Raw genomic sequence first — 60,948 nt, forward strand, 5'->3', positions numbered from 1 at the left:
GTTCCTAGGGCCCAGGTGGGTTGATAAGACAGGGAGGATAGAAGGAACGAGACAGGATCTGGTCATCAGAACTGGGACCCAGTGTTGGACCAAGTGGTTCCTGCTGCCCAGCTAACCTCATCCCCCAGCTCTTCTCCTTTCCTCTCTGCTCATTGTTCCCACTCAAGCTGTTTCATCCCTCCCCTCTGTGCCCATAGCCTTGCTGGCCCTTCTGCCCACTCCATTCTCCTGGCTACTGCTTCCCATCATTTAACACTCAACAAGAGCAGTGCTTCTTCCAGGCAGCCCTCCACCCCAACCCTCCCAGGTTGTGTTAGGTGCCTTTCCAGTGTGTTTGCCCAGCAGTCTCTGCCTAGCTCCAACATTGCAGGAATCACAACATATAATATTTGTCTGTTTTGGTCTCAGGCTCCTCTACAGTATCTGAACACCTTGAGGCCAGGGACCATGTCTTGTTCAACTCTGTACACCGGAGCATAGCACAGTGTCTGGTCTGCATGAGGCAGGTGTGTGTTCAGTGTACAGCTGGATGGGAAATAACTTTGATAGACTTGATAATGAACTCTAACGTGGTGGCTGGAGAGCTGCATATCACTCATGTCCACCGGGAGCCTCTGAGGATAGTAACGAGGGCCCATGTGCTATTTCCAAGATTTCTAAATTCCCCTTAAATATCACACATTTATCCAGGGTAAGAAAACTCCCTGATGAAAATGTCCATTTGCATTGTTTCTGGCTGAAATTCTGTAAGCCCTCTCAGATTACCCCAGTTTTTTCATGAGGAACAAAGAATGTAATCAGCTGTTAATATATGTATATCCTTTTAAAGAAGTGTACAAATTATTGCATAAGTGCAGTTTTTGGAGACAGAAAGGTACGTAAAATCACCAGTAAACTGTACACGATAAAAAATAAAATGTTTTCCTTAGTAGTGAAAAGGTTGAGAGCCAAATTTATGTCATCATTTATTCAAATACTTATTGATTGAGCACCACTTACATGCCGGGCACTGTTTTAGGAGCTTGAGATACAGTAGTGAACACGACAGACAAGATCCTCTCCTCCCGGAGACAAGATCCTCTCCTCCCGGAGTTTACCTTCTATGGGGAGAAAGACATCGTAAACAAGTAAACCAATAAACATATAAGGAACTGTCTGATAATAGGAAATGCTACCCATAGAATGGAGTCTCTGGGTGGTGCAAATGGTTAAGGTGCTTAGCTCCTAACTGAAAGGTTGATGGTTTGAGTTCAAGGCCTGGTGATCCACTTCCAAAACATCAGCCACTGAAAACCCCGTGGAGCACAGTTCTACTCTGACAGACACGGGGTTGCTGTGAATCGGCATTGACTCAATGGCAACTGGTTGTACTCAGAGAATGAAAATTGAGGGATGTTCTAAAGGGTGACTGGGTGGCAGGAAAGACCTCTATGAGAAAGTGACATTTAAGCTGGGTCATAAGTGACAAAAACTATTAGAAGAAAGAGCACTTGAAGAAGAGGGAATCATGCAAAGTGCCCCCGGGGCAGAACCAAATGAGGCATTTTCATTGCGTGTTTATTGACTTGTGACAGTCTGCACCACACACTTGATGACCTAAAATCAGATTCTACTCAAGAATAGTGAATGGACTCTTAGGCTTATATATCTGGTAACAGCCTAAACCAGCTGGTAATAGGACATAAGTGATTCAAAGTCTACAGCAATCAAGACAGTGCAATCTAGTAGCCCATCTACGTATATTGAAAGAAAACAAAACACAATAAGACTCGGTGAGCAAATATAAAATAAATCACTACAATATCTTAGAGATGGCTCGGAGACAGCATTCGATATCAAATCACATAAAGCAGCAGACCATGATTGCTTCTAAAACTCCCCAAACTAAAGAATCAAAATCTTCCCCAAATGAAGATACAATACTGGAATTGCCAGATGCAGAATATAAAAAAAAACTAATTTGCAGAATGCTTCAAGATATCAGGGATGATGTCAGAAATGAAATAAGGCAATCTACAGAAAAAGCCAAGAAACACACTGATAAAGCTGTTGAAGAAATCAAAAAGATTATTCAAGAGCATAGTGGAAAAATTAATAAGCTTCAAGAATCGATAGAGAGGCAGCATTCAGAAATCCAAAAGATTAGCAGTAAAATTATAGAATTAGACAACTCAATAGGAAGTCAGAGGAGAAGACTCAAGCAATTGGAATGCAGAGTGGGGGTTCTGGAGGACAAGGGAATTGACACCAATATAGCTGAAAAAAAATTCAATAAAAGAATTAAAAAAAAATGAAGAAACCCTAAGAATCATGTGGTACTCTATCAAGAAGAATAACTTGCATATGATTGGAGTTCCAGAACAGGGAGGGATAACAGAATATACAGAGAGAATAGTTGAAGATCTGTTCGTGGAAAAATTCCCTGACATCATGAAAGATGAAAGGATATCTATCCAAGATGCTCATCGAACCCCATATAAGATTGATCCGAAAAGAAAATCACCAAGACATATTATCATGAAACTTGCAAAAACCAAAGATAAAGAGAAAATTTTAAAAGCAGCCAGGGAGAAAAGAAAGGTCTCCTACAAAGGAGAATCAATAAGAATAAGTTCAGACTACTCAGCAGAAACCATGCAGTCAAGAAGGCAATGGGATGACATATATAGAGCACTGAAGGAGAAAAACTGCCAGCCAAGGATCCTTTATCCAGGAAAACTCTCTCTCTAATATGAAGGCAAAATTAAAACATTCACAGATAAACACAAGCTTAGAGAATTTGCAAAAACCAAACCAAAGCTCCAAGAAACACTAAAGGAAATTGTTTGGTCAGAAAATCAATAACGTCAGATAACAACACAACACAAGGTCAAAGAACAGAACATCTGGATATCAACACAAATAGGGAAATCACAAAACAAATTAAGATTAATTTTAAAAACAAAAAAACGCTCAAAACAGGGAATCATTGAAGTCATTATGTAAAAGATCACAATAGTCAAAAAGAGGGACTAAATACAGGTGGCATAGAACTGCCATATGGAGAGGGATACAAGGCGATATAGGACAATACAAGTTAGGTTTTTACTTAGAAAAAAAGGGGTAAATATTAAGGTAACCACAAAGAGGTCTAACAACTCCATAACTCAAAATAAAAACCAAGAAAAACATAACAACTCAGCAAACATAAAGTCAACTACTATGAAAATGAGGAACACACAATTTACAAAGAAAAACGTCTCAGCACAAAAAAGTAAGTGGAAAAATGAAATTGTCAACAACACACACAAAAAGGCATCAAAATGACAGCACTAAACACATACTTATCTATAATTACGCTGCATGTAAACGGACTAAATGCACTAACAAAGAGACAGAGAGTCTCAGACTGGATAAAGAAACACGATCCGTCTATATGCTGCCTACAAGAGACACACCTTAGACTCAGAGACACAAACTAAACCTCATAGAATGGAAAAAAAATATATCAAGCAAAAAAGAGCAGGAGTAGCAATATTAATTTCTGACAAAATAGACTTTAAAGTTAAATCCACAACGAAGGATAAAGAGGGACACTACATAATGATAAAAGGGACAATAGACCAGGAAGATATAACCATATTAAATCTTTATGCACCCAATGACAGAGCTGCAAGATACATAAAACAAACTTTAACAGAACTGAAAAGTGAGATAGGCACCTCCACAATTATAATAGGAGACTTCAACACACCATTTTCGGAGGACAGGACTTCCAGTAAGAAGCTCAATAGAGACACGAAAGACCTAGTTGCTACAATCAACCAACTTGACCTCATAGACTTACACAGAACACTCCACCCAATAGCTGCAAAGTATCCTTTTTTTTGTAGTGCACATGGAACATTCTCTAGAATAGACCACATATTAGGTCATAAAACAAACCTTTGCAAAATCCAAAACATCGAGATATTACAAAGCATCTTCTCAGACCACAAGGCCATAAAAGTGGAAATCAATAACAGAAAAATCAGGGAAAAGAAATCAAATACTTCGAAACTGAACAATACCCTGCTGAAAAAAGACTGGCTTATAGAAGACATTAAGGACGGAATAGAGAAATTCATAGAATGCAACGAGAATGAAAACACTTCCTATCAAAACCTCTGGGACACAGCAAAAGCTGTGCTCAGAGGTGAATTTATATCGATAAATGCACACATACATAAAGAATAAAGAGCCAAAATCAGAGAACTGTCCCTACAACTTGAACAAATAAAAAGTGAGCAACAAAAGAATCCATCAGGCACCAGAAGAAAACAAATAATAAAAATTAGAGCTGAACTAAATGAATTAAAAAAAAGAAAAACAACTGAGAGAATTAACAAAGCCAAAAGCTGGTTGTTTGAGAAAAATAACAAAACTGATAAACCATTGGCCAGACTGAGTAAAGAAATACAGGAAAGGAAACAAATAACCCGAATAAGAAACAAGATGGGCCACATCACAACAGACCCAAATGAAATTAAACGAATCATATCAGATTATTATGAAAAATTGTACTCTAACAAATTTGCAAACCTAGAAGAAATGAATGACTTTCTAGAAACACACTACGTACCTAAACTAACACAATCAGAAGTAGAACAACTAAATAGACCCATAACAAAAAGAGATTGAAACGGTAGTCCAAAAACTCCCCAACAAAAAAAAAGCCCTGCCCCGGACGGCTTCACTGCAGAGTTCTACCACATTTTCAGAGAAGAGTTAACACCACTACTGCTAAAGGTATTTCAAAGCATAGAAAATGATGGAATACTACCTAACTCATTCTATGAAGCCACCATATCCCTGATACCAAAACCAGGTAAAGACATCACAAAAAAAGAAAATTACAGAACTCTCTCTCTCATGAGCATAGATGCAAAAATCTTCAACAAAATTCTAGCCAATACAATTCAACAACATATCAAAAAAATAATCCACCACGACCGAGTGGGATGTATACCAGGTATGCAAGGCTGGTTTAATATTAGAAAAACCATTAATGTAATCTACCATATAAATAAAAGAAAAGACAAAAACCACATGGTCTTACCAATTTATGCAGAAAAGGCATTTGACAAAGTCCAACACCCACTTATGATAAAAACTCTTAGCAAAATAGGAATAGAAGGAAAATTCCTCAACATAATAAAGGGCATCTATACAAAGCCAACAGCCAACATCACCCTAAATAGAGAGAGCCTGAAAGCATTTCCCTTGAGAACAGGAACCAGACAAGGATGCCCTTTATCACCGCTCTTATTCAACATTGTGCTAGAGGTCCTAGCCAGAACAATTAGGCTAGACAACGAAATAAAGGGCATCCGGATTGGCAAGGAGGAAGTCAAATTATCTCTATCTGCAGATGACATGATCTTATACACAGAAAACCCTAAGGAATCCTCCAGAAAACTACTGAAACTAATAGAAGAGTTTGGCAGAGTCTCAGGTTATAAGATAAACATACAAAAATCACTTGGATTCCTCTACATCAACAAAAAGTACATCGAACAGGAAATCACGAAATCAGTACCATTCACAGTAGCCCCCAAGAAGATAAAATACTTAGGAATAAATCTTACCAAAGATGTAAAAGACTTATACAAACAAAACTACAAAGTACTACAGCAAGAAACTAAAAAGGACCTACATAAGTGGAAAAACATACCTTGCTCATGGGTAGGAAGACTTAACATAGTAAAAATGTCTATTCTACCAAAAGCCATCTATACATACAATGCACTTCCAATCCAAATTCCAATGACATTTCTTAATGTGATGTAGAAACAAATCACCAACTTCATATGGAAGGGAAAGAAGCCCCGGATAAGTAAAGCATTACTGAAAAAGAAGAAGAAAGTGGGAGGCCTCACTCTACCTAATTTTAGAATGTTTTTTTTTTTTTTTATTATACAGCCACAGTAGTCAAAACAGCCTGGTACTGGTACAAGAACAGGCACATAGACCAATGGGACAGAATTGAGAACCCAGATATAAATCCATCTACATATGAGCAGCTGATATTTGACAAAGGCCCAGTGTCAGTTAATTGGGGAAAAGATAGTCTTTTTAACAAATGGTGCTGGCATAACTGGATGTCCATTGGCAAAAAAATGAAACAGGACCCATACCTCATGCCATGCACAAAAACTAACTCCAAGTGGATCAAAGACTTAAACATAAAGACTAAAATGATAAAGATCATGGAAGAAAAAATAGGGATAACGTTAGGAGCCCTAATACAAGGCATAAACAGAATACAAAACATTACCAAAAATGACGAAGAGAAACCAGATAACTGGGAGCTCCTAAAAATCAAACACCTATGCTCATCTAAAGACTTCACCAAAAGAGTAAAAAGACCACCTACAGACTGGGAAAGAATTTTCAGCTATGACATCTCTGACCAGCGCCTGATCTCTGAAATCTATATGATTCTGTCAAAACTCAACCACAAAAAGACAAACAAGCCAATCAAGAAGTGGGCAAAGGATATGAACACACACTTCACTAAAGAAGATATTCAGGCAGCTAACAGATACATGAGAAAATGCTCTCGATCATTATCCATTAGAAAAATGCAAATTAAAACTACGATGAGATTCCATCTCACTCTAACAAGGCTGGCATTAATCCAAAAAACACAAAATAATAAATGTTGGAGAGGCTGCGCAGAGATTGGAACTCTTATACACTGCTGGTGGGAATGTAAAATGGTACAACCACTTTAGAAATCTATCTGGTGTTATCTTAAAAAGTTAGAAATAGAACTACCATAGAATCCAGAAATCCCACTCCTCGGAATATACCCTAGAGAAATAAGAGCCTTTACACGAACAGATATATGCATACCCCTGTTTATTGCAGCTCTGTTTACAACAGCAAAAAGCTGGAAGCAACCAAGGTGTCCATCGATGGATGAATGGATAAATAAATTATGCTATATTCACACAATGGAATACTACGTATCAATAAAGAACAGTGATGAATCTGTTAAACTTTTCATAACATTGAGGAACCCGGAAGGCATTATGCTGAGCGAAATTAGTCAGAGGCAAAAGGACAGATATTGTATAAGACCACTATTATAAGATCTTGAGAAATAATATAAACTGAGGACACATACTTTTGTGGTTATGGCGGGGGAGGGAGGGAGGATGGGAGAGGGTTATTTACTGATTAGTTAGTAGTTAAGAACTACTTTAAGTGAAGGGAAGGACCATACTCAATACAGAGAAGGTCAGCTCAACTGGACTGGACCAAAAGCAAAGACGTGTCCAGGATAAACTGAATGCTTCGAAGGTCAGCAGAGCAAGGGCGGGGGTTTGGGGACTATGGCTTAAGGGGAGTTCTAAGTCAATTGGCAAAACAATTCTATTATGAAAACATTCTGCATCCCACTTTGAAATGTGGCGTCTGGGGTCTTAAATGCTAACAAGCGGCCATCTAACCAAAAAAAAAATCAATTCTTCTCAACCCACCTGGATCAAAAGAGAATGAAGAACCCCAAGGTCACAGGATAACTATGAGCCCAAGAGACTGAAAGGGCCACATGAACCAGAGACTTATATCATCCTGAGACCAGAAGAACTAGATGGTGCCAGGCCACAACCATTGACTGCCCTGACAGGGAGCACAACAGAGAACCCCTGAGGGAGCAGGAGAACAGTGGGATGCAGACCCCAAATTCTCATAAAAAGACCATACTTAATGGTCTGACTGAGACTAGAGGAATCCCAGCGGTCATGGTCGCGAAACCTTCTGTTGGACCAGGATAGGAACCATTCCCGAAGACAACTCATCAGACATGGAAGGGACTGGACAATGGGTTGGAGAGAGATGCTGACGAAGAGTGAGCTACTTGTATCAGGTGAACACTTGAGACTGTGTTGGCATCTGTCTGGAGGGGAGACAGGAGGGTAGGGAGGGTTAGAAACTGGCAAAATCGTCACGAAAGGAGAGACTGGAAGGAGGGAGTGGGCTGACTCATTAGGGGGAGAGTAAGTGGGAGCATGGAGTAAGGTGTATATAAGCTTATATGTGACAGACTGACTTGATTTGTAAACTTTCACTTAAAGCACAATAAAAATTATTAAAAAAAATAGAATGATCTCACATATTCTCTTTTATGTGTAGCCTCTTTCGCTCAACTTTACATGTATGAGATTCACCCACATTGTTGCATGTAATTGTGGTTTGTATTGTCATTGCTGTATAGTGTTCCATTTTCTGAATTCACCAAACTTTTTTATTCATTGTATTGTTGGTGGACATTCAGGCTGTTTCTAGTTTGGAGTTATTATAAGCAATGCAGCTGGAAACATCTCTGTACATTTTGGGGGGATGCAGTTCACATGTCTGTGGGAATAATGTAGGCATGGAATTGCTGGGTCACATAGTGTGTGTCTGGGAGCCCTGGTGGCACAATGGTTAAGAGCTTGGCTGCTAGCCAAAGGGTCAGCAGTTTGAATCCACCAGCTGCTCCTTGGAAACCCTATGGGGCAGTTGTACTCTGTCCTGTAGGATCACTATGAGTTGGAATTGACTCCATGGCAATGGGTTTGGTTAGTTTAGTGTGTGTCTTTGTTTAGCTGTAGTAGATATTGACAAACAATTTTCCAAAACAGAAGGCCCATTCTTAACCTAACAGTAAACGTCCCTACTCCCATTCTGGAGTCCTGGTGGCATAGTGGTAAAGAACACAGGCTGCTAACCAAAACGGCGGCGGTTCAAATCTGCCAGCTGCTCCTTGGAAACCCTACGGGGCAGTTCTACTCTGTCACATAGATTCACTATGAGTTGGAGTTGACTCGATGACACACAAGAGCAACAAAACTCCATCGTATCCTTTCTTTGAGTTGTGAGGAATCTCAAACATGACATTATTTCTCACGTGCAAGATTTACAAATCTCTACCAAAATATCAGTGATAAGATTTCAAAATAAATAAATGTTTCTAGGAAATCCTCAGGAGTGGCTGACTGAAAAGCAAAGAATCTGAATGGCAGCTAGAAAGCCAAGATGCTAAGACATTTTTCTTTGTGGCAGAGAGGGCTGGGGGTGTTTTGCAAACACCCCTGCCAACGAGGCTTGGTGATCATCGCAGGGCTAATTAAAAACCCTTGGGCAACCAAGGGGGGCGGGCCCTGCACCGTGATTCGAATTGGGCCATCCCAGGGCTTTTGACTAATTATAAACACAAAGAGCATTTAAAGGCTATGATTTAAAAAAAAAAAAAAGAAAAACACTTCAGGGTGCTTGTGAGTGCCCAGCTGGGAGGCAGGGGTACCAGCGAAAATCTCCTGCCACTGACTAAATCACATGGAGCCCCCCTTCATGTACCCATCCTCCCCTGCATGCACTGAGGAAGGGCTTCGTCTGTGTCCTGCAGAAGTTGCGGGGGACGGGGTCAGTCATTTCCATTGTGGGGGCCCTCGTGTGATAAACCTCCTATTCTCCTGCTCTCACAAAGCATGGATGCGCAGACTGGGGTGATCCAGGCTTCTGGAGGGAGGCTGTTGTATGTTCAAGCTTTGATCCCCATTAGCTACAAACTGCAAATAATCCATAAGGTCTGCAAATGAGGCTCTAATTAATAGCACTTATATATATATATTTTTTATTAACATGTCTTGTCCTGGAACCTGCCAGGAGGAGCTGCGAATGTTTGCCAGGGAGGAAAGGCACACTTGTGCACCTCACTGCAAAAGCTTGTCTGCTCAGGTGAAAAATCCTGGGCTCACTGATAGGTAAGAAAGAAGCTGAAACTGAAAGGCTGCTTTGGTGCCCCCAGGTCATCTGGAAAAGTGTCCACACAGTTCAGGTTTGAGGGATGATTTGCTGTGAGGTGGAGAAATGGGACAGGAATGCATTTCCCTGCCTCCCCTGCCTTGGGGCCCTGCCTGGCCTGGGCCCTAATGAGTTCTCAGTGCACAGCCTCTGAGAAGAGACAGGCAACCTAAGGCCGGAAAAAACTGGCAGAGGCTGGGCTCTGAGGGGAGGACTGATGGTGAAAAGTTGATTGCATTAATAGCCTTGCTTACTCCCTAGAGCTATAACCCAACCTAAGCTGTAATCCCACCCATTGCTGTTGAGTCAATTCCAACTGATAGCGACCCTGTAGCACAGAGTAGAGCTGCCTCATAGTGTTTCCAAGGAGTGACTGGTGCATTTGAACTGCAGAACTTTTAATTAGCAGCTGATCTGTTAACTGCTTTGCCACCAAGGCTCCACTCCCTAGAGCTGGGGCAGGGGGAGGGCAGTTAATTTTACTTGATTCACGGACCCCTCTGGCATTCTAGTGGAGCCCGTGGACCCCTTTTCAAATTAAAATTTTTAAGTACATAAAACATAATGTATAATATTATATTAAAATACAGCTTTCAAAATATTTAAAGTATTACAATATGGTAGTAAATGTGGTTGCAATATGAAGATCTAGTAACAGATTGATGACTGCAATAATTTTGAAATAATGATGATCATAAGCAGTACTTCCAGATATCTGCAATAACTGTAACCTTGTATGAGAATATCTGTGATTTCAGTGGGTGACAGTTACAATTCCTGCTAACACTCCTGTGATGTGTTACCTACATTCATTACGGAAGGTAATACAAAATTTCAGTTAGAGGTTAGTGCGAATACAATTTTTGTCTTCCAAGTTTATAAACCTTGGAAACCCTATGGGGCAGTTCTACTCTGTCCTATACGGCTGTTACGAGTCATAATCAACTCGACTGCATACAACAACAAGAAGCCCTTGTTTAGTGTCATTTACCAATGGCATAAACTGGATTTAAAAATATACGTCCAAGGTTATTAATAAACATTTCCCTAGCTTCAAAAGACTTATACAACGACTAAAAATGATTCTTATGAAAAATTATTCTTAAGGGCATTGACATAAAAATATTTTAATGGCTCTTTACAATAGTTGAGTTGAGATATGAAGAGATATTCATCCTTCTAGTCATTCTTCTATTTATTAAGAGCGTTCTGAGTTGGAACCAGCTTGATGGCAGCGGGTTTGGTTTGTTTGTTTGTTTGTTTTAATGCAGCAATTAGGGACGAAACCTTCCACCGTAATTATAACAACTTTAGCTGGTGGCAGACAGCTAGCAGCTCCCCAAAGATTTGTTCTGTCCTTCCATAGAGTAGAGTTGTCCCTGGGAAGTTGCTGCCAAGCCAAGGACTGTATGTCCTACCCCTGCATTTAGGTGGAGGTGATAAGATGAGCTCTCAGGAGTGGCATGTGAGCATAAATGATGGATGCCTCTTTCAGGCCAAGGCTTTGAAGAAGCAGACGTGCCTTCCTCACCCTCTTTTCATCTGTCTGCCAGTTGAATATTGAAGAAGTCAGCCTGGGTGCCAGAATGACTCACGGAACAAAGTGCCCCCCAGTCCCCTTCCACAGTTTTTAAGACCCATTTTGGACACCACAGGATTGCGTGATAAACTTCTGTTGTGCTAAACTCTTGAGATTTTGGGGTTTGTCTGTTACAGCGTGTTTTTTTCCTTAACTAATACGAGAGGCATCAGTTAGGGATTTTGCATGGGGGCCCTTCTTTCCCTACCCATCATGGATGGTATGGCAGGTATTGCAAACTGACTCACTCAACTCCATTCCAACCCCTTTGTAGTGGGAAAGCTAAAGGGGAGGAAGTCAAAGATATTTCCTCATTTCCCAGACACCCATTTATAGTTCAGGCTTCACATGAGATATACATTGTTCCATGGGTGTACTTGTGTGTGATTTAGGAGGCAGAAATGAACATAATGAGGTAGAGGTCATGCTCCTACTATTTCTACTGTTTCTTCTATCAACCATGTTTGTGAGGCTACAGATATAGGAACTTATTTTTTCACCTAACAATAAGTTTGAAGGAAGTCAGATACTGGTGTTGCTTCATGAGTTCAACAGTGTCAGGGTCAGCATCTGTGCGGTTCTTTTGGATGTTCCCTCATGGTTGCAAGGCCATTGCTGCAGCTCCACCCACCACATCTGTATTTCAGGCAGGGGAAAAAAAAAAAGAAGTAGAAAAGGGGAACAGCAATGCCAACTGCTTCTTTTTATCAAAAAGGCAAAAGCTTTCCCAGAAGCCTTCACAACAACTTACCTGTAGGTCTCACTGTCCAAAACTGGGTACATTGCCACCTGAACAAAATTAGGGTTCTGTTGGCATGCAAGAGGGAAGGATACCTATAGGGTACCCTAAAACGTAGAAGTCATGGTCACTGTTCTCAAGGACCTGGTAATGGCTTTGTAGAAACAAAATATATGCATGTACATTTGAATAATAATACCAGCGTTAAGAAAAGCTATAAGACAATAACGTAAGTTACAGGGCAGACATTTTAGAGGACATGGGAATTGTAGGGGCCTTAATCTATGCCACCTCATTTTCAGGAGGGCTGGTGTGAAGAACCATGCATCTCAGCTGAACTCTGTGGGTAGCCTCTTGCTTGCCCATGGTGCCATGCTAGCATCACCTGCCAGAGAAAACCAGTGTTCTGAGCGAGCGTCCAAATGAAGTGCCCTTGGCAGGATTGATGAGCAGGAAGTGGTGACCTTTACCTGGCCCTGGGAGGATGAGAAGATACTACAGGGACCGAGGAAAGGGTCCTGAACACAACTCCAGAAGTTTTGTGAGTAGAGCGTTTCCCTGGATGCCAGAAACACTAAGGCTGGCCACCTGCCTGTAATTAACCCAAATCTCCTTAGTCACCCAGAGAGTAAGGGGCTTTCACCCTGGAATTACTGGCAATTGCTTTTTTTTTTTTTTAAATAATTTCTATTGTGCTTTAAGTGAAAGTTTAAAAATCAAGTCACTCTCTCACACAAAAACCCATATACACCTTGCTACACACTCCCAATTACTCTCCCCCTAATGAGAGAGCCTGCTCTCTCCCTCCACTCCTTCTTTTCGTGTCTTTTTCGCCAGCTTCTAACCCCCTCCACCCTCTTATCTCCCCTCCAGGCAAGAGGTGCCAACAGTCTCAAGTGTCCACCTGATCCAAGAAGCTCACTCCTCACCAGCATCCCTCTCCAAACCATTGTCCAGTCCAATCCATGTCTGACAAGTTGGCTTCGGGAATGGTTCCTGTCATGGGCCAACTGAAGATCTGGGGGCCATAACCACCGGGATCCTTCCAGTCTCAGTCAGACCATTAAGTCTGGTCTTATGAGAATTTGGGGTCTGCATCCCACTGCTCTCCTGCTCCCTCAGGGGTTCTTTGTTGTGTTCCCTGTTAGGGCAGTCATCGGTTGTAGCCGGGTACCATCTAGTTCTTCTCATCTTAGTATGATGTAGTCGCTGGTTCATGTAGCCCTTTTTATCTTTTGGGCTCGTAATCACCTTGTGTCCTTGGTATTCTTCGTTCTCCTTTGATCCAGGTGGGTTGAGACCAATGGATGCATCTTAGATAGCTGCTTGCTGGTGTTTAAGACCCCAGACGCCACTCTTCAAATTGGGATGCAGAATGTTTTCTTAATAGATTTTATTATGCCAGTTGACTTAGATGTCCCCTGAAGCCATGGTCCCCAGACACCTGCTCCTGTTACGCTGGCCTTCAAAGCATTCAGTTTATTCAGGAAACTTCTTTCCTTTTGGTTTAGTCCAATTGTGCTGACCTCCCCTGTATTGTGTGCTGTCTTTCCCTTCACCTAAAGTAGTTCTTATCTACTATTTTTTTTTTTAATTAGTGAATACCCCTCACCTACCCTTCCTTCCTCCTCCCTCTCATAACCACAAAAGAATGTTCTCTTCTCAGTTTAGACTATTTCTCAAGTTCTTTTAATAGTGGTCTTATACAATATTTGTCCTTTTGCAACTGACTACTTTCACTCAGCATAATGCCTTCCGGGGTTACTCGGGTGGGAATGCTTTCCAGCTTCCTCCACATTATGAAATGTTTCACAGATTCTTCACTGTTCTTTATCGATGCGTAGTATTCCGTTGTGTGAATATACCATAATTTATTTATCCATTCATCTGTTGATGGGCACCTTGGTTGCTTCCATGTTTTTGCTATTGTAAACAGTGCTGCAATAAACGTGGATGTCCGTATATCTGTTTGTGTAAAGGCTCTTATTTCTCTAGGATATATTCTGAGGAGTGGGATTTCCAGGTTGTATGGTAGTTCTATTTCTAACTTTTTAAGGAAACGCCAGATAGATTTCCAAAGTGGTTGTACCATTTTACATTCCCACCATCAGTGTATAGGTGTTCGGATCTCTCCACAACCACTCCAACATTTATTATTTTGTGTTTTTTGGATTAATGCCAGCCTTGTTGGAGTGAGATGGAATCTCATCGTAGTTTTAATTTGCATTTCTCTAATGGATAATGATCAGAGCATTTTCTCATGTATCTGTTAGCTGCCTGAATATCTTCTTTAGTGAAGTGTGTGCTCATACCCTTTTCCAAATTTTTAATTGGGTTGCCTTTTTGTGGTTGAGTTTTAGCAGAATTGTATAGATTTTAGAGATCAGGCGCTGGTCGGATATGTCATAGCTGAAAATTTTTCCCAATCTGTCAGTGGTCTTTTTACTCTTTTGGTGAAGTCTTTAGATGAGCATAGGTGTTTGATTTTTAGGAGCTCCCAGTTATCTGGTTTCTCTTCGTCATTTTTGGTAATGTTTTGTATTCTGTTGATGCCTTGTATTAGGGCTCCTAAGGTTGTCCCTATTTTTTCTTCCATGATCTTTATCGTTTTAGTCTTTATGTTTAGGTCTTTGATCCACTTGGAGTTAGTTTTTGTGCATGGCATGAGGTATGGGTCCTGTTTCATTTTTTTGCAAATGGATATCCAGTTATGCCAGCACCATTTGTTAAAAAGACTATCTTTTCCCCAATTAACTGACACTGGGCCTTTGTCAAATATCAGCTGCTCATACGTAGATGGATTTATATCTGGGTTCTCAATTCTGTCCCATTGGTCTATGTGCCTGTTCTTGTACCAGTACCAGGCTGTTTCGACTACTGTAGCTGTATAATACATTCTAAAATCAGGTAGAGTGAGGCCTCCCACTTTCTTCTTCTTTTTCAGTATGCTTTACTTATCCGGGGCTTCTTTCCCTTCCATATGAAGTTGGTGTTTTGTTTCTCCATCACATTAAGAAATGTCATTGGAATTTGGATCAGAAGTGCATTGTATTTATAGAACACTTTTGGTAGAAGAGACATTTTTACTATGTTGAATCTTCCTATCCATGAACAAGGTATGTTTTTCCACTTATGTAGGTCCCTTTTAGTTTCTTGCACTAGTACTTTCTAGTTTTCCTTGTATAGGTCTCTTACATCTTTGGTAAGATTTATTCCTAAGTATTTTATCTTCTTGGTGGCTAGTGTGAATGGTACTGATTTGGTGATTTCCTCTTTGATGTTCTTTTTGTTGATGTAGAAGAATCCAAGTGATTTTTGTATGCTTTTTTTTTTTTTATCTTGTAATTTGAAATTCTGCCGAACTCTCTATTAGTTTCAGTAGTTTTCTGGAGGATTCCTTAGGGTTTTCTCTGTATAAGATAATGTCATCTGCAAGTAGAGGTAATTTTACTTTTTCCTTGCCAATCCGGATGCCCTTTATTTCTTTGTCTAGCCTAATTGCTCTGGCTAGGACCTCCAGCACAATGTTGAATAAGAGCGGTGATAAAGGGCATCCTTGTCTGGTTCCTGTTCTCAAGGGAAATGCTTTCAGGCTCTCTCTATTTAGGATGATGTTGGCTGTTGGCTTTGTATAAATGCCCTTAATTTTATTGAGAAATTTTCCTTCAATTCTTATTTTGCTGAGATTTTTTATCATGAATGGGTGTTGGAATTTGTCAAATGCCTTCTCTGCATCAATTGATAAGATCATGTGGTTTTTGTCTTTTGTTTTATTTATATGGTGGATTACATTAATGGTTTTCCTAATATTGAACCAACCTTACATACCTGGTATAAATCGCACTGGGTCATGGTGGATTATTTTTTTGATATGTTGTTGAATTGTGTTGGCTAGAATTTTGTTGAAGATTTTTGCATCTATGTTCATGAGGGATATAGGTCTGTAATTTTCTTTTTTTGTGGTGTCTTTACCTGGTTTTGGTATCAGGGATATGGTGCCTTCATAGACTGAGTTTGGTAGTATTCCATCCTTTTCTCTGCTCTGAAATACCATTAGTAGTAGTGGTGTTAACTCTTCTCTGAAAGTTTGGTAGAACTCTGCAGTGAAGCCGTCGGGGCCAGGGATTTTTTTGTTGTTGTTGTTCGGAGTTTTTCGATTACAGTTTCAATCTCTTTTTGTTATGGGTCTATTTAGTTGTTCTACTTCTGATTGTGTTAGTTTAGGTACGTAGTGTGTTTCTAGGAAGTCATTCATTTCTTCTAGGTTTGCAAATTTGTTAGAGTACAATTTTTCTTAATAATCTGATATAATCCTTTTAATTTCAGTTGGGTCTGTTGTGATATGCCCCATCTTATTTCTTATTCAGATTATTTTTTTCCTTTCCTGTATTTCTTTATTCAGTCTGGCCAATGGTTTATCAATTTTGTTAATTTTTTCAAAGAACCAGCTTTTGGCTTTGTTAATTCTTTCAGTTGTTTTTCTGTTCTGTAATTCATTTAGTTCAGCTCTACTTTTATTATTTGTTCTCTTCTGGTGCCTGATGGGTTCTTTTGTTGCTCGCTTTTTGTTTGTTTAAGTTGTAGGGACAGTTCTCTGATTTTGGCTCTTTCTTCTTTATGTGTGCATTTATTGATATAAATTGACCTCTGAGCACTGCTTTTGCTGTGTCCCAGAGGTTTTGATAGGAAGTGTTTTCATTCTCATTGCACTCTATGAATTTCTTTATTCTCTCCTTAATGTCTTCTGCAACTCAGTCTTTTCTGAGCAGGGTATTGTTCAGTTTCCAAGTATTTGATTTCTTTTCCCTGATTTTTCTGTTGATTTCTACTTTTATGGCCTTGTGGTCTGAGAAGATGCTTTGTAATATTTCGATGTTTTGGGTTCTGCAAAGGTTTGTTTTACGACCTAATATGTGATCTATTCTAGAGAATGTTCCATGTGCACTAGAAAAAGAAGTATACTTTGCAGCTATTGGGTGGAGTGTTCTGTATAAGTCTATGAGTTCAAGTTGGTTGATTGTAGCAGTTAGATCTTCCATGTCTCTATTGAGCTTCTTACTGGAGGTCCTGTCCTTCTCTGAAAGTGCTGTGTTGAAGTCTCCTACTATAATTGTGGAGATGTCTATCTCACTTTTCAGTTCTGTTAAAGTTTGTTTTATGTATCTTGCAGCCCTGTCATTAGGTGCATACAGATTTAATATGGTTATATCTTCCTGGTCAATTGTCCCTTTTATCATTATGTAGTGTCCTTCTTTATCCATTGTGGTGGATTTAACTTTAAAGTCTATTTTGTCAGATATTTATAGTGCCATTCCTGCTCTTTTTTGCTTGTTGTTTGCTTGATATATTTTTTTCCATCGTTTGAGTTTTAGTTTGTTTGTGTCTCTAAGTCTAAGATGTGTCTCTTGTAGGCAGTATAAAGACAGATCATGTTTCTTTATCCAGTCTGAGACTCTCTGTCTCTTTATTGGGGCATTTAGTCCATTTACATTCAGTGTAATTACAGATAAGTATGAGTTTAGTGCTGTCATTTTGATGCCTTTCTGTGTATGTTTTTGCCAATTTCATTTTTCCACTTACTTTTTTGTGCTGAGACATTTTTCTTTGTAAATTTTGTGTTCTTCATTTTCAGAGTAGTTGAGTTTATGTTTGCTGAGTCGTTATGTTTTTCTTGGTTTTTATTTTGAGTTATGGAATTGTTAGACCTCTTTGTGGTTACCTTAATATTTACCCCTATTTTTCTAAGTAAAAACCTAACTTGTATCATCCTATGTCATCTTTTTTTCCTCTCCATATGGAAGGTGTATGCCTCCTGTGTTTAGTCCCTCTTTTTGGTTATTGTAATCTTTTACATAATGACTTCAGTGGTTTCTGTTTTGAGCATTTTTTTCTTTTTAAGATTAATCATTTTGTTTTTGTGATTTCCCTATTTGAGTTGATATCAGGATGTTCTGTTCTGTGACCTTGTGTCGTGTTGGTATCTGATATTATAGATTTTCTGACCAAGGAATTTCCTTTAGTAATTCTTGTAGCTTTGGTTTGGTTTTTGCAAATTCTCTAAGCTTGTGTGTATCTGTAAATGTTTTAATTTCGCCTTCATATTTGAGAGAGAGTTTTGCTGGATATATGATCCTTGGCTGGCAGTTTTTCTCCTTCAGTGCTCTATATATGTCATCCCATTGCCTTCTTGACTGCATGGTTTCTGCTGAGTAGTCTGAACTTATTCTTATTGATTCTCCTTTGTAAGTGACTTTTCTTTTATCCCTGACTACTTTTAAAATTTTCTCTTTATCTTTGGTTTTCGCAAGTTTGATGATAATATGCCCTGGTGGTTTTTTTTTTTTTTTTTTTTTGGATCTGTCTTAAATGGGGTTCTATGAGCATCTTGGATAGATACCCTTTCGTCTTTCATGATGCCATGTAAGTTTTCTGCCGACAGATCTTCAGCTATTCTCTCTGTATTTTCTGTAATCGCTCCTTGTTCTGGAACTTCAATCACATGCAAGGTATTCTTCTTGATAGAGTCCCACATGATTCTTAGGGTTTCTTCATTTTTTTTTTAATTCTTTTATCTAATTTTTCTTCAACTATATTTGTTTAAATTGCCTTATCCTCCACCTCTCCGACTCTGCATTCCAATTCCTCGATTCTGCTCCTCTTCTTATCGAGTTGTCTAATTCTGTAATTTTATTGTTAATCTTTTGGATTTCAGAAAGCTGTGTCTCTATGGATTCTTGCAGCTTGTTGATTTTTCCACTATGTTCTTGAATAATGTTTTTGATTTCTTCAACTGCTTTATCAGTGTGTTCCTTGGCTTTTTCTGTAGATTGCCTTATTTCATTTCTGAGATCATCCCTGATATCTTGAAGCATTCTGTAAATTAGTTTTTTATATTCTGCATCTGGTAATTCCAGGATTATATCTTCGTTTGGGAAAGATTTTGATTCTTTAATTTGGGGATTTGTAGAAGCATTCATGGTCTGCTTCTTTATGTGATTTGATATCGAATGCTGTCTCCGAGCCATCTGTAAGATATTGTAATGATTTATTTTATATTTGCTTACTGAGCCTTAGCTTGTTTTTCTTCATTTCAGCATACCCAGATGGGCTACTAGATTGCGCTGTCTTGATTGTTGTAGCCTTTGAATCACTTATGTCCTATTACTAGCTGGTTTGGTCTGTTACCAGATATATAAGCCTAAGACTCCATTCACTATTCTTGAATAGAATCAGCTTAGGTGTTCTGATTTTGGGTCACCAAATGTGTGGTGTAGACTGTCACCTATTAACTTAGAGGAGTAGTGGTGATAGTTCTGTGCACCAGATTCTAGTAGCGGCAGGGGGTCACGCTTCAAGGAGGACAGGATGCTGACGGCCTTCCCCCAAGTGCCAGTGAGGTAGGTGCATCTCTATTCCTAAAGCACTTTGGTGGGTGGGCTCTGGAGCTGTACCTTAGGCATCCAATGCTTGTACCTCTCAAGATTGGTAGGCGTCAGTATCCTCAGATCCCTTTGGCAGGTGGCTAGGTGGTTTGGGTGGAGCTTCAGCCCTCAGCTCCCTGCTTTGGATCAGTGTGGGCTCTGTTTGATAGGTGAGATATCAGACCTGGAAAACTTGTCTTTCCAGTGCTCTGCTAAAACAATTACAGTCAGATCTCTATAAGAATTGCCTTTGCATTATAATAGCCACCTTATTCCCTACAGGGATGAAAGCCCAAGACTGTGGATCTTATATGCTTGGCTGGAGCTGGTTCTGTATTTTCATTCCAGTATAGGGAAGTCCGGAAAGAATTTTTCCTCCCTGGATTGTTAGTATCTGCTTCTCTCAGGCCAGGAGAATGGGTTAGAGGAAAAAAAAACCTGGATGAGCAGGAGCATTTCACTCCCTGGCCCAGGAAGTTCCAATGTTAATGAAGCCACCTGGGGCAGGGAGGGGAGGGATCAGATAGATAGGAGAGTATAGCACCCAGCAATATAAAGTTACTTATCTTGCTTGGTGGTGACTGTTTTATCTGAGAGGCGTGTAGCCTGTGTGCACTGGCTGGGTCAAGATTGCCCCCGAGGGTCCGGCCTGCGTTCCATTCTGTGCTTGTGCCCCCTCAGAAGCCATGGTCAGCTCCTCTGCTCCTAGTCCAAAGCCCAGCGCCAAGGTTTCCTGGCTGGGACACTGCACTCCAGGCTCCAAAACCAGTCATTGCTTCCCAGTGATTTATCCTCCTATAAGCCACGTCATTGTGCAGCCTGCGTGCGCTGGCTGGGTTTCCCCCAAGGTTACTTCAGGGGGCTAGGGCTGCGTCCTGTGCTTGCACTGTCTCAGGAAGCTGTGCTCAGCTCCTCTGCACTTAATGCAAAGCCCGGCACCAAGGTTTTCTGACTGGGACGCTGGCTCCAGGCTCCAAAAACAGTTGCTGCTTCCCTGTGGTTGCTTGTTCTCTTTTCAGCTGTGTCAGTGTGCAGCCTGCTTGCACTGGCTGAGTCTCTACTGAGGTTACCCCAGGGGGTTAGGGATTAGGGCTGTGTCCCGTGCTTGCCCCGTCTCAGTAAGCTGCAATCAGCCCCACCACTCGGCACCAGGGATCCACAAGGGCTCGAGGCTGTGGCACGGGACGCGGGTTCCAGAAGCAGTCGCTGCTTCAGGGTGTGGGTTGTCACTCAGGTCAACTCTTTAGATCTGTGTTTGATGGTCAGGGATCCTAGATTGTCATGTATGTGATCGATTCACTTGTTTTTCCAAGTCTTTGTTGCAAGAGGGATCCGCGGTAGCTCCTACCTAGTTAGCCATGTTGGTCCTGACTCCGACCTTTCTTTTTTTTAATTTTTATTGTGCTTTAAGTGAAAGTTTACAAATCAAGTTAGTCTCTCACAGAAAAACATGTATACATCTTGCTACATACTCCCGGTTGCTCTCTGCCTAATGAGACAGCCCGCTCCCTCCCTCCAATCTCTCTTTTCGTGTTAATTTTGTCAGCTTTGAACTCCCTCTACCCTCTCATCTCCCCTCCTGGCAGGAGATGCCAATATAGTCTCAAGTGTCCACCTGATCCAAGAAGCTCACTCCTCACAAGCATCCTTCTCCAACCCATTGTCCAGTCCAATCCCTGTCTGAAGAGTTGGCTTTGGGAATAGTCCTGTCCAGGGCCAACAGAAGGTCTGGGGGCCATGACCACTGGGGTCCTTCTACTCTCAGTCAGACCATTAAGTCCGGTCTTTTTATGAGAATTTGGGGTCTGGATCCCACTGCTTTCCTACTCCCTCAGAGGTTCTTTGTTGCATTCTGTGTTTATGACCTGATTTTGAGGGTTTCATCATCCTGTTTACTCCCTCTAAATACACTCATTTTTCTCTCTCCCTCCTGAAACATAACCATGAATTGAACACTATGCTGTGCGGGGAGGGGATGAGGGGGAAGAAGAGGGCATCTAAACAACACAGACAAAACAGGACTGTCACTTTTCTCTTTCTAGACTCTACATTGCCATTCATGCAGACCAACATCAAATTTGCCTCACTGCCTAGGTTGTTTTCAACTCACACTATCTTGCTATCCATGAAAATCTTCATGTGTTTTTAAACTACTTTTTTCAAAGTGTAAGTGGAGTCTTCTAAGTGTTCATTAAGATCTATTTTCTCTTTCTTCTATAGTAGTTAGGTGCTTGGCTACTCAACTAGAGATGACATTTTTCAGCCTCCCTTGCAGGTAGATATTGTCACGGAGTATAAGAGGATAAGCAGAAACATATATCTGCTAGTGAATACTCGTTGCTGTCAAGTTGATTCCAACTCACACCGACCCTATAGGACAAAGTAGAGCTTCCTACACGGTTTCCAAGGAGGTGCTCGTGGATTCAGTCTGCCAACTTTTTGCTTACCAGCCAATTTCTTAATAACTATGGTTTAGCAGTCTCATTTTCTAGTCATCTCAGGAGTTTAGATATATTTCTGAACTCATTTTAGACTATCTAGGAAATTTTCTACAATCTCTTTACCAGTTTGGATCTTAGTCTCTCAGTATTCCCATTCCAAAGTCTTAAGAGAAAGTCCAATTGGGCCAGCTCAGCCAACAGAGTCATAGGTCAGGTGTCCACTCTGGTTCAGTCATCTGTGGTCGAGACGACAGAGTCTTGAGATAAAACTATGAGAGCCTAAATTCATGTCTTCGAGTGACGATGAGAGGCAATTTCAGATAAAAGCATGGGGCTAAGCATGAACTCCTAATCACACAGAGTTTCTGGAACTGCAAAGTCAAGGACCAGATTTTAGGTTACGCATCCATACCTAAGCACTGACAACTGAGGAGACCCAGTGTGCAAAATTGCCCTGCTCACTTGTGCTAAATTGTTATAGTGGTGGCCTCCAGTGCACAAAACCTCCTGGTGTTTGCACCCTTCTGTAGCCCCCTCCCACACTGACTCTTGATCGTGTGACTTGCTTGGCCAATGAGACATTAGCAAAATGATGCCAGCAGAGGCTTGATAAGCGCTTGCATACCGGGGCTTGTCCTTCTTGGAAGGTAATGCCATGATGTGAAGAAACGTGGGCTAGATTACCAAATGGTGAGAGGAACTAGAGGATGAGAGGCCATCTTGGATGTCCTAGTCCCAGTCAGGCTTCCAGCTAAATGTAACCCATGAGTGAACTTAGCTATACCATGTGGAACAAAACCACTCAGTTGATTCTAGTAAGTCCACAAAATCATGAAAAGTAATAAATTCCTGTCGTTTTAAGTCACAAAGCTTTGCGGTATTTTAAAAAAAAAACAACTTCTTTAGATAATTGAACTTTTCTACATAACTGAAATACCTCCCCTCTCTAAAATCTCCTTGACTATAAAACCCATCTGGAAATCCAGGTGTCTGGCCCAGGACTCTTGGAGAAAATTTTCTGACAGTGGTGGCCAAAGGACCCTCAGAATGGGATCCTGAGATGTCTTCCTTTCCTCCTGTCTTCCTGAAAATAAAAAAGAAATCCTTAAACAACGAGGCATAAGAATGTTCCATTAACTAGCCAGATAAGACCAAGTTCTCAAACAGTGCCCCATACTTCCCTGTTACATAATTTCTTTCCTCCTCAATAAATACATCAACATTAAGGAAAGGGTGTGACTCTTTCTAGTTCTCCTGAGGCACCAGGAAAGAGAACTCTCATTGAATGTCTCCTGTTCTACTGATCAGTTTCCTGTGAGGTGGCCCAATGTATGATGGGTTGTATGCCCTTAAAGACTAAAGAAAAAAAAAATTCTGGTTAATGCCAGAGAGATTACCCAGAGAGGTGAAAATCACCATCTCCTGAGGTCATTCAAAACAGTACTAGGTATGATGTCTCAAGGGCCCCTGGGTGATGCAGACGGTTAAGTGCTTGACTACTAGCCGAAAGACTGGCAGTTCTAACCCACTTAGAGATGCCTCAAATGATAGGCCTGGTGATCTGCTTCAGAAAGGTCACAGCCTTGAAAACCCTGTGGAGAACAGTTTTACTCTGCACACATTGGGTCATCATGAGTCACGGTTTCACACGACATCCCAGTTAATTGGCCTAATATGTTCAGTGCTTCTGTTCTACCTCCTGGTTCCTTGCATAGTGCCTGGGTTCTTAAAACCTTACAAGTGGCCATCCAAGGCACAACAATTGGTCTCTATGGGCCTGGAGCAACAGTGGAAGAAGAAGAGTAAGGAACAGGAGGAGAATATGGAATGTGTTTCTAATTTCCTCTATGAATAACTGGTGGGGCAGTGGTTAAGAGCTCAGCTGCTAACCAAAAAGGTTGGCAGTTGAAATCTACCAGCCACTCCTTGGAAACCGTATGAGGCAGTTCTACTCTGTCCTACAGGGTTGCTATGAGTCAGAATAGACTTGAGGGCAACAGGGTTTTTTTTTTTTTCCGTTGCCATGAGACTGTAAGAACTGGATGGTGCCCAGCTACTATGACCGAATGTTTTGAGCAAAGAGCCTAGACAATCCTGATCAAAACAGGGTAAATGCAGAAAAGAATTTAAAATTCTCATGGAATCCAGACTTTCTGGAACCATGGAGGCTGAATGAATCCCTGAAACTAATGCTCTGAAATAATCTTTAAACCTTAAACCAAAAAAAATCTCCTGAAGTCTTCCTAAGGGTAAACAATAGCCTAGCTTAACTAGTAAAAATGTCTGCTTTGAGCATTGTGCTCTTTGAAGGACTATATAGGATCAAAGTAACAACAACTCAAAAGATTAGATAGGAACTTCAGGGGGCAGTGAGTTTATGTTAATGTGGGAGGAACAACTCAGAAACAGAGAGTGAGAATAGCTACACAACTCAAAGAACGTAATCAGTGTTACTGAATTGTGGTGAATTGGTGTATGTTTTGCTGTACATATTCTCAACAACAATATAAAATTTTAAAAATGATATTGTGGTCCCAGGAAATATGGATGGAGCACACTGACCACCTCAGCTGTGGTAGATCAGCTGTTCCCTGAGTTCATGGTCCCCACAGCCCTCAGCCCAGCAATTCAGTCCCTCAGGTAGTTTGGATGTATCTATGGAGCTTCCATGACCTTGTCTTGTACAAGCTGTTCTGGCTTCCCAGTATTGTGTACTGTCTTACGCTTCACCAAAGTTACCACTTATCTGTTGTCTGTTTAGTGTTTTTCCGTTTCCACGCTTCCCCCACCCCTTGTAACCATCAAAGATTGTTTCTTTTTGTGTGCAAACCTTTTTATGAGTTTTTACAGTAGTGGTTTCATACAATATTTGTCGTTTTGTGGTTGACTTATTTCGCTCAGCATAATGCCCTCCAGATTCATCCATGTTATGAGATGCTTCACAGATACATCATTGTTCTTTATCATTATGTAATACTCCGTTGTGTTGACACACAATATTAACCATCAGAGTCCACTGCTTGTCAACTTAGCACCTGTACACATCTCCCCAAACCATACATAATCTCTAAATAAAGACAATTACAAAGTCATACTTAGTCTTAACATGATGTAACTAACACGTGATTAATTGAAAATGCACTAGCCCCATTTACATCTTATATTTTGTAAGTGAAAAAGCAAAAATATTTGATGCACACATACAAAGCAGAAATACTCATAACAATTACAGTCCTCGTTTCTGCAACTGGTCACGTGGACGTAAGTGGTATTTAGAACTACCTTCTTCCAACACCCATTCCATAGTCCCTTTGCCCTCAGCAAGCACCTCACCAGATCATGGTTTTTTGCCCGGTGGGATCACCCAAATCTTCATTCCTGAAGGTTCTGGGCCATTAGTAGCCCTGTCAGAATTGAGTTACTATAGTTTTCCATTGACTTTAATCACAGGACATGCTAGTACTAAGAGATGCCCTAAGGGATCTCCTGCGTTCCAGGCATACTCGTCTTTATCTCCATTATGTAATATCAATCTGATTTCCTCTTGGTAATCAGGATCAATCACAGCAGCCAGTATGGTAACTCCCTTCTTTGCCTGTTGATCCAGTTGCTAGGTGGCATTCTTAGCTTCCAGTTCAATGGAATCAGTGATGTGTCTCCAGGTGGGCGCATTCCTCCCTTTGGAACTAAGACCTCCAGACTGAAGAGCATAAGATCATGGGAACAGGAAGTGAAAATCTTGTGAGTGGGTCACTAGGGGTAATAGTGAGTGGTGCCACTCCCATTTCCACTTCTTGATTTTTGGACCCATGAATCCTGGCTATGGAAGAAACAGCACCATATATTGGATGCTAGTTTAAAGCATATGCAGCCTGCTGGAGAGTGTTACCCCAACTCTGCAAGGTATTGTCACCTAGCTGGTGCATAGTGGTGTCTTTAGGAGTCCATTCCATCATCCTATCAAGCCAGCTGCTTCAGGATGATGAGGAACATGGTAAGACCAGTGAATTCTATGAACATGGGCCCACTGCCATACTTTATTTGCTGTGAAATGAGTCTCTTGATCAGAGGCAATACTGTGTGGGATAACAATGATGGTGAATAAGGCATTCTGTAAGCCCACAGATGGTGGTTTTGGCAACATTGCTCAGGGAAGGCAAATCCGTATCAGAGTAAGTATCTATTCCAGTAAGAACAAATGCTGCTCTTTCCATGATGGAAGTGGTCCAATGTAGTCAACTTGCCACCAGGTTGCTTGCTAAGCACCTTGAGGTATGGTGCCATATTAAGGACCCAGTGTTGACCTCTGCTGCTGGCAGATGGGGCACTTAGCAGTGGCTGTTGCCAAGTCTGCCTTGGTGAGTGGAACTCCATGTTGCTGGACCCATGCATAACCTCCATCTCTGCCACCATGGCCACTTTGTTCATGAGCTCATTGAGCAATGATGTGACTGGCTGGGGAAAGAGAATGACTGGTTTTCACAGAATGTATCATCCTATCCACTTGATTGCTAAAATCACCCTCTGCTGAGATCATGCTTTGGTCAGCATTCACAAGGGGCACATATATATTTACTTCTTTGGCTCATTCAGAGAGGTATGTCCCCATACCTCTTCCCCATAAATCCTGGGCTGCAATTTTCCAATCATATTCCTTCCAAGAACCTGACCATCCAGCCAAACTATTGACCACAACCCTTGAATCCGTATACAATTGCACATCTGGACATTTCTCCTTCCAGACAAAGTGAACAACCAGGTGCACTGCTAGAATTTCTTCCTTTTGGGAGGATTTTCCTTCACACTGTCCTTCAGGGAGGTCCCAAAAAGGGGTGTAGTGCCGCCACTGTCCATTTTTGAGTGGTGCCTGCATATTGCACAGAGCCATCTGTAAACCAGGCACAAGTTTTCTCTTCTCTAGTCAACCGATCGTAAGGAACTCCCCATGAGGCCATAGGTGCATAGTGGGAGATGGAAGGTAGTGTGACAGGAGTGGAGGCCAAGGGCATTTGGGACATTTCCTCATGCAACTTGTGCCTTCAGGTCCTGCTCAGGCCCAATCTTGTATATACCACTTCCATTTAATGATGGAGTGCTCCTGTGCATACTCTGTGGGTCAGACAACATCCAGTTCATAATGGGCAGCTCAGGCCACATGGTGACTTGGTGGCCTGTGGTTAAGCATTCAGTCTCTACTAAGGCCCCATAACAAGCCAAAAGCTATTCTCAAAAGGAGAGTAGTTATCTGCAGAGGATAGCAAGGCTTTGCTCCAAAATCCTAAGGGTCTGTGTTGCAATTCACCAGTAGGGGTCTGCCAAGGATTCCTGACAGCATCGCTATCTGCCATTGACACTTCAAGCACCATTGAATCAGCAGAGTGGGAGAGTGGCTTCTCTTGTTCTCAGCCCCACTCAAAACTAGCAGCTTTTAGAGTCACTTGATAAATAGGCTAGAGTAGCAAACCTAAATGAAGAACATGTTGCCTCCAAAATCCAAAGAGGCCTCCTAGGTGTTGTGCCTCCTTTTTCGTTGTGGGAACAGCCAGGTGCAATAAATAACTTGTCCTTCATTTTAGATGGAATATCTCGACATGCCCCATACCACTGGACCCCTAAAAATATTACTGAGGTGGAAGGTGCCTGAATTTTTGTGGGATTAATTTCCCACTCTTTGGGAGCAGGCAAATGCTTTACCAATAAGTCCAGAGTCATTGATACTTCTTCCTTACTAGATTCAATCAGCATAATATCATCAATGTAGCGGGCCAGTGTGACATCATATAGAAGGGAAGGACGATCGAGGTCCCTGCTGACTAAATTATGACATAGGGCTGGAGAGCTCATGGAGCGCTGAGGTAGGCAAGTGGAGGTGTATTGCTGGCCTTGTCAGCTGAAGGCAGACTTCTGATGGTCCTTCCAAAGAGGTATGGAGAAAAAGGCATTAGCCAGTTCAGCAGCTGCACACGAGTTACCAGGACATGTATTAATTTGCTCAAGCAATGAAACTACATCTGGAACAGCATCTGCAATTGGAGTCACAATCTGGTTAGGTTTTTGATAATCTACTGTTCTCCAAGGTCCATCTGATTTTTTCACAGGCGAAATAGACGAGATGAATGGGGGATGTGGTGGGATGCACCACCCCTATATCCTTCAAGTCCTTGCTGGTGGCAGTAATGTCTGCAATTTCTCCAGGAATGCAGTATTGCTTTTGGTTTACTGTTTTCCTAGGTAGGGGTAGTTCTAATGGCTTCCACTTGGCTTTTCCTACCAAAATGACTCTTTCTCCATTTGTTAGGGATTCAGTGTGGGGTTTCTGCCGGTTATTGAGTATATCTATTCCAATAAAGTATTCTGGAACTGGAAAAAGTCACTATGAGGGGACTTGGGGACCCATTGGACCTACTATGAAACAAACATGAGCCAAGACTCCATTAATAACCTAACCTCTGTGTGTGTCCCACTCTGACTGGTGGGCTACAGTGCTGTTTTGGGTCTCCTGGCATTTGTGTCAGCTCAGAGCTAGGATCCAGTAACCCCCCAAAAAGTCTGATTATTTTCTCCAATGAAAAGTCACTCTCATAAAAGGTTGTAGACCCCTTTGGGGAAGGGTAGGAGAGAGATTAACTGTATAAATTTTTGGCAGTGTATTTGTGTCCTTCCTCATGAGGACTTGGCCTTCCCTTCATTCAAGGGGTTGTGGGTCTTTAAATTCACTCTAGTATGGAAGTTGACTGAGGACCATTCAAGTTAGACTGCTGCTCACCTAACCAAGAATTCTCCTATTTCTACAGATCAAGTAAATATTTAGTAGGTTTCCTATCTATTTGACTCCTAGGGACACCGTGACTAAGTAGTCATAAGTCCATATGAGTCAGACTATTCTGATTACTGCTTTGACTCTGCTGTCCATTGCTGTAACCATGCCCACCTTTTCTTTCTCGATTGAGTGCCGCCACTTGGCCCCTACTATCACAGGGTCCAATCAACCCAATTGTATTGAGGTGTCTAAATTCAGTTAGGGCAGTTCCCACTCTCAGATCTGATTTACATAAAATAGCAATCACAGCAGCCTTCAAGGATGCTGGATTTCCCTTCCCAAATTTGTTCCTCACATTTGTGGTAAAAGGTGTGTTCTTTGGGCATTCCATGTGTGGGTCTGTGGGTTTAACCTAATAAATCCACCTCAGCATGCCTTTGAATACCTTCTTCTACAGTATACCAGGGCAGGTCTAGTACTTCAACTTGGTTTAGTGTAGGCCACTGTGTAATCCGTGCTTCAGCAACCCAAACAAATGAACTATTAGATCTTTCCTTAATATCTTGAGGTGAAACATTGAATGAAGAATGTGTGCTTAGTGGACCCATATCAATAAACTCAGACTGATCCATCTTTATGTTCCTTGCAGCATTATCCTGCACCCTGAATAACCATTCCCACACCTATTCCCCAGGTTCCTGTTTGTACATATTAGAAAAGTCAAGCAGTTCTCTTGGAGTGTAGCGTACCTCCTCCTGGGTCACACTTTCTACTACATCTCTTTGGGGCTCGGTGGGACTTAATCTAGTTATAGGTCTAGAAGCCAGAATCAGTAGTCTGGAATTGTTTTGAGAACATTCAGCATTGTGTTGTAAAGCATCTGCCTGAGATGATGCCCCAGGCAATGGCTCAGGCAAGGGCTCTTTAGAGGCAGCTGGGCAAGGGCTAATTTCATTAGATGGAAGTGGAGGGGCTAATGCCTTTACTGGGCAGGGTGGTGTAGCAGACACACATGAGTAATCTCTGCAGATGGAAGTGGTTCTATTGGCAGGAGTGATTAAATGGATTTTAGGGGCTCAGTGTCTCCAGCTTTCTAACTATCTGCCCATATGTCCCCATCCTAAGTTTCAGGATCTCATTTCTTCCCAATCAATGCCCTTACTTTAACTTCAGACACCTCTCTAAGTTGGCAATTGAAGTGGAATTGTAATTCAGCCACTCTTACAATAAGACTCGGGTTTGGTTTTTGGCAATATCAGCAGTGTTGCCACAAGAAATAAGGCTTTCCTTCAAAGCACAAGTGGACACTTTGAGGTCGTTTATGCGGCACTTGAGCTTTGACACTGAAGCCCCGAGAACGTCTCTTTCTTTCACCAGTTTGTCAAGTGCAAGTAGGACCAACCATCCAGCTTGTTTATACTTCTCATTATGAGAAAATTATTGAAAGGTATCATATATGCCATCACCCAGAGCCTCGCCTTTCACCAATACCCGATCTATTGGTGGTGATAATTTGCATATTTGAATTGCCACCTCATGCCATGAATTAGCAGTGCCTTCTTTACTACTGAAAGCAGAGTCATCAACATCTTTGAGACTAACCAGACTTGAAAACTAATTTAGAAAACTCATCCTTACAATTTTGTTTCTCTAGAACCACTCTGGGTACCAAATGTCTTAGGCTGGGTTCTCTAAAAAAAAAGCAGCTATAGCACTTAATCACTACGCCACCAGGGCTCCCATTTGCCCATAAAAAAAAAAAATTGCTATAGTATTTATGCGTATGTGTAGGGGTGGAGGATGGAGAACAGGTTTTGATATCATTGATTTTATTAACCAAAATACTCTGCTTATAATTTATCTTAAAGGTTGTTCAGTGAGATCTCACATTAAAAGATATGGCGTTTGCTGTCTACCTAACCAACACATGTTCTCATTCAAAATTCTGTTATCCGTCTTCTAATATGGCAACTTTTCAGATATTGTGATCTTTAATCTCAATTTTGCAGAGAGCTATTTTATAGTCAGGGAAGCCCTTTAATCCATTTAACTTTATGTAATGAGGTAAATGTTCAGGGGAAGTGTTTTAATCCTCCATAACTGTAAACCAAAGAGAACATTTGTAGCCCATGCAAGAAGAAAATAACCAGGCATCTTAGTGTAGGTTCAAGTTCTGGTCACTTCTAACTATAGCAGCTTTGTGCCGAATTACTCAGGTCTGGCCTAGTTCGAGCTCAAGAGTCTGACCCTGGATTCTATGCAACTCAGAAACAGAAAGTCTTCTACTTCCTTTGCTGGTTTATATGGCTGAGGTTGAGAAGGTAGATGAGGGGTGTGCTAGCAGAATCCAAAACTAGAGGCATTTAGGATGGGCTCACAACATGGAGTTAACACACTACTTTCTGGTAAGCAAAGCAGGGGATGAGGGGCATTTAGCTGACTAACATAATAGTTTTCAGAAAATGTTAAACAAAAATGTTCCAGGAACAGTATGTTAGAATCATTCGTAGAAAAAAAAAAGTTTGTATAGACCATTCTCAGGAAGTATGTGGTTGATCAGATATGAAGAAAGAACTGCTTTATTTGGCTATAAAATGTGCATAAAAACCACTCTTTGCTTAGCCCCTGTGGAGCACTTTGTACTTTCACTTACTCTGGCCCAGCTTGAGCTGTACTATCCCTCAATCAAATTCTTTGCTTTTTTAATCTGTACAGAGTAAGAATTTTGGTTTGAGAACTACAACATTTCTGGTGTCAGAAGTTCTCTAGAGAAGCAAAACTAGTCAAGTTTATAAATATGTATATGGAGAGATTTACATCAAGGAAACAGCTTACGTGATTGTAGAGTTGCAAGTCGGTGGATCAGCATAGAGGCTTCTCCTGATTCATGGAGCCACAGGGGCTGGCAAACCCAAGATTAGCAGGCTGGAGAGCAGGGCTCCTGCTCACAGGCTGTGAAGGTTGATGAATCCCAAGATAGCAGGTAAGCTGCTAGCTCCAGTCCCAAGAACTGGAGGTCAGATGAACAAGAGACATGTGCAGGATCCAGAATAGGCCAAGAGCCTTGGCAAGATGAGCAGAAGGAATTAGGTGGCAGAGGGTGAAGAGATAAAGGCTGAGCGGAGAGTGAGCCACCACAGGCTCTACCTGCACTGAAACCACTCAGAAGATTCCATTATGAGGGTGATCACATACCAAATTTCAACAGGGAAGTGATCAAACATCATACAACTGGCAAAACACAGAGAATCATGGCCCAGCCACGTTGAGACATGCAATCTTAACCATCACACATGCCCTTTGATTAAAATCAGTGGAAAATGACAGCAACTGAGTTCCAACATGACTACTAATGGCCCAGACCCTTTAGGAATGATAGGTTCGGCCACCCCACCAGGCAAAGAGCCACGACCAACTGAGATGCTTGCTTAGGCCAAAGGGAATGTGGAATGGGTGGTGGAAGAAGGTAGTTCTAAATACCACTTACGCTCATGCGACCAGTTGAGGAAACGAGAACTGTAACTGTTATGAGTATTTCTGCTTTTTATGTGTGCATCAAATATTTTTGTTTTCTCAAGTTATAAAATATAAGATGTAAATAGAGCTAGTGCATTTTTAGCTGTATGTGTGTTTATTGTATCATGTTAGGCAAAAGAATGACTTTATAATTGTCTTTATTCAGAGATTATATATGGTTTAAGGAGATGTGTACCGGTACCAAGTTGACAGAGGGTGAACTGTGATAGTTAAGAGTGTGTGTTAACTTGGCTGTACCATGATTCTCAGAGTTTTGGCAGTCATGTCATGTTGTGGTCACTTGCCTGTTGAGATTTCATATGTGATTGCCCACATGGTGCCATACGATGTGAGTAGGCAATTGGTTGAAGAGGAGTTTCCTTGGGCATGTGTCCTGCATCCAATGTGCGCAGACGTTCTGGCAGGGCTCGGAGGGGTTTGCTCATTCTGGATTCTGCAGCTGGGTCCTGTTCACCTGACCTCCAGATTTTGGGACTTGAGCTAGCAGTTTACCTGTGGTCTTGTCTGCCAGTCTTGGGATTCATTGACCTTCACAGCCTGTGAGCAACAGCCCTGCTCTCCAGCCTGCCGAACTTGGGTTCACCAGCACCTGAGGCTACGTGAATCAGGAGAGGCCTCTATCCTGACCCACAGACTTGTGGTGTTATGGCCTCTAAAACCGTGTGAGCCCTTTCCTAGATATAAATCTCTCTCTATATATACATATTTATACACTTAACTGGTTTTGCTTCTTTAGAGAACGCTGCCTAAGGCAGAGCATTCACATGGGATACAAACACCTTCATTTATTTGGCCTGTTCAGAGAGGTCTGTCACATGCCGTTTCTTCATACTTCCTTGACTTCAAATTTCCAATCATGTTCCTTCCACGTCCGTGTCTATCCAGTCAAACTATCGGCCACAACCTGTGAATCCGTGCACAATTGCATATCTGGCCATTTTTCCGTCCACGTAAAGCGAATACTCATGTGCACTGATTGAAGTCCTGCCCATTGAGAGGCTATTCCCTTACCAGTGTCCTTCAGGGAGGTCCCAGAAAGGGGCTGTAGTGCTTTGCTGCCACTGTCCACATTCAGATGGTGCCTGCATATCATGCAGAGGAACACCTGTAAACCAGACACCAGCTTTCTCTTCCTCAGTCAACTGATCATGAGGCCATAGATGAAGACTAGGAAAGGGCAGGTAATGTAACAGGAGTGGAGACCATGGGCATTGGGGCCATTTCCTCATGCGACTTACTTGAGCCTTCAGATCCTGCTCAGGCCCGATATCGTAGATACGACTTACACTTACTGATGGAGTGCTGCTGAGCACATCCGATTTTATGGCTCTGTGAGTCAGACAACACCCAGTTCATGATGGGCAGCTCAGGCCGCGTGGTAACTTGGTGTCCCGTGGTTAAGTGTTCAGTCTCTACTAAGGCCCTGTAACAAGCCAAAAGCTGTTTCTCAAAAGGAGAGTAGTTAAATGCAGATGATGGCAGTGCTTTGTTCCAAAATCCTAAGGGTCTGCACTGTCATTCACCAGTAGGGGCCTGCAAAGACTCCAGACAGGACTCCAAACAGCATCTCTGTCTGCCACTGACACTTCCAGAACCATTGGATCTCCCAGATCGTATGGCCCAAGTGGGAGAGCAGCTTGGACATCAGCCTGAATCTGTTGCGGAGCTTTCTCTTCTTGTGGGCCCTAGTCAAAACTGGCAGCTTTTCAAGTCATTTGATAAATAGGCTGGAGTAGCACACCCAAATGAGGGATATGATGCCTCCAAAATCCAAAGAGGCCCAACAAGTGTTGTGCCTTCTTTTTAGTTGTAGGAAGGGCCAGATAGATCAACTTATCGCTCAGTTTACAAGGAATATCTCGACATCCCCCACACGCTGGAGCCCTAGATTTTTCGCTGAGATGTAGGCACCTGGGTTTTTGTCAGAATAATTTTCCACCCTCTAGCATGCAAATATGTTACCAATAAGTCTAGAGTACTGATACTTCTTTCTTACTAGGTTCAGTCAGCATAATGCTGTTTATGTAATGGACCAGTGTGACGTCTTATGGAAGGGAAAAGTGATCAAGTTCCCTGTGAACTAAATTATCACATAGGGTTTGAGAGTTGATATACCTCTGAGATAAAATAGTGAAAGTGTATTGCTGGCCTGACCAGCTGAAGGCAAACTGCTTCTGGTGGCCCTTTAAAACAGGGATAGAGAAAAGTGCATTGGCCAGATTAATGGCTGCATACTGCAGAAAATGTATTTTTTTCAGGCCATATCCCCAAGGAAATTTCTCTTCCAGCAGATCGGCTGCTCACATCAGATCACAAAATGGAGGATGATTACATAATTTCTGCCAAATCCCTGAGAATCATGGCCTGCCCAGGTTGACATATAACATTAACCATCCCAGTGGTAATGAAAGTGTTCTAGAGTAGATAGTGCTGATGGTTGAATAGGATTGTGATAGTAGGTAACCCACTGCTGTTACATACTTTCAAGCTATTAAAACAAAACTTTATTTAATGAGAAAACTACCAGTTAATATAGTATAACCTCTAAAGTATAAATTGAGCTGGAAAAATACAACAAAGCACAAAAAAAAAAAAAAAAATACCCACTGATGTGAGAAAAAGAAAATGTCTGGTTCTGAGGCTGATGTTCCCTGGCAGTGAATGAGGAGCTGCTGTGGAGGAGGCATGGCAAGTGGCTTCGCCTCTGGTGCCCAAGGCAGAGCTAGCAGTGGAGGACTTAATATTCTATGGGGCTCGAGTCTTGGAGTAGGAGCAGGATAGCTATCAGCTGTTTGTCCATGAGCCAGTTGGAGGTGGCCCAGGATGGAAGTCCGCCCCTCCAGCGGACTCTTTGTCCAGTGCCACTGCTGGACCTGGTGATGAAATAGCTGGTGCTCTAAGGACTTCCGGTGTTTGTGCAGGAGCAGGTGGTTGAGCAAGGAGTTCTGTAGGTGGCCCAGAATGGGAATCGAGCCCTCCATCAGGCTCTTCTCCTGGTACCCGGGCTAGAGATCGAGATGGAGGGCTGTGGGCTGCATTGAGCTCTGGTGTTGGTCGAGGAACAGGAGCAGGAGTGACATCAGCCAGTGGTCCAGGAGCCAGTTCTGGATGTAGCCCAGAATCTGATCTTCCAGGTGGCTCTCCATTTGCTGCCAGTCCTGGAGCTAGTGATGGTGTTCTATGGAGCTCCAGTGTTAGTTCAGGCGCATGATGGATCTCAGCAGGCTTTCCAGGAGCTCGTTATGGTCTTGGCCCAGGGAGAGAATCTGATCTTTCAGTAGGCTCTCTGTCGGGTGCCAGTGCTCGACTTGGTGATGGAGGACCTGTTGTTGTACCCAGCTCCAATGTTGTTGCAAGAGCAGGATCTGACTGAGGAAGTGGTCCTTGAGTCTGTTCTGGAAGTTGCCTAGGGTAAAAATCCAGCTCTCCTGCTGGCTCTGCGTCTGGAGATGGGATAGGTGCTGCTCTGTTGAGCTTCGGTGTTGGTACAGGATCAGGATCGACAACACAAGGTGGTCCAGGATCTGGCTCAGGCGGTGGCCCAGCTTAAGAATCTGAACGTCCAGTGGCCTATCCATCTGCTGCCAGAGCCAAAGCTTGTGACGGAATAGCTGGAGCTCTGTTGACCTCCTGTGGTGGAGCAGGAGCAGGATCCATGTCAGCTGGTGGTCCAGTATCCGGTTCTGGAGGTGGCTCAGGATGGAAATCCACCTCTCCATCTCAGTCTCCATCTGATGCTGGTGATGGAGCTGGGGGAAGACCTGGGTTACATCAAGCTCCAGTGTTGGAGCAGCAGCAGGAGCAGGATCAACATCAGCTGGTGGTCCGGGAGCCATTTCTGGAGGTGGCCCAGGATAGGGATCCACCCCTCCAGGCAGCTCTCCATCTGGTACCAGTGCTGGAGCTGATGACATAATAGGTGGTGCGCTGTGGAGCTCTGGTGCTGATACAGGAGCAGAATTTTCCCCAGGAGATTGTCCAGGAGCCGGTTCTTGGGGCTGAGTTAGCTCTTGAGCTTCTTTTACAATTGGCGCTGGCCCCGGCTCTGGAGCTGCAAGAGGAGAAAAGTTCACCAACATGACTGCCTTTCCTCATGCCTTGCCAATGATGGAAAACACCCACTGCCATGAAGAGAAGCCCATTCCCAAGAATTTCCACCCCAGGAAGTCTTCCCAGACTGTGGTCTACCACAGGAGGGTCTGAAGTTACTCAGATCCCTGGCTCAACCCCAGCCTCTGGGGGCCTTCCCATGTCCCCTTCACAAGCTCACATGCAGTCATGCCCAGTCTTCCTCACCCTCTGGCTCTGCCTCAGTGACCTCCATTTGATCCAGCCGTGCCAAGAGAAGTTGGGCATCGTGCTCTAGATGTGAGCCTGGCATGTTCACGTGCACATACTCCACCACGAGCTTTAGGCAGGGGAAGTCCGGGGGCTGATTGAAATCCTCCGAGTATTCCTTTAGCCATGTGCCCAGGATAAAAGAGATGGCGCTGGGGGTGGGTGGTGAAGAGCAGGGTCAGAAGCCTGGCTTTTCCCACCACACTGCCCTCCCAGGGCACCCCTGCAAGGGGCGAGTCCCTCTGTCTACCCCTGTACCGTTGACCTCCCAAAGGTCAGCACCACCCTGTATCATGCCCTCTGGCTGCCCTGATGGTGGCAGGCCTGGTCACTGATGGGGCTAGCACAGAGCCTTGTCCCTGGGAGCTCCCCATCAATGGTCTGTCCAACTCTCCCTCCTCGGGGAGCCTGAATTACATCCCTTTCTGTCCCCTAGCCCTCTCCGCACTGGATAGTAACACTCTAAGGGAACGGAGATGTGTGTCTGCATGTTCACCTCAGTAGTGCTCCAGGATTATCTGATGCCGGACGACACACGGAGACAGTACCCTGATCCAGATGCCCAGGCCATAGAACCCCTCCTCTGGAGCGTGTGCACCAACGTGCTGCCTGGCTCTCTGCATGCGTGTGAAGGCCTCTTCTCCCATGGAGACTGTTCTCCCCTGGGACAGGGGCCCCTCATGCAGCTGAGCACCCATGACTGGTGATCAGGATTTGGGAGCAATTTTCTCCACCCCCCGCTCCTCCTCCCCCAGCACCTCCTGTTTTGGGCCCCAAATAGGGGAGGGGGCAACAGGTGATGTGAGGGGATTGTGGGAAGATGAATTCTCTCAGGGGCATCTCTGAGCCCGCAGCCTCCCCTCTACTGTCCAGGATGCCCAGGTTCCACTCCTAGCTCTCAATGACTGCTTACGCCCTGCAGGGGGTGTCTCTAAACTCATCCCTCTAGTGGAATCTAGATGTGTGGGGCCCAGGGTCTGCCAGCCCCAATCCAGACACAGGCCCCCTAAAACCTCAGCCCCTCCTTCTCCACCCAAAGTCCACTCACCATTTCAGCTGCTCCTGGGGCTCACCGTACTCAGCAGAATAGGGGTGGTTACATCCATACCTAGAGGTGGTATGAGGGTGTCACATCTAATGCACTGTGGACACTACTTGCTTAAGATGTCTAGTGTTCCTGTCTGATTCTCGGACTGGAGGCCCAGGAGGACAGGGCTTCTTATCTGCTTTGTTCACTGAATAGTGCTAAATACCGAGAACTGTGTCTGCAACAGTAGGGGCTTCATGGATGACTGGTGAATGAGTGAACCCAACCAGCACCCTCCCAGGTATCTAAGTGTCCTGGTGCCCCTCTATCAGCCTACAGGGATCCCTGTTCTGGCTATACCAAGGACCCACTAAATGGAATCTCAAACTCCCCTTTACGAATGGGAAGTAGGTTTGCTCAAGAGTGCGTAGTCAGTGAGGGGTGAGGCAGAAAGCTTCTTAATGGGGGAGAGGCAAATAATAAATGTGAACATCCTAGGCCCTCCAGCACCCTTCATCTTAGAGCTGGGCTCCAGGTACACACTTCCTGTGGCTTATCCCATGTGGTCCTGACAGTAATTCTAGCTGATTGGACCTTTACCACCCCTCTTCTCAGGGAAGAAAACTGAGGCTCTGAGTAGTGAAGTGACATTCTCCAGACTCACAGCTGGTAGCAGGTAGAGTCCCCATTGGGCTATGGAGGGTGGGGCGCTCACCTTCGGAGAAGCTGGTCTAGGACCTGCTGGGTGGTGGCGTAGGTTCTGTAGGCTCCCAGAAAGATTTTGATGTAGGAGATGTCACCCTTTATGTAGGCGGGCACCAGGAGCTCCACCAGCTTCTGCAGTGAGCCTGCCTTGAAGGTTTTCATCACCCAGGCCTCATTCAGGTCTTCGTCAGAACCACAGACACACTGGGGTGGGACAGAGGAGGGACACACTGTCAGAGGCAGCCCCATGAACCACCAGGAGTGTTGTGGGCCCAGAGGTCAGACTAGGTACTCCGTCTCCCTCAGTGATCTGTGGCAGGAGGTGGGACACAAGTGCCTTTAGCAGCAAAGAGAACTCAGCTTTCCAAGCAGGATTGGAGGTGGGGGATGATTACAAACATTAGGAACCTGAAGTGATTTTGTTAACGAAGTAACCATGGTATCTCCCTGAAGGAAGAGCAGTATCCCAGTGAGTCCTCACAAAACACCCCATTCCAGAGGTGTGAAAACAGAAGCTTGGTGACATCCATTGTCAACTCAAAGTCACCTGATCAGAGCCCAGAACTGTCTGAAACTAGGGCTCCGTGAGGTTTCCTCTGTGCTAGGTGAGGCCTGCTCTGTTCCTGACTCGGAGGGGAAGGTCTGGTGCAAGCTCACTTCCTCCCAGATGAAGACAGTGCACAGAGCAGGCACCCATGAGGTAAGCAAGACACGGACTTTTCTTTCTGTACATTAAAGGGGGTTTTGAGCACCCAGATCCAGCCAAGGGTGTTAGCCTAGAGATCCTGGAGTGGCAAAAAGACCCCCACAGAACTAAGGATCTGAACAGATGGCTCAGGGAGGGCAAATGTGAATGGTTGGTAAAGGACTGAGAGGTGGCTCAGCTTCTCAGGGCCAACAAGTGCCTCAAAGCCACCCTGCAGTTCTGTTGGCCACCCTGACAGCAGATAGGGAAAATGGAAAAGAACCATAACACCTGGAACCGGCTCAATGCAGAGACACAGCCAGCATCACAATCTGCTGGGCATGGGACTGCGACAGCTGTTTTGGGAAGGAGTCTGGCTGTAGTGATCCTAACTTGAAATGTGCACATCCTTCCCCCAGCATGCCACTCCTGGGAGTCTGTCCTTGGTGGGTCAGGATATGACCGCACATGTAAGCGTTTCTGCAGCCCTGCTGAAAGGGCAGCAGAAGGAATCAGTCCAGGGCCAGCAGCAGTGAGAGACTCAGTCACTGTGGGAGCAGGCCTCTCTTCTAGAACATTCTACAGCAAGTCAGCATATAGCCTCTGACCTGAAAGGGTCACGTGTTGTGTTCCCCCAGACTGCAGATTGTAGAAAAAGGTGTGTCATAGCCTGAGCCTTGTGCTCTAGGGTAAAAGAGGCCTACTAAGTGTGATGCTGTGTGAAGCTGGAAGAAGGTGTGGAGGGACAGTCCGGCCAACTGCTGCCTGGGGCCCTGGGGTTGAAAGTTAAACACTAAAACAGCAGCAACGGGCAAAATATGCATGGGCTTACGTGAACAGTAACTTTGTAGCTGGACAGGACAGGGAGGGCAGTGGGGGTTGGGGGGGAAGGTTAATTCATTTGTGAGGGGTCTGGGGACTCTCAAGAGGGAAAGTCCTGGGAGGGACCTGAGGTCTACAGGGAGGTGTCTGGGCCGTAGGGCCCCCCCTGGTCATCTTGGGTCCCTGGGTGGGGATGCCACTCCCCTCCCCCCACACTCACCCAGAACCTGTGCCAGCCCTTCCTGGTCCCTTTCTTGGGGTAGACCGAGTAGGTGATGCCATTCTCCTTTTCCTTGGGGATCTCCTGCTGGGAGTTCTGCAGAGACAGTGCCGGCAGCGGCCAGGGAGGCATCAAGAGTCCGTCCGTGCTGCCTCCTTCTCTCTCTGCCCCTCAAGCCCTTGTGCCTCCGAGGAGCTCCCAGTTCCCCCATGCTGGGCGGGCTGGACTGTGGGCAGCACCATCCAGCCGTGACCAAGTCCACGGATAGAAAAATCAAGCTCTGAGTATTGCAGCAGGATCTGGCAGAAGCTGGGCTGGTACAGGGTCAGCAGTGGCCCAGGCAGGCCAGCAGCTAGGGCTGCACGTTGACTACCACACTCAGGGTGAGCTGGATCTCAGAGAAGGTCCAGGTGAGAGTGCTGAATCAGCCTGTGACCCTGACAGTCCCTCCCTAAGGCCTGGTCTGAACTGGAACCTCTGGGTAGACTTATATCCCACTGTTCTGTCTGATCAGGGGGATCGAGACAGGAAAGTGAGAGAGGCCTTCACATTTGCCACCCCAGCCCCCAGCCTCCCCAAGGCACCCAAGCTGATGGACTAGGCCCAGCCACGGACAGACTCAGGCCCATGAACCCAGTGTGGTGAGAGGCCGTGGGGGTGGAGAGTTTGGGGTTGCCCTCAATGTGTGCTAGTCCTGAAGCAGCAGCCCCATTTTCATCATCCTCATTATCACTCCTCCCCTCCCAGACCTCCCCAGGTCACATGGCATCTCCTTCCCTGACCCCCACCACCTCTCTCCCAAATGGACACTGCCTCAGCTAACAACTTTCTGCCTCATCAGTTCTATCCACATTTCTTCCGATCCCCCATTACCAGGGACCCCATGAGGGCAAGGGCTGGCATGGCCAGGGAGATGCTATGCCCTGGGGGGTGTGGGGCTGCCCAGGTGGGATCTCAGTGATGGCCTGGCCTGGATTGGCAGCCCTGGGCCACCCTGTGTTACCTTTGGATTCTTTTTGGTAAATGGCCTGAGCTTCCGTGGTTGGGGGACGAGCCCATGTCTCAGCCTTGGTGAAAGTGTCGAACTCCTGGGTCTTCCAAGCTTTGATACAAGGGAAGATGAGAGACAACAAGAAAACATGTTCCTAGTTTGAGTGTCTCCACTCAAGTGAGCTGTGTAGGGGCCAGGTTACCAGGGTTCCAAATTCTATGTAGTCTGTTGTCAAGGAAGTGAGGTCGTGTCCTGGATCTCCTGACTTGGGCCTGATGTCAGTTAAGACCTCCCCAAAGTCCCCCAGGGCTGCTGAATGCTCACCTGTCCCCATGCCATCTCCATAACTGTACACAGTGACACCAACACAACCCTCTCCCTCCCCCCTAAAACCTGGGGAAGGCCTGGGTGAAGCCAGGGCCCCAGCTTTGTGCAGGCAGAGCTGGGTTCAGACAAAGCTCATCCCTCTCAATCAGTTTGTGACCCTGGACAAGTTTTTGTGCTGCCCAGAGCGTACCCAGTCCCCATACCCACACAATAGGGATCATTCTAGCTAGCATCTTCTTCCTAGGGACATCAGCAGGTATATGTGAGATAACATCTATAGAACCCGTGGGCTGGCATTACCTGTAGCTAATCAGGGGTGGATTATCTAATAGGCAAGTTAAGCATAGGGCTTACCTGCTTACCAGATCATCTGTAGTGAACGTTTTCACCTTTTCATATTTTTCCACCACATCTAATACTCCGCTTCTAGGTATGGCTGGGATCTGCCTCTCCCCACCCCATAGCACCTTCCTACAGAATCAATGCCTCTTCAAATTTACAATTCCTGACGGGGGCAGATGACCCTGTAAGCAAGGCAAGCACAGGTCTACTTGAGCTTACTTACTAATCTGTAGTGAAAAATTTCACATGGGCTTTGCCGCATCAAAGATGTGGTGATCACCGTGCTTACCTTACCTATTGCATAATCTGCCCCTGTGCCTAATGCACAAACTCAGAAATGGAAGAATTTCAAGCAGGGGTGGGAAGCAGCATGGAGTAGATCCCCAAACAGGGCTCGGTTCTGGTGGTGTGAGCTTGGGAAAGTCCCTTCCCCTCTTGACCTCAATTCCCAGTGTGCACTAGGAGGGGGTTGGAATGAAATGAACGTCAGATATTGTCACCCTCTGCATAAAACCTTCCAATAACTTCCGTTACATTTAGGATCTAACCCAGTGCCTCATCTCAGACTTGGGGGTAGGCAGCCTGCACGATGGCTCCCAAGAATCCTACCTCCTGGTCTCCACATCCTGTGTGGCCCCCTCCCCTCAGTGTGGATTGGACTCAAGGACTCGCTTCTCAAGAATGTTGTTCTTGGTGTTAGGTGCCACTGAGTCGATTTCAACTCATAATGACCCCATTTGGGGCAATGTTTCTTGGCTCTGTTTTATACTTTCTCTCTCACTGTCTGTCTCTCAGTCATCTCTCTGTCTGTCTGTCATTTATTTCTCATCTCCCCCCAGGAAGCAGCTGTGATGTATGACCTGCACATGGAGAGACTCATGTGACAAAGAGCTGAGGGAGGGTCCTGATCAACAAAGAGGAAATGAAGCCCCTAAGTCCAGCAGCTCTCAGAGTCCTGCTCATAACATGGAAGTGAATAGGGAGCAGATCTCCTGAGTCAGGACTCAGTTGAGACAACCACCACAGGCTCCTGAGAACTTGGGGCAGTTCCCAGGTAAGCCATGCCTAGATTCCTGGCGCACAAAGACTGTGTGCTGTGTGCTGTTGTGAGTCATTACTTTTGGGAGTGTTGTTATCACAGAGCAGGAGATAACTCCTCCAGCCCACTAGGTCATGGGTCCTCGATCTGCCCTCCTCCTCCCTGCCTCCTCTCCTCCTCAGCTCTCTCTAGCCATACTGGCTGCATTTCAACCCTCCCTCTAGACAAACTCATGTCTGCCTTCCAGCCTCTGCACCAGCTGCATCTTCTCCGTGGCACACTGTACCCGGACTCGTGCAGGGCTGGTGCCTCCTGTCATTTCATCACACATAAATGTCACCTTAGTAAGGCCTCTTGGACCACACCCTAGCCTTATCTCACAGCACCCTGCTTTATTTTCTCTATAAAATATGCTCTTTTCTTTGCATGTATTTGTTTTCATTCTTTTACCCATCTTCATGTTTCCCTACAGATTGTGACCTCCTGGGGACAGGGACCACGTGGGTCATTTTCAGAACCAGCTCCTGGACCACCTGCTGATGTTGATCCTGATCCTGCACTAATACTGGAGCCCCACAGTCCACCAACTATTCTGTCACCAGCTCCATCACCAGCATCAGATGGACAGGCAGCTGGAGGCGTAGATTTCAATCCTGGGCCACCTCCAGAAATGGCTCCCAGATGACCTGCTGATGTCGATCCTGCTCCTGCTCAACATAAGAGCTCTATAGAGCACCAGATCCTCCATCTCCAGCTCTGCCTCGGTCACCAGAGGTTGAGTTATTTCCCGCACCTCCTCCACAGCCACCCCTCATTCACAGCTAGGAAACATCAGCTCCAGAACCAGACTCTTTCTTCAATGCACCTGAGTGGGAATTTTTTTGGTTTTGTCATAGTATTTTTCCAGGTCATTTTATACTTTATACTATTTTAACAGGTAGATTTCTCATAGAATAAAATGTTTTAATAGTTTTAAAGTGTGTAGTATAGTGGCTTTATGTACTTTTACAATCTTATTCAACCATCATCAGTATCTAATTCAGAACATTTTCATCACCACTGTGATGGTTAATGTTATGTGTAAATCTGGTTAGGCGATGCTTCTCAGGGGTTTGGCAGAAATTATGTAATCAGCCTCCATTTTGTGATCGGATGTGAGCAGCCAATCAGTTGGAAGAGGAGTTTCCTTGGAGGAGTGAACTACAAATTCACACACCTCCTGGTACCTGGTATCCAGCCATTAATCTGACCCATGCCTTTTTCTTCATCCTCGTTTTGAAGAACAGGCCCCTCTCAGTGAATCACAGCACTGATCTGTAGGATTTTGGAACAAAGCCCTGCCATCCTCTGCAGATAACTACTCTCTTTTTGAGAAACAGCTTTTGGCTTGTTACTGGGCCTTAGAGACAGCACGCTTAACCGTGGGCCAGCAAGTCACCCTGTGGCCTGAGCTTCCCATTATGAACTGGATGTTGCCTGACCCACAGAGTTGTAAGGTTGGACTTGCCCGGCAGCACTCCATCATTAATCGAAGCAGTATATACAAGATCGGGCCTGAGCAGGATGTGAGGGTCCAAGTAAGTTGCATGAGGAAATGGCCCAAACGCTCATGGTCTCCATTCCTGTCACATACCCTTAATCTCCCAGGCTGCACCTATGGCCTCATGGGAAGCTCCTTATGATCAGGTGACTGAAGGTGAGAAAACTCGTGCTTTGTTTACAGATGGTTCTGCGCAATATGCGGTCACTAGTTGAAAATGGAGAACGGCGGCACTACAGCCCCTTGCTGGGATCTCCCTGAAGGACCGTGGTGAAGGGAAATCCTCCCAGTGGGCAGAACTTCAAGTAGTGCAGCTGGTTGTTGACTTTGCTAGGCAGGAGAAATGGCCAGATGTGCGATTGATTGTATGTGTACTGATGAACGGGCTGTGGCCAATGGCTTAGCTGGATTGTCCAGGACTTGGAAGGACATGATTGGGAAACTGGAGACAAGGATTTATGGGGAAGAGAGGTATGTGGATAAACCTCTTTGAATGGGCCAAAGAAGTGAAGATATTTGTGTCTCATATGAACCCTCACTAAAGACTGAACTTAGCAGACGAAGACTTTAACAATCAAGTGGATAGGATGACGTGTTCTGTGGAAACCACTCGTCCTCCTTTCTCAGGTACTCCCATCATTGCTCATGAACAAAGTGGCCACGATGGCAGGGTTGGAGGTTATGCATGGGCCCAGCAACATGGACTTCTACTCATCAAGGCCACCTTGGTGACAGCCACTGCTAAGTGCCCAATCTGCCAACAGCAGAGACCAGCACTGAGTCCCTGATATGGCCCCATCCCTCAAAGTGATCATCCAGCAACCTGCTGGCAAGCTGATTACGTTGGACCACTTCCATCATGGACAGGGCAGCATTTTGTTCTTAAGGGAATAGACGTTTACCCTGAATATGGATTTGCCTTCCCTGCATGCAATGCTTCTGCCAAAACTACCCCATACACTTACAGAATGCCTTGTCCACCATCACAGTATCCCACATGCATTTCCTTGAATCAAGGGACTCACTTCACAGCAAATAAATTGCAGCAGTGGGCCCATGCTCATGGAATTTACTGGTCTTACCATGTCCCCCATCATCCTGAAGCAGCTGGTTTGATAGAATGATGGAATGGACTCCTGAAGACATAATTACAGTGCCAGCTCGGTAGCAATACCTTGCGGGGTTGGGGCAGTGTTCACCTAGGGGCTGTATATGCTCCAAACCAGAGTCCCATATATGGTGTTGTATCTCCCGTATCCAGGATTCTTGGGTCCAGGAATCAAGGGGTGGAAATGGGAGTAGCACCACTCACTATTACCCCTAGTGACCCACTCACAAGACTTTTTGCCTCCTGTATCCTAGCTTCTTGGTTTGTTTTTTGATGTGCCCAAATGGGTTGCTTGAGTGAGCTAGCTTGATTAGTTTCACCTTTGAAGTTCTGCTGTCCTGTCACCAGACGGCTAGAGGTGTTATCAGGTATATCAGTCTAGGAGTCCATTCACTTTTCTTGTATGGATTCAGCTCAGGTGTCCAGGTAGGCGATCATCTAGTGTATGGTGCAGGCTATGTCCTACAGTCTTAGAGGGCCAGAGGTGATTGGTGTAGATACTAGTATCTGGTTGCAGCAGGGGATCACACTCTGAACAAGGTGGGGGGCTGAGAGATGTCCCCCATGTATCTGTGAGGAAAGTGTGTCCCTTTTCCCTAGAGCGTTCAGGTGGGTGGGTTCTGCAGATGGACCATGGTCACCAAAGGCTTTTGCTCATAAGGACCGGGAGGTACCAGTTATCCTTGGATCCATGTCACAAGTGGCTGGGTGACCTGAGTGGAGCTACCAGTCCTTTTTCCCATGATGTGTGTAGGTGAGGACCTTGTTTAATAGGCAAAGTAGAAAGTAGTGTGAAATACCAAACACCCACCTCTCCACCACACAGCTGAGATGGTTGCAGCCTGCCATCAAGGGCTTATTCTCCTGGAATAGGTCCTCACAGTGGGTCCATGCAGGGGGAAAAGATATTCAAAGTCCATCGACCATTTCTGCCTGGACAGGAGCCGCTTCTTTCCTGAGCTCTGCTGGTTAGTGCAGCTGCAAATTATCTTTTCCCCCAGCTGTGAATTTATTCCTACTCCAAAGCCTGGAGGTTGGCTCTGGGCATTCATCAGGGCCTATCTCAGGCCCAGGGACATCAACAGCCACTGAAGCTGACTTGGGGGCAGGGGGCACAGTAAAATATACGGAAGTACTTAGCTTTTGCCAAGAGAGCCATTCTTCTCATGTTCTTGCGAGTAGGCTGTGCGGCTGGCTGCTTCTCCCTGAGGAAATTGTGGCAGAACACTACTAACAGCCCACTGCAGTCGCGTCCAGGAATGGTGCCTGAGGGATCTCTGTGATTCAGGTCCAGTAACTCCTCTCCACTTCTGAACCATCTCTTGCCCTGCTGCTCAGTCCATCTTCTAACTTTGCCTTTGATATTCAGGGCTCCTAGCTTGTCATAAATATAATCACTTCAGTTGTTTTTTCAGGTCTTTGTTGTCAAAGCGATCGCAGAAACTGTCTGGCTATTCTGCCGTCTTGGTACCACCCCCTTTTCCTAGCTTTTCGAGGAAGTGTCATATCAATTTCCAAAGTGCTTGTACCATTTTATGTTCTTACCAGCAGTATCTAAGTGTTCCAGTCTCTCCACAACCTCTCCAACATTTATTATTGTGTGTTTTTTGGATTAATGCCAGCCTTGTTGGAGTGAGATGGAATCTCATTGTAGTTTTGATTTGCATTTCTCTAATGGCTAATGAACGTGAGCATTTCCTCATGTATCTGTTAGCTAAGTGAATGGCTCCTTTAGTAAAGTGCCTGTTCATATCCTTTGCCCATTTTTCAATTGGGTTTTTTGTCTTTTTGTTTTTGAGTTTTTGCAGTATCATGTAGATTTTAGAGATCAGCCACTGATTAGAGGTGTCATCAAAGGTATAGATCTTTAAGGAAGCAGAGTACCACATCTTTCTCCCATGGAGTGGCTGGTGGGTTCAAACCACCGACTTTTTGGTTAGCAGCAAAATGCTTAACCATTGCACCACCAGGGCTCCTTTCTGCTGAATAGTACTGTTTTTTGCTGTAACAGCTGTTCCTTCTTTAGCCAATGTTGCTACTGAGCACAGGCATCACAGATCATATTGGTAATGCTGAGGTCTAGGTGCTAGAACTTAACACCTCTCATTGTCCAGAGAAGACAACAACCTTCACTGCCATCCTCCCCAGAAAATGGATACCCTAGAAAAAGGCAAGCATCTCTTCACCTTACTCTCTCTCTTCCAAACCAAAGTCGCCTGCAAAGCATCTGATTGGTGGAGCCAAGGTCTCAAATAGTGGTATGTAATGCTGGTGTCAGGGCAGCATATTCACAAGATGCAAGTTGGCAAGAAAAAGACTAATGTCCACCATGTTCCCAAAACAGATCTAGGATGACGGTCCAGACTCAGACTCTAATAGGTCTAACAGCACTGAGGTGCTAGGTGTTTATGTTTATGCTTGGCATTATACCCCTTGCTTTGCTACCAGAAAGTTACACTTAATGCTTTGTCTTAATTTTAGGATCTTTATGAGCTCTATCAGACCCTGCAAACAGGGAAATAACATAAGCTAAAGGTTTGAACATAGCCCCAGATGCTGACGGGTCTTTAAACATGACAAAAAATGTATTCAAGATTAAAATTCAACACGGATTTGTTACATATATATTTACTGCAATAAAAAAAGAAGAAAATGGTTTGGAAATAAAATGCTTCTATTTTATATTTATACATGCATGGAGAAATAAAGCAAATGTGGCAAAATATTAATACCTGGTAGTTTTGAATTTTTTTCAAAATGAAAGTTAAACAAATCAATGTATAGTAAATTCTGCAAACAGCCGAAATGTGCTTCAGCTGAGGGATAGATAAATTATGGTACAACATACCAAAGAATACAGGAATGAGCTACTAATACATGCATCAACATAGATGAACCTCAAAAACATTAAGCTAAGTGAAATAAGCCAGACTCACAAGGCTGCATCCTGTATGATTCCATTTATATGGTGTTCTTAAAAAGGCAAAGCTTTATGGGCAAAATACAGATTGGCGGCATGGGGGAATGTTTGGAATGATGGACCTGTTCTGTATTTTGATTGTGGTGGTGGTTACATGATTGTAAACATTTGTCAAAACTCTCAGAACTATACACCTACAAGGGTGAATTTTAGAACATGTAAATGATACCTTAATTTTAAAATTTGAAAAAAATTTCAATGAATAACACCTGCATTCATGATTCAACAATATTTATTGAGCCCCTCCAATGTGCCAGATACTCTTTAATGACCATATACTTAAGAAAACTAATCCCAATGTAGAGAATGCATTAGAAATATTCTAAGTTACTCTACCAATTCCTTAGACTTGATTCACGCCAAACGTAATGCATGAAGAACTTTAGCAGTGGTGGGAAATAGTGGCAAGTAGTTTCTTTAATCCATAAATGACAAACTACTGAAGTCTGGGGTGAAGACACGTTGCGACCAATGAATTTGACACCCCCTGGAACACCAATTTAGAAAGTCAATTTTAGGTGATAATTGGCTGTATGAAACTCACATTTTGGCATCAGTAGACCTAGAACTCCTGGTGGAAGGGACTGGGGGAAAGAGTGGTGAGGGAGGTTAGATTCCTAAGTAGTAAGGTAGGGAAAAGAGAGCATTGACCTAGGAGGTCAGGAAATCTTGCTGATCCTATCCCCGTCTTACCTGTACACCCTTGGTCAAGGTGACTTTGCCTTTCCAGACACGTCTGCTGGCCCATAAAGTGAATGGGTTGGAAAAGTGATCAATCAAACTAGAGTTTTCTCTCTGATCACCTGTGTGATCTTGGACAAGTCACTTGACCTCTCTAGGCTTTAATTTCTTATGTATTAAACGAGAGATTTAGATGAAATGGGTATATTTTATATTTTGAGTAATGTAGTTTGATCTATCTCTTACTGGTGGGATAAAGTTCAAATTCTTTAACAAAGCTACACATAGGCTGTACAGACCCTGTGTATTTAAACAATTTGAGTCATCTAAAATCTATATCTGAACACCATCTTGGCGTACCAATCTCATGTGATCCCACACAAAAAGTACTGCTTTTGCCATCAGGAATAATCTGCTCACCAGACTGCCATTCTAGATCCAGGGCCTAGCCCAAAAGCTCTGGGACAATCCCATGGACATATAGGCCAGAGTTCTTTGGGGCATCTGGTGAACCCCACACATGAGGTAGAGAATTGGGGAGTGCTCCAAAGGAGAAAACAGGCAACAAGTTCCATGTAGATCCCAGCCTGGGCTCTGGGCATCCTGCCTAAATGGTACTGCCACACCTACAAGAGGAGGACAGAAAATTTCAAGGAAGCCCTCTAAAGCATGGGTCCCCTGAGGCATAGATCCTGATAAGGGGAGCCCTTGGCCCATACATAAGGGTGGAGCTTTTCTGTAGTATGTTTTACAAGCCTGTCAAATCCACAAGGACTGGAACCTCCTGATAATATGTTCAAAGTATGTGAAACAAGTCTTGCCATCCTTCCTGCTAAGGAGCATTCTGGCTATGAGCTGTGTTTTTTTTTTTTTTTAAATTAACTTTTATTAAGCTTCAAGTGAACGTTTACAAATCCAATCAGTCTGTCACATATAAGTTTACATACATCTTACTCCCTACTCCCACTTGCTCTCCCCCTAGTGAGTCAGCCCTTTCAGTCTCTCCTTTCATGACAATTTTGCCAGCTTCCCTCTCTCTCCTCCCATCCCCCCTCCAGGCAAGAGTTGCCAACACACTCTCAAGTGTCCACCTGATTTAATTAGCTCACTCTTCATCAGCATCGCTCTCCCACCCGCTGACCAGTCTCTTTCATGTCTGATGAGTTGTCTTCGGGAATGGTTCCTGTCCTGTGCCAACAGAAGGTCTGGGGAGCATGGCCGCCGGGATTCCTCTAGTCTCAGTCAGACCATCAAGTATGGTCTTTTTATGAGAATTTGGGGTCTGCATCCCACTGATCTCCTGCTCCCTCAGGAGTTCTCTGTTGCGCTCCCTGTCAGGGCAGTCATCGATTGTGGCCGGGCACCAACTAGTTCTTCTGGCCTCAGGATGATGTAGGTCTCTGGTTCATGTGGCCCTTTCTGTCTCTTGGGCTCTTAGTTATTGTGTGACCTTGATGTTCTTCATTCTCCTTTGATCCAGGTGGGTTGAGACCAACTGATGCATCTTAGTTGGCCGCTTGTTAGCATTTAAGACCCCAGACGCCACATTTCAAAGTGGGATGCAGAATGTTTTCATAATAGAATTATTTTGCCAATTGACTTAGAAGTCCCCTCAAACCATGTTCCCCAGACCCCCGGCCCTGCTCCGCTGATCTTTGAAGCATTCATTTTATCCTGGAAACTTCTTTGCTTTTGGTCCAGTCCAATTGAGCTGACCTTGGGCTGCATTTTTAAGATAAATCTGGGATCTTTGGATCTGTCTTCTCTTTCTCTCTCTCAAATCTAATCACCAGAAACTTCAAAATAAAAAAAATAATAACATCCCTCAGGGGTACAATACATGTTCAAGATCTTTTCCGTTCTTTCTAGAGGCTGGGGAGAAGTGGGTACCTCTGCATTCTGAGTTCTTAGGGAGGAGGTCTGAAAAAGGAAGGTTGACATTAACTCTTTTCTTTGCCAGTCCAAAGTCAATGATAGAATTAGACATTAGTTGTTTGATTATTTCAGCAAAACCCTTAATCTCACAAATAACTGGCGCTGTTTTCCCAGCATCTCTGTCTGTGAGGTTTCTTTCCTTAAACTGTTCAGCTATTTCAAAGGGTAGAGATTAGAGACCACCAGACTCCCTCTCCAAACCCTGTCTTTGGAGGGGCAGGTTAAGAAGTTTCTCTATGATCAAGTCCTGTGGAAAAGACCTTCTCACTCTTTCTCGCCCTTAAGTGTCCTGTTCATTCACAGTGCTTGACAGTGAAAACTTCCAATTACAATTCTTTGCTTCTCATTTGGGCTTCTGTCCCCTTAGAGTGAATGCTACACAATAGCCAGCGTGGAAAGAGTCTCATGATTAATAATGCAAGATAGCAGACTATCCCTCACTTCAAGCTCCCTTCAGTACTCAATGCAATGGCATGGCCTACCCTTTGAAGCACTGTGTGCTCCTAACAAGTTTTCAGAGTCCGTGTGCTCACAAATGACAGACTTATACCATGGCAAATTGCCAAGAAGGCCTCCAGCCATGTCTGTAGGATCCACCAAGGGTCTCTGGCACACCACCATTAACTACTCCAGAGAGTAGGTTATGTCAAATATAACAGGGGCATCTTGAATGAAGGGACTCTGTGTTATTTGACTGTTATCTCTGGACCTTGTTTAGTGCCTTGACTACAGTAAGGATCCATAAATGTTTGTTGAATGACTAAATGAAAGATGAATGTATATAAATGAACACCATATAAGGCCACAATTCCAGTGGATCCGCAGAGACTTGCAGCTCATCTACATGCCCAAGAGGGTCTGTGTTCCAGGAAATAATAAAAGAAAGTAAGTTGTTACAAAGAATGCTTCAGCTTTAGCTGCCTTCATGAGTCTCCAAAAATACTGAGGAGTAGTTCTCAGGCTAGACATTTATGAGAAAGCGCCAGGGGAGGAGGTGAAGTCAGTAGTTAGAGAAGTGGGCTCAGTAGAAGTATTCAGCTCTGTGATGGTGTGGACACTATTCCTCCTGGTCAGGGTTGCCAGATAAAACACAGGGTAAACAGTTAAATTTTAGCTTCAGATAAACAACAAATAAATATTTAGTATCAGTGTGTCCCATACAATATTTGGGATATACTTATACTAAAATTATTCATTATTTACCTGAAATTTAAATCTAGCTGGGCGTCCTGTATTTTTATTTGCTAAACCTGGCAACCTTTTTCCCGTCCATTCTACTTTGGCTGGATTCCTTACCTTGCATTTGCTACACCTCTATTCTCTGTGTACCAATTATTGCCAATCGTTCCTCTGTTATGTCTAGATGCCCTTCAGTTCGATCCCACACTGACAAGGATACAATGATGATTTTAGACTGGATGAAATGAGGGCACTTTGTTACCATCACTCTACTCTCAAAAACATGGGAAGAGTAAAACCAGGTGTATCTGGGCCTGTATGTGAGAGAGAGAAAAAGGGCAAAAAAGTGAAACGATGAATCAGTAGGAAAGAAGTTTAAGGTTTACTCTTTTGAGATAATAGTGACAACTAGAAAAGGAATCCTAACCTGCAGTGGCCACAGAAGGAAGTAGTACAACTCGTGTGTGATTAAGATAGAGAAATGGCTTCTGGCAAGAAATTAGGGAAAAGTCTATGAGGTTTATAGAGAATTGCCAACTTCTACTCAAAGAGAGTGAACTATTTTTGAAAATCAGATGGTGTGGGAGTACTGCTAGTTGCTAATTCCAATCCCCATTCTCCACTTTTTCTTTAAAATCAAAACTCTGAATTCTGACTTTCATCGAGGCAGCAATGTGTCTGGCTAAAACATACATTTCCCATCAGCTCTTGCATCTAGAAATAGCCATGTGACAAGTTGTGGCCAGTGAGATGTAAACAGAAGACTGCTGGACATCCCTGGGGAATCATTCCTTTCTCAATATAGGTGCTACCTCTTCTTCCTTGTTGCATCCTTCTTATTTCTGCCTTGAGTGCGGAAATAAGGCAAGGGGTGGAATAGTCATCTTGAGAGCGTGAAGCAACCGTGAGCGTGAAAGCCAAATGCTAAGAGTGGCAGGTCAGAAAGGTAGAAGGAGCCTAAGACAGTCCAGAGACCTTAATCAACCTCACCCACTGATGTTGCATCATTCCTAGGAGATTATTGCCGTCTCTTTCTACGCTGTAAAGTCGATACATCTAACTCTTCAGTAAAATGGTCACTGACATGAAAACAAGAAATGTGTACTTGGTTCATACAGCTCTTGACTTCAGAGACATTTTCCTAAGTAATTTAAATCTAATGACTTCTGGGACATTTGCTTGTCTTGAGACTGGGACAGTGACAGGAGAAGTACATCTGTCATGTCATGAAAGCCCCAGGAAAAGCAGGGATTCAGGTTTGAATTTCTTGCACCTGGTATTTCTAGCATATATTTCCTTTCTCATTTGTCTGCTTTCCCCAGACACACACTATATTGATAATGGCCACATTTAGCACAGTGATTGCAGTCCTTTAATTGAATGCAGTTAGTTGTGTAATAAAACAGTAACCCAGTACCCAGTTCCCTCGAGTCAATTCCGACTCCTAGTGACCCTATAGGACGGAGTAGAACTGCCCCATAGAGTTTCCAAGGAGCGCCTGGCGGAATACAACAGTACAAGTCACATTATACTCAGGCTAGTTGCTTGATTTAGGGACCTCCAGGCAACATTGAAGAGCAGGGAGAAAGGAGGTTGCTGAGAAGGTAGATGTTTGTGGAATTGTCTCAGACCTAGTATTTCGAAGCATGGGTCTTATTCCCTCCTTTGGATGTGTGGTCTCCTTGCTTAGTAGCTGAATTCAGGTTTTACTGCAACAATGTACTCAGCTTAAAAAAAAAAAAACTTTATTTCCCAGTCACCCCTGCACCTACCAGTGGTCATATGACACAGTTCAGGGAAGGAGTTTGAGAGATTTTAGGCTGGAGAATTGACCTTTTACCTGGAAAGTTGTACCTGTGTCTCATATCCGATTTGCAGATGTGTTTTGCTTGGCCCATAGAGATTTCTTTTTTAAAAAAATGGGTAAGCTCTCATAAAATCCAGATTTCTAGGTCTCAAAAAAAAAAAAATCATGAGATATGGCAGGTCTTTGGTTCTCATGTTGCAATAACGGGCTGCAATTTAGTAATACCACAGTCCCCAACTCTTCTTACTGTCCTTGCCTGTTTCACTCCTTTGCTTCGCCTGTCTCACCCTATAGGCATTTACCTGTCTTTAACACCTGCCTTAAACCATAGTCTGTGTCTCTCTCACTCTTTTTTCCCTTTTTGTGTTTTATGCCATGTTTTATCTGGCTGTGCCTCAGCTGTGGGTGACTGCTGCCTCCCAAACCTTACACACTTATCAGGACTAAATTACCATACCCAAGGAGGGCTTCCTCAAAGCTGGGCACATGTGAGTGAATGAATGGGATTACTGTTCATTAATTTTAATATTATTAGGTAAGCTAACAAACAGCTGCCTCCAAGTTGACTGCAACTCATGGCAACCCCATGTGTGTTAGAGTAGAACTGTGCTCCATAGGGTTTCCAACTTTCAGATACAGATCACCAAGCCTGTCTTCTGAGACACCTCTGGGTGGGTTCAAACTGCCAATCTCTGCAGCTAGTAGTCCAGCACTTAACTGTTTGTGCCACCCAGGAAGTCCCTTAAATAGCTATGAGAATATATAAAGACCATGTTTTTTGCCCCCTTAGTAGCAGGAACTTTTTGTCAGAGGGCTGTTGCTGACACAGCTGGAGATAGCTGATGAAATCCCAGAAGGGGCCCACTACAAAAGAAAAGAAAAGAAAGTGGGGGTAGGGAGGGAAGAGTGGACAGCCTGGAATTTATTCATTGGTTTTCTAAATTTTTACTTATTTACTTAAATCAATTTAAACGCAGTTCAAATTTACTGAATGCCTAGGATGTGCTGGGTTTACAATTTGTTTTAAACCTGTAACTTCAACTGTTTAATAAATTCCCAAGTAATAGTTAAGGTCATGAGAGATAAGCAATGATAGAAAGAACGTGGTCACATGTAATTCTTATTATGCCTAGTTAAGTAGCCATTTTCTGTTCATCAATTGGTGAGACAATGTATATAATGAGGGCATTTGAAGCACTGAAAATTTTGAAAGTTACCTACTTAGCAAATACTTAAGTATTTCTTTACTACAGAAGTTAAGAAGTAGGTGTATGTTTAACATGATCCCTCAGGATTCCTACTCTTTGGACTTCATTCAGAGGAGGGCACGTTGCTGTCTATTGATTGTGCAATATTGTGTGGTCTGTACCCCTGTTGCCATCATGGAGAGCCTGCTTAAAGTCAATTGGAAAGAAATATACTAGCCCAGAAGATAGTCATCAGTTCTCATTTGTTTAGTAACCAGCACATCTCTCCTGAAACCAGCAAATCAAGCATGCTTTTACTTTTAAAATTCACATTGTCTTTCCTCCCAAAGATGACTTTTGTTTAAATATTCAATGATTTTTTCATTGCTGTTATAGGCTCTATGACTTTGCCTGTTATTAAAGCAAAGCTCTTCTGGTCATGATTCTTCAGGTCTCCTCTGAACTCCTTCACTGAATGGGGTTACAGCTACACATTTGTAGATATAAGCCACCCATCTGAGTCAGCAGATTCTCCATCTCTCTGTCCTGACATTTTGTCCGCATTGATTTTGTCCAGCCTGGTAAAGTATCTTCGAGTAGCGTGCAGTCAAGTAATCCCAACTAGTTCATTTTTGGGGACATCATGGGAAAGGAAGTCTCCATTTATTCTTTCAATTTGGCTCAAACAATTCAGTGTGTAAAATGTCCCCTTTTCCATTCTTGAGCAAATCCTTTATCTACAAAGATCAAAGATCCCACCTATTCTTTGAGTGACTTCCTCCCATTCACATGTTGAAAGAATCTCCTTTTATTGGTTTCTAAGACACTTGCAAGGCGCTCTTCAAAGTCTTTCTGGCATAGTTATTATTCTTCTCATTTATAATGTATTGGCTGTCGTTATCTTTTTCACATGAGCTCCCTTGCCAGTTTGGGAAAAATGCCTTGTTTTTTCACTAGTAATTTATATGGCTCTACCAGTTCTCTTTTTAACTTCCACCCCCAAATGCTTATTTTTATTTCTTGGTACATAATTTCATGGAAAACAGGGGAAAAAGTATATAGGATTTTCTTGTGGGTTATTGACTTTTTCAAATACTTCTTTTCAATTATTTCCTAAATGGGGCCTACGTTGATCATATTTTCCTTTTTAAAAATCTAGAGCACATGAAATGAGTTTCTTGGTTTTCCTCTGCCTCATGAGGATGCAGAATTTAATTATGTTATTAATTCTTACTGAGTGGCTCACCCATGGCAATCTATAGGTCGATTTCTGATCCTGTTTGGAATGAAAGCCCTCTCTATTTTCTGTTGGTAAGGGTTGCAGAAAACATCCTCAAATTATTAACCCCTCCCCCATCTCTCATCCTGATTGAGCAGTTGGTCATTTACATTTGGATGACTAAAGCCTTCTGTTATTATTATCTGAACTAATATTATCTGAACTAATATTTTTAGCTTTTCTAATTCTCTTTAACATTTCCTCTCTTACCATACCACTCAGGAAATCCATAATATACATGTTTCTGGATATAGAAGTTTTAACATGAATTGTTTTAACAATGGAAAAGCTTTTACATAAAAAGTTATAACACAAATTGCTGCTGTGCGATTTATTCTACAGATACTTTTTGGGTGTCTACTATATGCCAGGAAAACTCTTGTGGAACAGTGGTTAAGAGCTACAGCGGCTCAACAAAAGGTCGGCAGTTTGAATCTACCAGGCACCTTTTGGAAACCATATAGGGCAGTTCTAATCCGTCCTATAGGGTCACTATGAGTTGAAATCGTCTCGATGGCAGTACATTTGGTTTTTTAACTATATACCAGGTCTAGGCATAGAGGATAAGAAGGGGACAGAATCAAAGTCCATATGCTTACATTCTAGTGAGAGGTGGGGTAGGGAGATGATAAATAATTCATGAAATGTTGATAAAGAGCTCAGAAGAAATATCAAGTAGGATAATCATTTACAACAGCCCTTTTCTATGAGTTCCACCAGAGAATTAAACACTAATGCTCTAAAGCACCTGTTGTATACAATGAATTAACTTCTATGCAACTAGAAGGATGCTAGCTCTGCACCATCCTTGGGAGGCATGAGAAAATAGCCACTGACATGATTTTCTGTAGGGAAATTCTCTCACGGAACCCTGGTTGAGAAAGGCTGGGTTAGAGAGAGCCAGTTGCTGAAAGAAGTGCTTCCTTGGATCACATGACCAGGGAAGGCCTCTCTGACAAAGGCCCTTTTACGCAAAGGTGCCCTGTGTGTACCTAGGGGCAGAAGATTCCACCCAGAGAGAGTAGTGTGTTCCTGAGACAAGAGTGGGCTTGGAGTATTTGAGGAAATGTTAAGAAAATCATTGTGGCTGGAGCGAAGTTATCAAGGGGCGGAGAGGTGTGGGATAAGGTGGAAAAGTGGCTAGTGAGGGGTAAGAATGGTGTGATGAGACATAGCAGAGACATGATTTTAGCTCAAGTCAACAAATGTTTGTTGAGCTCCAGCTATGTGCCATGACCAGGGCCATAGCTAGATTCCAAAGATGAATCAAGCATGGTCTCTGCCTTCAAGCAGCTTATAATATAGGTTATGTCACATGACTTAATGTCACATGACTTAGACGAAGTAAATACAGTGTGATAATGCTATACCGTAATAATAAGGAAAAGAGTAGCTATAGGTTGAGTACTGCTGGAAGCAGTCCTGAGCCAAAGATTCAGGGGCAAATGATTCATAAAAGAATTGCTCCCAGGAGAAGTCCGTAAGGGAGCGGGCCAAACAAACGTGCTATTTCAAGCAAGAGACTCAGCCTGATCCTGTGGGGAGCTCTCTAGTGTCAACTATCCCTCAGAGTTTGTCACACTTTGAGGTAGAGGAGCTGGGCTTTTGTACATGTACATTTGTCCTGTTGGTCATTGGTTATGGGCTGTCCAACAGGGCAGTGTACACTCTTCATACAGGCAAGGTGGCTCTAGTGTCAAAGGCAATCCTCCGAAGATTACAGTAAAAAGAACAGAGGCTGGGGGGTGGGCACACAGAGCTGGTGAAGAGAATTCCAGTGGATCTGGGTGGGACACCAACAGTGTCTCAGTCATCTAGTGCTGCTATAACAGAAATACCACAAGTGGATGGCTTTAACAAAGGGAAATTTATTATCTCATAGTCCAGTAGACTAGAAGTCCAAATTCAGGGCACTGGCTCCAGGGGAAGGCTTTCTTTCTCTGTTGGCTCTGGAGGAAGGTCCTTTTCATCAGTCTTCCCTTGGTCTGGGAGCATCTCAGCACAGGAACCTCAGGTCCACAGGATGCGCTCTGCTCCCAGCACTGCTTCCTTGGTGGTATGAGTTCCCCCATTCTCTGCTTACTTTCCTTTCATCTCTTGAGAGATAAAAGGTGGTGCCGGCCACACCTTAGGGAATCTCCCTTTATGCTGGATCAGGGATGTGATCTGGCAAGGGTCTTACAATCCCACCCTGATCCTCTTTAACATGAAATTACGATCACAGAATGGAGGAGAACAGAGAATACTGGGAATCATGGCCTAACCAAGTTAATACACACATTTTTGGGGTACACAATTCAATCCATGACAAACAATGTCCGTCCCAGGGCTGACAGAGCTTCTCAGCCTGGAAGGTAAGGCTGGAAGGATGTGCAGGATATGAAGGATGGTAAATTCCCTAAGGAGTCCCTGGGTGGTGCAAACAGTTAATGTACTTGGCTGTCAACTGAAAGGTTGGAGGTTTGAGTCCACCCAGAGTTGCTGCAGAAGAGAGGCCTGGTGATCTACTATTGAAAATCAGTCATTGAAAAACCTACGGGACACAGGTCTGCTCTGACACACGTGGGGTCCCCATGAGTCAAAGTTTACTTGATGACAATTGGCTAACTGAAGTTTCCCAGCTGTGGAAATAACGCCTGTTTGCTTGGCCCTGTGTCCTTAGCATCTAATCTGGTTTTTACCTACCGCAGAGAATCCCCGACAAGTACCTCAGGACAGTAACATTTAGTTCTGAGTGGGAATGAATGCGTGCGTAAAAGCCATCCCAGGCCCAGGAATTGGTCCTGAGAATTCTCAGGAATTATTGGGTAGAGGCCACACGCCCCAATATTGTGCCTTTGTAAAAGATACTGAGCTCTGCTGCATGGAAATGGCAAGCTGGTGGGGTGGGAAAAGGTATAGTCATAAAAATGACAGGTAAACTTGGTTATTTATAAGTGAGAAGTAACACATTAGGGACAAAAAGCTGAAACCACTTAAGGATATGATGTGTTTTATTAAAAATTATATAGAAAAAATCAGAGAAAATAATCTCTGTGTTTTCAAGAAAAGATTTAGGTGTGCCCATGGCTAATTTTTCATGAGTTGGTGTGAAATCGTATACCAGGAGGGATATGCTATCACAGAGAACTTGCTTCAGTGACAGTAAGAACTGGATGGGTGAGTGACACTCGGAGGGCAAGCTCTAAATCAGAGTTGTGCCAGGTACTAGGCACGATCGGAAGGTGACCTACTGGGTGCCAGTTCTGGTTATTGAAGTGCGTTGCCAACAACACTGTGTTGACAGGAGTCTGAGGTCACATCCAGGCTCAGGAGTATAACATTAATAATTGTGGCTTGTTGTTAGTTGCTGTTGCGTCAATTCCGACTCCTACAGACCCCATGTGTGCACAACAGGACTGCTGCTCCATAGGGTTTTCAAAGTTGTAACCTTTCGGAAGTGGATCATCAGGCCTTCCTTCCAAGGCACCTCTGGGTGGGTTTGAGCCACCAACCTTTCAGTTAAAAGTCCAGGGCCTAACCATTTGTACCACCCAGGGACTCTTATATTAATAATAGCTGACATTATTACCCTGGTGGCACAGTGGTTAAGAGCTTGGCTGCTAACCAAAAGGTCGGCAGCTCAAATCCACCAGCAGCTCCTTGGAAACCCTCTGCGGTAGTTCTACTCTCTCCTGTGGGGTCACTATGAGTCAGAATCCACTCAGCGGCAACAGGGGGTTAACATTTATTCAGCACTTTCTCAGCAGTTAGACTGCTGAGTCAAACTTTTTCAGCAGTTTGAATCCACCAGCCCCTCCTTGGAAACCCTGTGGGGCGGGTCTACTGTGCCTACTGGGTCGGTATAAGTTGGAATTGACTTGATGGCAACAGATTTGCTTTTTGGGTCTGTACAACAAACAGAGGCATTGGTGGCTCGGTGGTAGTATTTTTACCTTCCATGCAGGAGACCCCAATTTGATTCCTGGCCTATGTACCTCAATCACTGCTACCACCTGTCTGTCAGTGGAGGCTTCATGTTGCTCTGATGCCGAACAGGTCTCAACAGAGTTTTCAGACTAAAATGAACTAGGAAGAAAGGCCTGGTGATCTACTTCCAAAAATCATCCAGTGAAAACTCTCTGGATCACAACGGTCAGATCATGGGGATGGTGCAAACCGGGCGGTGTTTCATTCCATTGTGCAGATGGTTGCAGTGAGCCAGGGGCTGACTCAATGGTAGCTGACAACAACAACGTGCCACAAACTGTTCTAAGTATCTTATATTAATTAGCTTATGGACAACTGTATTAGACAAGTGCCTGTTGTTGTTAGGTGCCATCCAGTCAGTTCCAACTCAGAGTGACCCTGTGTGCAACAGAATAAAACACTGCTGGTCCCGTGCCATCCTCACGATCATTATTATGCTTGAGCCCATTGTTGCAGCCAATGTGTTGGTCCATCTCATTGATAGTTTTCCTCTTTTT

General features: G+C 43.7%; 1 long non-coding RNA gene across 2 annotated transcripts; it reads left to right on the forward strand.

Annotated features, from left to right (window-relative positions):
* Positions 1-12,330: 12,330 nt before the first annotated feature.
* Positions 12,331-51,801, forward strand: LOC135228724 (uncharacterized). 2 transcript variants are annotated; one of them, XR_010319503.1, is made up of 3 exons: positions 12,331-12,672; positions 42,587-42,801; positions 43,259-51,801. It is a non-coding gene; the product is annotated as an uncharacterized LOC135228724 (long non-coding RNA). The 2 variants fall into 2 exon arrangements; XR_010319504.1 differs by lacking the exon at positions 12,331-12,672 and adding an exon at positions 34,893-39,060.
* Positions 51,802-60,948: the final 9,147 nt, after the last annotated feature.

Source organism: Loxodonta africana, chromosome 27 (genome assembly GCF_030014295.1).
Source record: "Loxodonta africana isolate mLoxAfr1 chromosome 27, mLoxAfr1.hap2, whole genome shotgun sequence".
In the NCBI taxonomy this organism is placed as follows: Eukaryota; Metazoa; Chordata; class Mammalia; order Proboscidea; family Elephantidae; genus Loxodonta; species Loxodonta africana.